Consider the following 72,089-nt stretch of genomic DNA (forward strand, 5'->3'; position numbering starts at 1 on the left):
AGGTCACCAGGCAACCCTTGCCTGCTGGGAGTGTGTGCTCATTGCAACACCAAACCTACCTCTTTCCTTCTTTCGACCTGCACAGATCAGGAGCAGTTGTTGGGTGTTGTACATGGGGTGCTGCAGCTGGAGCCACATGTCTGTAAAACACAGTGTGTTTTTTTTTTACAGGTGCACACAGATTATATGGAAATTACAAACTTTCCTTGTCCTTGTCTTCTACTCAGGTTCCACTTGAGGAGAGGCTGCCACTGCTTCCCAAATAATTATAATCCAAACAAACCCAAACTTGGGGTTAGACTTCCCTCTGACTTCAGGTCAAATCTGTCAATTAGAAAACTTTTGTCCAGAGGTGTGTGTGAACATCTGGCTTTTTTTAAGTTGGTCTGAACGTACTTCTGCTGCCCTTGCTTTCCTGAAAATGTCATAAATTGTGTAAAGAAGAAGAAGAAAGACATTTCTCAAGAAAAGTGTAAACATTCAGAGTGCTGCTCAGCTGAAATATACTGTGCTCTCTTTCCACAGGGAAGGCAGACGAAATTGGGATTTGACTCCTCTGACCTTTTTCAGGAAAAAACATGCCCAACCCATATAACTACATCTTGGTGTCAATCTTCAACAGTTTCAAAAAAAGAGAACTGAAGGCTCCCTTCCTCTTCCTCCTGAGCACAAGTTTTGATTCAGAAGGCATGTAGATATGACAGCCCCTTTAAGAAGCCCAGCAGGGAATTTTTTGAATCCATGCACGACAGTCCATTCACATGAAAATATGCCTTTCTGCTAGTGCCGCTGTAGCTGTATCTTAAAATCTAGATGCTAAGTAGACATGTGTGTTCAACCAGGCATCTTGTCCATGCTGCTTGCAGTTAAGGTACAAACAAGGACAAGCTGCAAGTCAAAGAGATTCCAGTCCCAGATGAGCAACCGGGTTCTGCCAAAGTAGAAATATCCTGTTAATTTTCCTCTATGACAGCACTGCCACACCATCATCCCACTTGACATCATCCGTTCATATCTGGTCAGACTTAATGCTTTAAAGTACTAGCCATCAATGAAAACAAAGATGGGGTGGCAGTGATGATTATTTGACAGCAGGATGGCAACATTCCAGGTTCTTGAGACTAGTCCCTGGCAAACAGTGGGCAATTTTGTTATAGGAGCAGCAAACGGAATGGCCCTGAGACACACATTTGTCCTGAGGAGAGGCATTGCAGCAAGCCAGGTGCAGGGCTGTTTGGGTATGGAGGAGATGCTGCCTTCATGTGAGGGGAAGACCCCAGATTCCCTTCTTTATTGAGGAGCATGGCAGTGCAGGGGCCAGCACCAGTGGGGCAAGGGGACAGGGTAGAGAAATAAGGGGAACTGAGGATGTTTAATGATACAGGTACTTCTGTGACTTGGAGATGTTCTGAAGGTGACTGGAGGTAAGAGATATCCATGTCGCAACTAGTGTGGTATCAAGGCGGTTTTGATTTCTGAAGAGTCCAGAGCATTGAGACCTTCTCCAGGGTCTTGGGATGGGGTTGCACTAATGATGTGTATGTGCTGGCAGCAAGCTGTTTAATAATGTAAATAAGATAAAAGCCAGAAAGATCTATCAGCCTTCTGTGGCTGAATTGTTCCTTCTATATTTAATAACATGCAACCATAAGTGTTTTAAAAGTACATGAGAATTACAGGTATGCATTCTGGAGTCTGCTGTCTGTTAGTAAAGATGTCATTTGCTTCCCAGCTTGTCCTTAAACTTCAGAATTGCCTATAAAGGTTGTAGAAAAGCCACAAAACTCAGGATTTTTTCTGAAAATAGAATCCTTATGTCTTTCCTTGATAAGGACGTCTTAAAAAAAAGCCAGTGGCAAAGCTTATAACTGGACGTCTGTGTCACAAGCACGATGGTACTGCAAACCACGAATAATAATCCTAGAGAATAAGAGAGGATAATAATCCTTTCTATGCATTTCTTTCTGCTTTCCCTTTGTAGGCTGATGTCATCATTATGAATTGTCAGTTCCTGGGATCACAGCTAATGCTCTGGTGGTTTTGTTAGAAAGATAATTCATGTAGTGGCAGAAGCTAATTGTTCTTTGGATTTGTCCTTCATTGTAGCATTTCATGAATAAGTTTGTAAGTGAATTTGAACCTTATCTGAGCCACTTGGGCTTGTCCCCTGGTGCCGCTAGCTTTTTTCCTGGGTTAAACCATCCATCTAATAAAAGTCCCTGCTTCCAGAATTAGCTAAGGGGCACTAAGAAAAGCATTTGACACTGTAAAATGGAGAAGTAAAAGTACAGTAGTGGCAGCCTTAGGTTTCAGAAATGCTTTCATTGTATTATCGTCAGCTTTTCCAAAAGCTGCAGTAGCCTCTGGTGACCTGTCTGCAAACACTTCCATTACAAAGAATAATAGGTGAGGCCATCCTTTGTCAGTTCTCTTTCAACATGTGCTTAGGAAAATAGCAGAACGTCTCATCAGACAAAAGAAAAGCAAGGAGAAGTATAACGGAATGTTACCAATAGGCAATAGTGTAATTGTTGGATGGGGATGATACTGCTAATAATTCTGGTTTTCCTGCAGTTGTCTTCAATCCCAGCAGCCTCATTTTCAGCAGGATCTGAACCTAGTGCTATTCGACAGTTTTTCCCTTTAGTATATGAGATAATTTACCATTTCAGTTGGCCTTGCAGTGACTGAAATATTTAGGGGATTTGTGTAGTGACAGAAATAGATAAGATGTTTGAAGCAAATGGCTTAGCTCTGTTTAGGAAAATCTCCATGGGTTTTAGGAGGATGCACTGATGTAATACAATTGGTGGTTTTATTAAAATTTTTTCTGAATATCATCTATGGTAAAAGTATAGCTTATTTCCATTACAAAGTCCTCTCCATCTCCTAACACCCCACATAATATTCTTCCTGAATGAGTTAGAAACCTGTCTAGAGATGTAAATAATACACCAACAACAATGAATACAGAAATATTTTTGAAATCTATTTATTGTCTTTATATACTTGTTTATAGCTCTGAAAATCACAACAGCCATATCCTCCAGTGTAAGCTAAAGCTTGTAAAATTAGCAGATTATGTGCTTGCTTATATATTATTTCTATCTTGCTTAATCACAGTACATGAGTGAAAGTAAGAATACTGATAGTCTATGTAGTACCATGTCCAAACACATCTATGTCTATGCACATATGTAAATATAAACATGTCTGCATTCACTGATATGAAACTAGATTTCACTGGTAAAACTGGCTCACTGGTTCACGCACACACATTGGTAAGAGATTATTATTAAGGGTGACTCTAAAGCATTCAAAAAGCTAAGAAATACCAAAAAATGAACGTTGCTGAGGCAACCTTAATTTGGTTTCCCAGTGTGTCTTTGCTGCAACTGAAGCTGTTTGGGAAGTTTTCTATACAATTTTTTTGTCATAAAATGCCGATCTATCAAAATCAAGACAGTCATATACACGTTTCAGTTTTGGCAAAATTTTTCCCAACCCCAGGCTGGAATCTTTATGATGAGAGATTCAGTTTAGAGCTGGTTCAGACTGGTTTTGTAAACCTGGCTTGTTCCAAGAGGATCCCTAACTAGGCAACTTCCAGGTGACTTCCCAGGCCTGGCCACTATTTTATTTCCCCATATTTCCTGGTTTTCTGACTTAAGGCTGTAGGACCACATTGTGGAAATGCTGAATGCTCACAGCTGCAGCTGTACTTAGTGGAAGCCAAGCTTTGAAAATACAATGATAGATAATCATAAGAAACAGGTTGCAGATATTTGAAATTGCTTTCCAACTTTGAATATCTCTGCCTCTCTCTTAATCTGTGAAATGATTTATTAACATTTGTGTATCACTCCAGCACTATTATGGTAAGCACCACAGAAAAGCCCTTGAGGAAATTTTGTATTTTTTTTTCAGAGCAGGCTTGAATAGTGTTCAATGAATAACACATTAGGCAACAGTGTATTGAGTGAGGAAAGAATTAAATATTAAACACCTACAGGGCACTGTCCTTCCTAAGGAATTGAATGAGGCAGAGGTCTTGTGAGAAGAAACTTCTGTGTGACTGTGTCACCATTCATGATGACAATACATACGTACAACAGGCTAAATTAAAGTTGGACAGGGAGTCTTAACGCTAGGATTTCCTAAATCCTGAATGCTTAACTTTGTCATCTTTTAGAAGAACAGTATTAAGGTGGGCTTTCTGTGGGTGATACATGTATAATCTACAGAGAAGCTCTTACGCCAGGCCCTTGACAGAAAGATTTTATTGGATGAATTTAGCTGACCTTGTTATTTCTAAACAGTAACTGGAATTATATTTAATTAATATGTTTATTAAAGTTAAGTACATTGATCTGTACAGGAGTTGGAGAAGCAATAATTTTGTCACTAATATGTTTTCAAGGCCTCCAGTCAAAGCTGAGATAATACCTTGTACACAAGCATAGCCCATACTTACCCCCTTCTGCCTCTCTGTTACTAGCTTGCTGAATTTTTGCACCAGCTGTGGCCTCCTTTGAACCAACAGAGCTGCAGCGGGAGTCAGGGTGGTGACAAGGACAGACAAGAAAGCTGTGAGGACAGTTCAGGGAGTGAAGGTGCCTTTTAAATTCAGGTGTCATCATCTCAGTCTCTAGTTTGCCACCTATCTCAGAACTTCACCAATAAGTTATAGACATATGTGGTGGGATCTTCTGGCTGGGATCTTCTGGATCTGCAACCTGATTTCTTGATGTCTTGGTAGAGTGGGCTTTCTCTTTTTTTCTGGTTAAAAATAAAAATTCCCCTTCCCATCAGTAATGCAGAATAATAAATTCTAAATGTAACTCTTCAGTCCACTGATAGGACAGGGGCCAAAAGAAAGAAATACAGAAACTCTCCTGTTCTGAATAGTAAGATCCACTCAGCACTGCAACAAAAATCTTTCCTTTATTCCAGAGTATACAGCCAGACTTTCCTTTGAACCTCTTGCAACAGAGCTCCTGGGAGGCCATACCGCTAATTCTTCTGCAGTATGCCCAGGCCACTTCATCCAGAGGATCAAAAACCTGAATAATGGGAGTTTTGTCAAAGAACACAGCTTTATGCCAGCTGACCCCAGAGTACTATTCCTCCTTCTATTTATTTAGAAGAAACACTCACCAGAAGATGGAGAATCAGTGTTTAGACATTTAGGGGGAATGAAAACAGAAGAGAGAAATAGTGTTACAAGCAGCATTACCTCCAGTACTGCAGGGAAAGCTCTCCTGAGCAAGCGGGTATTTATATGAAACTGCTATTACAGGCTATGAAATGCCCCTGTCACCTCAAAGTAACTATGTTTAAGAATGAATTGTCTCTATTCAGCAGAGATCCATTATAGGAGGCGAGCAGGGATTGCTCTGCCTTCTGTGAAGGTGTAGGTTACACATTACTCTCTCTGGAATGTCCATGAGAAAGTTACTTAATACTCTGAGCAACTTTCTTACGGGGAAAGGAAAGGCAACTGTTATCACTTGGGCTCCCCTTGGGGGATGCTGTGATGATAACTTTCTTGTTTAAATTTGGGAAATACATAGTGCACAAATGAATGAACTTCATTGTCTTTGAAGTTTCCTATGTGAGTCATGGTGAAGATTCTACATAATTGCATTAAAATTACAGGGACAGGAATCAGCATGCAAACAGGCCATGGGCAAACATATAGTTACGTGATTCTATCAGCTATACAAATGAAAATTAGCTCCCTTTCCATAGTGCTTGCCATGCTCTCTGTGTTACATAAGTCAGTGATAATATCTAAATATGTTTTCAGAACTTAGAAATCTTGCCAGGAGAATAAATCAGTGTAAAAACCTTACAGGAAATTTGTTGAAAGCCAGTATTAGTAATTCATTTAACATCAAACCTGCCAAGAATGCCTATTTTGGGGGCCCAAATACAGAAGCTTAAGCCAAGTACTCCAGCAAAAGCACTTTTCCATTACTGTTCAGACAACTTGCATTGGCTCGCAACCTTGTTTTCACATTTCCAGTTTAGCATGAAGGCACAATAAACAGACAGTGCTGAGAGAGCTGGCAGAGTGGCTGGGAAGTCTAGAGGTATTTAGAAGAGGCTTGCTAAAGGAACAGAGGTACGAATATCTCTAACAGATCTTGTCTAACGCACATCAGAGCTAGGAGGTACCTGAGCAAACTCAGATTGCACTGCACGCTTTTCACTCCTAGCTAATCTGACTACTAGATGACTATTAAATGTTACTGAGGCAAACAAGATCTTCCTTTGGATCAGCTGAGGTTTGAAGGGGAAAGCAAATTTTTTTCACTTGTCTGAATGTTTCTGAAGCCTGTTGCTCCCTGTCACCATGAGTACTTCTCCCCGTGGAAGGCAACGAGGAGAGGGCAGCGGGAAGGAAGTCTTGCGGAACAACCTGAGAACAAGTTTCAACACTGACCACTGCCTGCTAGTCCTTTTGTTTATTGCTGTTCTCTTTTCTTTGTTAGGAAAGGAAGTCCAAGTGTTTCCCCATGGTAAAGTACGTTGTCTTTTGTGATGGGCAACTGGAATGTATACTACACGGTCAGTTTTTCATAATCAGTTTCTGGTGTTCCATGGCTTCTCTCCAAGTGCAAGAAGAATGGTAAATACCAAAGGATGAAGTATGTGTGCAGTCTTGTATTATCTTATAGATGATTATCCGTAAATAATACACAGATTTTTATTTAATTTCTTAATAATGTCAGCAGCCTTACAGTTTTTCAAAGTGCTGTCAAGTTCCTTTCCTAAAATGTCTTTTACCTATGCTCACCTTAATTTGGGGTTGTGCCTGCTGCAGAAACAGCATGACCAGAATCTGTAAGTTGGAGGGGCTAAAGCCAGCGTCCCCAAGCCCATATTTAGGCATCCAAAGAAATGGTCTGATTTCCAAAACTGCTGAGCAGCCAGCAGCCCTAATTGGAGTCCATGGGAACTGTCGGATATTCAGCGCATTTGAAAAATCAGGTCACTTATGTAAGCAATTAGTTGTTGCTATAAGAGCCCAACTTCAGCACCTAGTTTTACAAGAGCTTGATGTTGCTTTACCCAGAAACCTTTCAAAGTGGGACATCTGGCTTGCACTCTCTGCTGACCTGAGTGGAGGCCCTGACTGCTGTTCTGCATCCTGGGAAACTCCCTCTGGCAGGCTGGAGTTCACCCTGCTTCCGTGAGGCAACTGAGCTGGGGCTGTGGGTGCACAGCTGCTCTCAGTGACTCAGAAGCAGTGGCTCTGCCAGTCTGCAGCGACTGCCCGCTCTTGGGCCACCTCCCTGGACCCTGTCAACTACCTCTGAGTGACCTGGGACCACCAGATGCCACCCCCAGAGCCTCCCTGAGCCTTTGACATGAGAGAGGGGATGCTTCAAAGTGTTTGCACCATTTAAACGGTATTCTTGGAAACTCTGAGGCCTTACTGGCTTTATTATGTTCCCTTGGAAAAGAAGAAAAAAACCCCCACAAAACCCTGTGGAAAAATCCTGCAGAAAGAGACCCCGCTCTTGGCTCAAATACTGTCCCCTTTGTGTCAGCAGGGATCAGCCTGCAGCCCTGCATGGCATGACACTTGCTGAAGGGTGTGAAGCAAGTGTAGGACAAACAGTGCCACAAACTATTTTAGTGCTAAAATGAACTTTGCGTAGTAAACATGGGAAGGCTTAAGTTCATTTAGTACCTAAGAGGGTAAGTTTGCAGAAGTTCTTGTAAATCCCTATTGCACAACATGCTCAGCATGACTGTCGTCCTGAAGTAATAGATATTCCTCAACATTATGAAACATAAATAGGTGTCTTAGTCTGACTTTCCACATCAGCAAGGATCAGTGCAGAGTGTTTCCCTCTTTGTTCTTATGTTTAAAATAGTACACAACAAATGTAAGCAAGTTTCTTAACTCCTGGGTAGGGTCTGGTTTCCTAACTCCTGGTGCTGGGCCAAGCTCTAATCTTGGGCACACAGCATACATAATCATGTATCTCTGCAGACATTTCCAGGTACACGCTGCTTACAGTTCACCCAAGATTACAATCTGACCTGCGAAGAATGTTCTGGATGTGGAGGATACAGGACAAACAAGTCATGCGAAGGAGCAGATGCAGCAATGGCATTCCTCAGACTGCAAGCCCTGAATGCTGCTCACAATAACAGGCCCCAAGTGATGATCAGCAATTTTCAGAAATAGTGTCTTTATGAAGATGTGCTAGTATTATGAAATATTTGCATCCCTTTCATTACAGCATCCCCACAACCTTCAGAAAGTAGGACAGGATGACGGGCAGCATTCAAATAAAAACCGCACTGGGTGTAATGTCAACACCGTCACTTTAAATTACAAAATTAGCTGTCTTTGTTTAACTTAATTCAGCAGGGGCTGGGAATAGCTGCTTGATTGTCAACCCCACAGATGCAAGTCAGCTCTTTGGCTTTAGGTGAGGTTCAGGGTGACTGCAGCTGTCTTATGGCTCTGCAGCGTGCCTTGCCACTGCCTTTCATCCTGGGCTTGGCACTGTCCTCCTTCAGCATCTAACTAGTGGGTGAGCCTAGGTCCCTTTGTGTTACTTCTGAGAAGGTGAAAGTTACATTTTATACTCACAACACTTAGTAGTGTTTCTGCTGCACCACATGTCTTCAAAGCACTTTGTAGGAGCCAGCTACGCTGTGCAGCTGCCTGGGGTGGAACAGGATTGCAAGGCGCTTCATCTGTCAGGTCCTTGAGGTGGAGCCAGAGATGGCTGCAGCTCTGGCACACGTGTGGGCATAAGAAGTACATCAGATCCAGTGATCTTGCTGCCAAAGGGTGCATTGGATCAGTTCACTGAACCAACACAGGGGCTAATCCACCATCTGTCTGAGCTGCTCACTGGCCAGCCCTGCAAATCCTGAGAGCAAGATGGGGTATGAGCAGGAGCCAGTGAAAAAATGGGGAAGGGAGGATGAGGAGCATTTGAACAAATCTCCGAGTTGCATTCAACTGGCTGTGGTGTGAAACTACACATAGAGTAAAGCATGTGTACAGGGAGCCAAATATCCTCCCTGTTTCTCCTACACCAAGCTCTTCCTGCTGGTGAGGCATACTCTTCTCCACAGGTGGGAGTCACTGCACCTTTCTAATTCAGCTCCTATGTTTTGCTATACAATATTATTTCTAATACTATTAGAATATTATAATTAGGCACTCAAGGAGGAATTGTATTTGCAGTACTCTATTGTAAATCAGTAGACTAATATGTCAGCAAAGAGAGGAAGAGAGGCAATAAATCATATAGGATTTGTACAGTCAGCCCCTACAGGCTGAATCACTTTTGTTGATATTTTCATAGAAAATACTTTGCAGTTGACAAGCTGCAGTTAAAATACAAGTTGGTTTCTGTGGCTTACGGGTAGTTGTCTGTATGAAACTATCCTCCTTTAATGTCTTAAAATATTTCAGATGTAGGAGGTAAAATTTGGTATTTCATCACTGTTCACCTTTTTCCTTTCCCATCCCCAAAACCAGCCTCCCCAATTAATTTTTTTGACTGTTTTACAGTGTTGCAGTCTGTTCTTTTCCGGAGAGCTGTGGATGGATTTGTTTCACATAGAAATGTGTGTTTGTGCTTCCTGCTAAATACAGACGTAAGCCTACTCCCCCTTCCTTTTCTTCCTCATGGCACATACTGTCATTGTGAGATGACGCAGAAGTGTATCACCACAGATATCATGACTTGTCAGGACAGGCACCGCCCTTAGCTTTGTTTTAATGGTTGGCCTACAACTGAAATGGAATTTAAAAACTGCCATACTGACAGCAGCTAGTAAATATTACTGGGAGTCAAAGTTACAGATAGAAAGCTGGCAAGAAAAATCACTCACCTACTCAATATCAAAGAGTTGCGTCTGTGCCAACAGCAGTGAAACAGTGCCAGAGAAAATGTGTTGCAGTTACATTACATATTACCTTTCTGTGCAAAAATACTGGACCAAATTCAGTCCTTGGTGTAAGCAAAGGCAGTTCCGTGAACACTTCTGGTGCTGGACCTACCTGTTTACACCCATGTGGCCCGCAACTATATGTTTAAATTACATTGAATGATTGAGAGGAATTTGCTTAAACAGAGGAAATACAGTTCTAGGGCCAATGGCATAACCTCAGCTCACACTGATGGGGCTTGGGTGTTAAGGGAGAAAAAATTGCCAGTCTGAACTCAGAAGGAGAGAGAAAGGGCAGAGCAACATGCACAGGAATGCAGTCCTTTCCCAGCCAAGGACTCCTCTGAGTGCCAGGTTATGGGGAAGCTCTTGGTTCCTTTCAGCTGATGTTTCCTTTCCCAGCAGGACCCAGAACAGAGATTATATGCAACTTCTCAAACTATGTTGCCAAGCATGTGTGGCCCCATAGCCCTTCTCCTCCCCAGGCAGCTGCTCTCACCCTTTCTGCCTGCAGCCCACTGGGCTACAGGCTCTTCCCTTGTAGCTGCATGTGGCTTCATGATGCCGAGACTGGATTTTGCCCTCAGTGTTGTTTCTTTCCAGCCTTATTTTGTACCATAATTTTGTTGCCCTAAAATGTGGTTTTCTTAAACCAGATAAAAGCATTATCATGGAAAATAATGTGGCAAGCCAGCAGGGCTGCAAACTGGTTAAACCTGAATGTAAACTGTTCTGTAACTAATATTGCTGGTATGTGGGCAATAACCCTGAATAATTTCATTAATTAGTTATATGCCAGTAACTGTTTTTAAAGGGCACTCTATTTACACTGTAGGCAGCTGAACATGTAATTACATGCTAAGGATGTGTGTTATTTTATCATCTCTGTGAATGCAAGACAAAATATACATTATAAAAGCAGGTGATCTGATTTGTAGCATAGCTAAGGTTAAATAATTTTTTGAGTCTCAGCATTAAAACATATGGGTTTTGTTCAAAGCTGCTTGTATATCCAATATAACAACGATTTTTCCTGTGTTTTCCACTCTGTTTTAGAAGAAAGCCATACCACATACACTACTAAACAAAACTACGTGTATTTACTGTTCATATATAAGTTCACTATGAAGAGAGCATGCAAGGAAGAAAGAATTACTTTAAACCTGTAGAAATACATCATGCTACTGCAGCTGTTAGTGTTATAAGGCTAACGTACTTGTTCATTACAGGTTGTCACTACTTGTCACAGTTGAGGTTGTTTTGATGACCTTACTGTGAATTTCTATTAGTATACACTGAACTTTGAATCCTAAGAGATTCTAATATTTGTTTTGGGGATAATTGCAATACTCTTGTAATGCTTATTTGGTCTACTTTTTAATCTATGCTCTCTGTCTTAACATAGTCTTGGCCTGGGAATACTATATGGTAGGTATAATGAAGTAACCACTTGACGGCTTTGCATTAAGATTATGTATTGCAATTTGATGTCTGCACTGAGACAGCTAATGGCAGCACTGGAGCTGGAATTTCTAATACCACGCTGAGCACACCTTGGAGCTGTATTTACACAGCAAGTGCCAGAATGTGTTGATATTGGCCTTTCAAATGAATGAAGAGCCAGAAGAAGGGACACAGCAAAAATTAACACAGAAAGGAAAAAGGATTAAATGAGATGACAAGGAGGAACACAGCCTGAAACCTAGCCTTTGCGGGGTACTTCTAGAGAGTTCCAACGGGAGAAAATGAGGCAGAAGACAGTCTCAGCACTAGCTGAAGAAAATCTTTGCTGCATTCATTTTATTTTATTTTTTTACTCCAGAGAATATCTTGTATGACATTCAGTTCACAATGGCTGTAACCATGTGTACCTGGATGTTATCACCCTGGTATCCTCCCAGGCAAGCTTCCCATCTAGGTCAGATTGTGATGCCCTTGCTCACTGAAGAGTATATCAAAGTCTGGTCACTCATCAAACCTGCTAGTTTGTGGGTCCTATATGACCTTCACATTTTACTAGTGTGTCTTAGCTTTTCTGCAAGTTGTACTCAGCTACTCACTTTTTGCTGACAGAGGACTCTCCCCATACTTTCTGTAACATAAAGTGTAATGAGGCTCAAGCCACGAAACTACAGCTTATAAAGACAACCTCTTGTGTTCCTGGGGCACTTTGTGATCTTGCTAATCAGTGGATCCTGGTCCAAATCAGGAAACAAACAACTGTTAATCTATTTTACCGTCAGAGTGCAGAGGGAGTCAGAGGGTTATTTCCCAAGCATTTTAGGCTTCATTCTCCCCTACTTTGCCTTGCTGCCTCTCAGGGTAAGGAGCTAAGCTCATGATGCAGGATAGGTCTTTATCCTTGAGCGGGTTAGACGATGCATAGCAGTTTATAAGTTTTCATTTTAATGTTCATGATCTTTTATCTCAAGTAATAATACCTATGGATTGAAAATAATTCCCCTGAATTTAGTTTCCTTCATTCAGCCCAAACCTGAAAGCATCTCTGGCTGCTAAATTATAATCTACTTCTGAAGCAAGCAAAAAACCCAGGAAATCCTGAAACCCAACATTTGCACTCCCAAAGAGTGTTGCACTTGGAGGGCCTCTCCAGCAGGTAAATGGCATGACTTTTTCCATCCCTTCCTCTAGAGGCAGAATACAGGACTATGCAATGCCTTCCCAGGTTGTCATCCCAAAGCCACATCAAAGAAAAAAAATGTGTAAATGTCAGCATTCTAACATATACTCCTGTCATGTAAATATTGTATCGGAGAGGTGAATTTCAACATAGAGTCTACTACTACTGATCTCTCTATTGATGAGAGCTGACTTTCTAGGAACTGGGTGGGGTAGGGCAGCTGAAATAATATGTGCCTGTGTAGTGGTGGCTTCCAAATCTCAGCCATCACTTCCATAGAGGAACCTTCCCAAGAACCCCTGATATCTCTCTTATGAAGGTTATTAGCACTTTATTAGAAGACTAAATGCCCAGGACCATTGTTGATTATAATCTTTTGGCTGTAGTTTACCAGCATAAATCTCACCTGAGCCTGTAGAGTTAAACCTGCTTACATGTGAACTGCTATAAGGCACAGGATTTTGGGGCTGGGGAGTAGGATGGAAGAGGCAAGGACTCTCAGTTGCAGCCCATAAACACAAAGTCCTTGCCACCATTTTTAGTTACTAGAAGATGCAGTTTAAATCTCTCAGTCACAGGGAAGGGACTACAGAAACACAAGTGGCTATGAAAACCTGCACTGGTGACTGTTCAGGAGTTAAGCTGAGGGTTTTGTTCAGCAGGGCTGCTTTCCACCCCCACAGCAGTAGTGCAGGCTTTCAAAAAGGAAGTTGGTTATATGCAAATTAGATGCAAATACCTAATAGGCTTGTTTAATAATTGGCATAGAATATCACACATGGTGCAGCATCAAATTTGGCAGCTACAATCATCCCTACTGTACTGCTAGTACTTCGCTGGTGCTAAACTGGTTTATACAAGCTGAGGATCTGGCCCACGGAGCATATGGAATTTCCAGGATAAGCTACTACTCTCCATCATACTTAATCACTGATAAATACAGGCCAGATTTATATTGTATGTATATGCTGAATTTATTGGATGATCTTTCTCATTCTGCCATCAGTTCAAGCAGTCCATTAAATCACTCATTGCAAATGCACTGTGTGCTGGAGTCAGAACTGATCACATGCTGGCATTTAGTTTTCTTGATAAAGAATAGAGGAAATAACGTAAACAAGTATGCTTGATTACTTTCCCACCCCCGTTCATCCATTTCTGAATCACGTTGGATTAACAACACATTTGAGACAAAGATACTGAATTTTATTAGCATTGCTTGCTCACTTGTGTCATTATTAAATGCTACATTATTAGCTACTCGGGTATAGCATATATTCTTCCTGTACTGTTCCTCAGAAAATAAGCAAAAGCCAAATTGTTTTGTGGTATACTGAAACCAGTGCTGACTTTATGCAGCAGATGTTCATCTAGCCACGCATGTAGATGATTTCATAGATGGTGCGAGTGTGCTCACCAATCACACACATTGCTTTTTTTCCTCCAGCACTGAATCACCATCTCTCCTTAACTGTATTTTTTTTTAAATGGAGAAAGTAGAGCACTGTGCAAACAGTCGTGACCTTTTCTGCCTTTAACCAACATTTTTTTAATGCCCCAATTCCAGGCTGACCTCCTTTTTCAGAGCTATCTTTGGAACTCAAATAATACTATGGAAATGCATTTGTCAGCTTCACAATTAATGCTTTAATGATGATTTTCTTTCACTGATTATTTTCCCCCTGCCGTTTGTATTATGGCAATTTCATTTTTATGAACACAGAAAATGGTAAAGGAAAATCCAATTTATTTCTTTAAATTTACCTCTATTTTGAAGGCATATCTGAGGTCTGCACTTCATGTGTGTCTTTAAAACTAGAGAACCTGCAAGACTACTTGAAGATTTTGTTTGGTCTAAGGAGAAGAGTCAGAGTTACTTGCTTTGCTGTCACTATCTTAAACAGCTTAAACAGCTCTGTGCATCTAATCTAGCTGCAGTATTAATACTAATAACACATGGTTCATAGGAAATAATGATCAGCAATATGGCTATGTTTAAGAAACACAGACATCTAGAAATATTGAGCAGCTCATGATGTGAAGGTCAAAATTACTAACATGCTCCTTGTTGTGGAGTGTCTGTTACACTGCAATATTTTACTATCACAAAACAAAACTTTCTACAATCCTTTTTTAAATTTCAAGCCTCACCTCTGTCATCTCATGGTGCTTTTCCCCTCCACAGTTGTCATAGTGGTGTATAAAAATGGCAGTTTATCATTGCAGGGGGTTCCTGAATCATGCATGCAGCTACATCAGTGTCCTCCCACTGAAACTGGCTGTAGAATATTGCTCACTGGCACGGTGGGTAGGTTTGCAGAAAATACACTTGACTTAAGCATACTATTTACATTCAAAGCTCCTCTGTATTGATATCAACTACTTTGCAAGTTTGTTGCAGGTCAAATTGTGAATAGGACCAGTGGAGCTTGTATATATATATAAGTATATATTTGGTCTAAGCAGGACTTGGGCAGGGTGTGTTGCCTGTGCAGCCAGATGTAGAGATCTCTTGCCACTATCCCAGCTGTTTCTTGACTCCACCTTCTTCCTTCTTTTTCTCTTCATGTAACTGCTCTTCAGTTTTTCATCAATCTAGTCAGCTTCTTTAAATTTCTATCAAACCTAGAATTATTTCAATGTAAAGTAAAGGTTATAATGTAAAACCAGTATAATGTTCCTTATTCTTCAAATTTAGCTGAGGGTTGGGGAGAAAGATGACTGTATTGAGTGAGGAATCTGAGAAGCTGGTGAAGTAGCAAAATGGAGACAGTGCAACAAGTGACCCTTCAGTATTCAGTAGCTCTAGCCCAGTGGTGAGGACCATGTGCTGGCTTTTCCTAGCTGAGCATCTCCTTGCAGTGCTTAATACTGCCTGGAATGTGCCCTATTAAAAAACAAAACCATGTTGAGGCTGCTGCTTGGTGGCATCCCATCTTACTGGGTGCCTGATGTGGTACATCCCAGCTGCAGCGTGGCACCGCGCAGGAAGTCACCAGACCCCAGCCCTGCACACCACTTGGGCTCTGTAAGCAGCCTAGACTTCAGAAAATAAGAATCTTCTGGTTAGCTGTTGCACATGCAGAAGAGCATGGACATCCTCATAAAATTGTGCCCATGGCAGTGCTGAGTTTTGTTTGTGCAGTAGCAGTTCTGATACCTGCTCCGTAATGGCAGCAAGATGCTTTGAAAGTGAATCCAGTATGATTTTTTTAGGAAACACATGCCAGTCCTTGACAAAGAGGAACCTGTTTCTTGGAAACTTTTTGCCCAGCAATGTCCAATCATGTATAGCAGATGTTACTGCAGCTCTGCAAAACAGAGACTGCTGGTGCTGCCCAGATTTGTTTGAGCACTTTGCAAAAAGAAATAGAAATGCTGGCATTTGTGTATGGGTGATAATCAGACACTTAAATAGAGCCCAAAAATGGAAATATACACTTGATATTACTCCAGAGAGCAAATAAAATTTTTAAATTCAGAAGCTTAAACCCATGCTATTCAGAACTATGGGTGTATTGTACAAAGGGACAGGATGTAGTAATATGTCAGACAAAGAAATTGCCAGGGAACCTGTGTTGCTGGCCTCAGGTGCTATGAAAGCTTTTCTAGCTGTAAGTTGGAGTCTAATATGCTTCACTCCTGAAATCAAGAAGGGACTCACAGCTTCTAGCCATTGCAAAGTCTACTGTGAACCTGCTAGGAAGCTGGATACTAGTGACTCCCTCCAATCTGGAGCAGCATACAGATATAACTGGGCAAGTTTCATGTCTGAGAGTACCTTTCCCTGAAAGCCCTGCTGGTGAGCCATGACAGTGACCGCAGACAGATCACCTTCAGACACACTGAAAAGATGAGGAGGTGTTGAATTTGCAGTGAGGGATATCTGAAGCAGAAAGACGGAAACTTGCTTCTTGAGAATAAAGTACAAACACCAAATTAAAGTTCATCCTGCAGTGAGTAAGAACACCAACAACTTAACCAGCAACAAGGTAACAATAATCAAAAACTATTTTATGGTTGCCCAACCTACAGAGCACCTGCTCTAATAAGCCTGTGATAAAAGCCTTGGTGCTTCACAATGGGAAACCGGAGCTAACAGCCAGCAGCGATTATGCAGGATTTTCAGCTGAGTGAGGCCCAGCCCTGTGTGTAGAGCATGTCCATTTTTAACATTAATGTAGAGCACTGCACCTTGCATGTAGCATAGTTCAGAGGAGCAGAAAACACACTGTGTTGATGCGGTGTTCACTGCATAAATCCCTGCTAGCAGTCAAAGTATGAAAACTGGCAGTATTATATAGATGTGATAGTCACAGGTAGCCACACAGAGGGCAGCTAAAACCCCATCTGATCTACATGAAGTTAGCTCTCCTGGGGTTTATTTGACCGTGACCTACAGAGAAGTGTGCAAATCTCAAAAAGCTTATTTTTGCTCTCTAACCGTGATGTGTCTTTGGAGTTAAACCTTGACATATTCCATGCTACAGACGAGCTTGATCTCATTTCTTCCACTGAGGAGGTGTGGTCGTTGCTCTGTAGAGGTCAGGAATTAAATAAAAACTACTGACAAGTATGAGAGCTATGTTGTCACACTCAGAGGGTGGTTGTAAATCCAAGAGTAGTAGAGCATGTTCCTGGACAGTCAGTCGGTGGGGTACCAGGTCATATGCTTGTCAAAAGATTTGTACCTGCTGTAATGATGTTTTCTCTAATATGTACTCCTGAGCCACCATATTCTGCAAAGAGGAACATAAGACCCCCTTTATTTCTTGTTGCTGCATCACCCTGTGTACCATGAGGCTCATAAAAAAGACTCCGTATGAACAGTCGTTAAATATTGGCTTGTTTGGTAAAGTCAGTCAGGGCACAAGTGTTGACATTGATGGCTTGTTTAGTTTGTTGCAGAAAACTATTACGTGACAAACATTTAGTTTTTATTGATTAAAATAGATTTATTTTTATTTGTTGAAAATAGAGAAAGAAGGAAGGAGAGGGAACAGAATGGGAGGAAAAAGCCCTTTTATGTTGCTGTTAATCTGTAAATTGAAATAGGATAATACAACAAATGGTATTTCTACATCCAGTGATATGGTTTATTACTAGGGCCTCTTTTTCAGAACGCCTATGGCTAATTCTTTCCAAATTACAGAAGGATATGGGCAAGATTTATGATGGAATAAACTGAGTGAATTTGAGTCATGAAGCACGGCTGTGAAGGTTGAACATGGAAAGAATATTCCAGTTCCATACTGAGAAAATTTAACTGAGAAACAGATTATTGTGTCCAATCATCTGAGGTCAGGTTGTATAGTAAACATCCCCAATGCTTGCTTGGCCACCCGTTGGCAGCATATGGTTCTCCTATACCATGTCTTTGATGTTTTACTGCAGGCTCTTCCTACACTCCAAAGACTGGTCTGGTTCTCATGGTCAAGTTCTCCATCTTCTGTAACTTGCCCGAAGTAGTACCATTAGTCAGTCTCATTTAGTCCAGACCCGTTAATGTATGCATCCAATTTCCTTCTGGCATCTTTACTTACCTCCATAACCTCTGTTTACTCATGCTCCTCCTATGCCTATTTCCTTGTTTTACTACCAACAATTTGCTACTTCCTCTACTTTTTTTTTTTTTTTTTAAGATTACTTCTTGGCCATGTCATCTGTATTCAGGAGTTACTGTCTCCTTTTCCCATTAGTTTATTTTCCTGATGTAGGCCATCAGCATACTGATCATAATAGTCCATAGTGTGATCTTTCACTTCAAAGAAGTTATGTTTCTGTTTGAGTCACAATCTGCATATCTACATCATGAATGTACTAGAGACACTAGTATTTATACTCTTCATAGTTCCTCATCTCCCTGGCCACCTTACTGATGCCATTTCTAGCCAATAAAAACTAGTTCATACTTTTTATTAATCCTAAATGGCAAACATTATGTGGTCTTCCTAAACTAAGATTGTTTTATTTGAGTTACCAGGATGAACTACTCTCTTGATTTTAACACCCAAGGTGTGTTTCAAGATGTTGCTTCCATACAGCTTTACTTCTTCCCTCTTAGACTTCAGTTACCTCTGTTTCCCTTCTTATGTATTAGGGACAAGCTTTGTATTGCCATAAAATAGTTTTTCTACCAACCCGTGAAAAAGCAAATGTGCCTGAAGAAATTCATTACACATTTCAAAAGTGTACACACACACACAGATGTGTGATTTTTGAGAGAAGGGATTGTAGAGAGTATTACATAGCAGCATGCAAAAAAACGAAATTAAAAAAGTGAAGTTAGTAGCAGTTGCATGTTTTCTGGTGAGTTAGGATTCTAATCTCTTGCTGCAGAAAACAACAAAAACTAGAGACAACCAGACTAAAATCAGCCCTACACCAAAAATCAGTCTTTGGTGAAGTTGAAACCTGATCCACAAATTAACCAAATGCTTAGACTGGCATTAAAAGCTGAGTGGAAACTATGGAAAGAACTTGAATGCTAGATTAATTTGATCGTGCTGGCCCAAGTCACAGAGAGAGCAGGTAGCCATGGTGTTAGAACCCAAACACTACCTTCCATATCACAGTCATCCATCCTAGAAATGACCACAGTATGAGTCTCCTGATGGACAGGTTTCTCACAAGCAGAGAGGATGACTTTTTTTAGCACACTGAACTTGGAAGAGGGCGTTTGGGTGTCCTTGCATGTTTTGCAAATGCCAGGGTCTCCACTCATTTGATTAAGATACCTGTGTGCCTTTAAGATGAACTTTCTGTCTGATCTCAGCTCACACCAGCTGGTCTTTATCCAAAGCCTGATTTCCTTCAAGCATGTTGATGCTCTATATGTGGTCATGTTTAAATTAGTCAAAGATCTGTAGGTGGGCACTAAGTCCATGATATTAGTATGGATATTGTGACGTGGTATGGATTTCTGTAGATCTTCAAAATAAAGGTTGATTCAAGAGGGAGAAGTTACACTTGCTACTCTCCCGGTCTTGTTGGACAGAAAGCACTGGAGCAATTCTGCTGTAGGGCTCTCCTCTTCCACTGTGTCTCATAGTACTATCAAAATCAGCCTGTGCATTACCTCCGATACTATTGATAAGTGGCAATATCAGTAACTAGTTAGCCATCCATAAATGACTGCAACTGTGGGAAATATTATTATCATCTGGTACAAGATTTCTATTCCTTCTTCATTCCACCCTTCCAGCAGAAAGACAGTGTAATAGTGATGACTTTTTTGTTCATTTTCTGTGGCTAACACAATCAGTGAAATAAAATCTAAAGTGGTAAGAGTGGAAGGGAAAGGAGAGAGAAATGTGTCAAATTACTTAGCTGGGAACTGAATCCTTGTACATTCCTGAGATGGTCCAAACCCAAAGCCTCAAATCTGAACTTCCTCAGACCATGGAAAAACAAGAATCTGTATGTGAACTTGGTGGTTTGACCCCTCTCTTAGACCCAGCCTACCTCATGAGTCACAGATGCAAGAAAGTGCAGGAGAATCATTACATGCCCTACAGTATCTTAAAAGAAAATAAATGAATCAGTTAAACAAAAAAAAAACAAAAAAAAAAAAAAAAAGAAAAACAAGCGTGGCAGGCTTATTCTCTTCTGGGTTTCCTGTGTGTCAAATCCTGCTTTGAAATACAGGGCCTAAGAATAAGTTCAGTTCGTCAAAGCAAGCAGAACCTTGTTATTCTCAAAAATCCAAGGATGAAAACATATAACATCAGCTTTTAAAATATATACCAGACACATTGGGGTGGGGGTGAGGGGGCGTTAATGAGAAACAAGAGAAGAGAAAGCAAAGCAGAGAGTGATAGTAGTTTATTTTCTTTAACCTGCATAATGTTTTCCATGTTCTTATTTTCCTAATTCAGCAGTTCTAGTGCCTGCAATTCATAATATTAAATTGCAAACTGAGAGCAGGTTTGTGTGAGCTGAACTAAACTGAGCAATGCAATCACAATTATGAATATTTGTGAGGTACTTTAATGCACGGGAAGGGCTTTTTCTCTCTGCCTGTCTGCAAAGTATTCCTCTAATGTCAAACGGCCCAGGCCTGCAGTCTTTGCCCCTGTCGTACCCTGCTCTTATTCATGAAGGGTATGGGGGAGCTTAGCATTCCTGCAGGGTAGCACTCAGTCTCTTGTCAGCATAAGCATTTTGAGTGGGAAGCACTGAAGATCATTGCAATGGGGTGCGCTGTAAACATGCAGCTTATTGTTAGCGAAGGTGGTTAGAAATGTTCCAGGAAAACATGATATCCACCATGAAACATGGATTAATCAAAATCAGAACATTCTGTGGGAATGTCTGTTTTAACAAATGACAAAACACAGGCACATTTCCAAACTTGCCTGCCGGGCAGGTTTCAGTCAAAAGCCTGCCTGGTTTCATACCAGCTTGCCAACCCAGCTCCTTAGCAGTCTGCCCAGCAGTCTGCTGCGGAGACAAAATGCTAGCCCTTCAGACTTTACATTGCTAGGGCAGCCCATTGAAAAAAGTGCCTCAGCACCGGGGGACCCTGGGATTGCAGGCTGTCCATCACAGAGCTAGACTGGTTATCAGCCTTAAAAGCAGGCAAGACCACAGCTGCCTGCCCTGAAAAGGGCAAGAAAGTATGTTGCCTGGGACTTCCAAAATGGGAATGGTAAATGACAGGTGAGGAGGAGTAAGGCTGCTAGAACAACAAAATATCCATTTCCTTTTGCCCTAGTTAGTCCTGAAACTGACCCTATTTTGAGGGAGTTCCACTTCTAGATCTGATACCCATTGAGGAGGGGACCACTAATTTTGTTCAATTACCTGAAGACTGTTATTGATATAAGTGTTTGTGTATACAAAGAAGTGTTTCCACCTTTTTTTCTCTAGACTCCATTTAACTTCTTTCTGTTCTGGAGAGGACAGAGCAGCAGAGCCCCTTTTCTGTCATATGGTGGGCTTGTATCAAGCTCAGTTTACTGATGTGTACTACATTGCATTTGGGTAGTAGACCAAGTTCTTCCCAGCAGCAGAGGACTCACCACATGCCTGCTATGCTGCACAGGTCTGCAGTTGCCCCAAGAAACATCCCAAGTGTTAATGGTAATTCAAAGAGTCTGTCCCTACTGGTCTGTACGTTCTTTCTTTCTTTCTTTCTTTCTTTCTTTCTTTCTTTCTTTCTTTCTTTCTTCTTTCTTTCTTTCTTTCTTTCTTTCTTTCTTTCTTTCTTTCTTTCTTTCTTTCTTTCTTTCTTTCTTTCTTTCTTTCTTTCTTTCTTTCTTTCTTTCTTTCTTTCTTTCTTTCTTCCTTTCTTCCTTTCTTTCTTTCTTCCTTTCTTCCTTTCTTCCTTCCTTTCCTCCTTTCTTTCTTTCTTTCTTTCTTTCTTTCTTTCTTTCTTTCTTTCTTTCTTTCTTTCTTTCTTTCTTTCTTTCTTTCTTTCTTTCTTTCTTTCTTTCTTTCTTCTTCTTCTTCTTCTTCTTCTTTCTTTCTTTCTTTCTTTCTTTCTTTCTTTCTTTCTTTCTTTCTTTCTTTCTTTCATTCTTTCTTTCTCCTTCCTTCCTTCCTTCCTTCCTTCCTTCCTTCCTTCCTTCCTTCCTTCGTTCCTTCCTTCCTTCCTTCCTTCCTTCCTTCCTTCCTTCCTTCCTTCCTTCCTTCCTTCCTTCTTTCTTCCTCTTTCTTTCTTTCTTTCTTTCTTTCTTTCTTTCTTTCTTTCTTTCTTTCTTTCTTTCTCTCTTTCTTTCTCTCTCTCTCTCTCTTTCTCTCTCTTTCTTTCTCTCTTCCTTTCTCTCTTTCTTTCTCTCTTCCTTTCTCTCTTTCTCTCTCTCTCTTTCTCTATTTCTCTCTTTCTCTCTCTCTCTCTCTCTCTTTCTCTCTCTTTCTTTCTCTCTTTCTCTCTTTCTCTCTTTCTTTCTCTCTTTCTTTCTCTCTTTCTTTCTCTTTTCCATATATTGAGTGAGGCATTTTAGAAGTAGTAGTCCATCTTTATTTGCAACTTTGAGGCCTCTTAATGTCTCCTTCATCCTTTAAAGTTTGTGCTCTCATCGTCTAATGAAAGAGAACATGAAGGGTAGTAGTAGGCTTCTGTCAGCTCTCAAACTACTCAGTTCTCCATCACCTGCTGTCTGCTTGATCCCAAGTTTTCCACAGGAAACCAGTTCACAAATTCTATGAGCAGGTCATCTGTGGCCTGGTGTAGGAGTGAGGGCTGAGAAACTGGTCTTGCTAAACCCTTCTTTAACCTTTCTTTTTAGTAGGTTTTTTTGTTTTCTTTCTATTCTGTGAAGGAAACGATTTTGTTCTAAGAATAATATCTGAGGAACAATAAACAAAAATGACTAATTGGAGATTTGGATGAAAAGTGTTCTTGACCATTTTACTGCATTTCTGTTACTGTCCACTGGAACTAACACCAGTTCATCCCCATAATAACTGTTGACAGAAAACTAAAACAGCTTTTTGTTAGAGAATGTCAGTCTGGAAGAAATTGTCTATGCTTATTCTTCTGAGACTTGATGCCAAGCAGAGTTTAGCTTTGGTACACTAGGCAGGAGTAAAGCTGCATCAACTACTATTTAGCTGACTGTATCAAAAACTGTCTTCCTAAGCTCATATAGCTCAAGATGATGTGTGTTGTGCCTTCTAGACACTCAGTTTAAAAGGGAAGAGGCTCACGTCTGAGAAGACTATCTGTACCAAGGAAATACAATTTTTCTTCTCATGCATGTTTTGAACCAAACATAAGCAAAATAAAACTAGAAATGTGGCCTTGTCCTTGAAAATTACAGGGACAATGGAGACATATTCTAGGCTTATTTTAACCGATTGCATGGAGAGCATTTGGGATTTGGCCTAGAAAAAAGAAACAATCTCATACTATTTCCATGTTTACTAACTGTTAAATACCCTTAGGAAGTCTTGCTTCACTGATCCGTTATTTTCCTGAGATTTTTTCTGGGGACATTTCAGAGAATACTTAGTTTCTGGATCTTTTTGTACTCCTTATTACCAGTAGTGAAAGACTTGCCCCCTTGACTAATTCTGGACCATGGTACTCTCACCACTTGGTAACAAGTTTCACAGCTAATGTTTCACACCTCAAACACAAACCCATGGGGCTACATCAGGTTTTGCCACTGGCCAATTACCAGCCCTCCTCAGCTCTGTTCTTCTGCTTACCTGGTGTCTTCTTCTCTGATTGAACATGAGGAAAGGCACCTCAGAAGCTAACTTAACAACTTGCAAGAAAATTTTCCTGTAGGATGTTTCATTGCTAGATGACATAAGGGACAGATTCTGCCATGTTCTGAAGGGAGATCAGGTGGCTTGCAAGGTGTGTGCCATGTGCAGGCAATAATAAAGGGATGGCAGGGAAAATACCTCCATCCCTTTAGTTTTTTGCCCCATTCCTTCTTGGCCTGCCACAGCTCAGCTTTTAGAGTTAATTCAGGTAATTTCTCTAGTTGCTCTAACATAAAAATACTTCACTGAAATACTGGATGGTAAAACTATCTTACCACTAACACTGCAAGCTTTTTAAACCATTGCTTGACTTCTTGTGTTACTTCAAACCTTTGCCCTGTGTTTTCAGACAGCTGTATGTAAAAGCAGGATTACAGTGAAGCTTAATGTTTTCCTGTGCTGCTATGACTTGTGTTAGCAATATCTCTGAAGTCATTAAAAAAATCATATTTCTTGAGAGAAGATACTTGTAACTCTTTAAATGTTGCATCCACACAGGTATATAGAATACTTAATCAAGATTTCCTTTTCTCTAGTTGCAGTTTAATTTCACAATAGATTTTATCCGTTGTCTGCCTGTTCTACCATAAGAAATTTGTACTGAATATAGTTGAAGAATTGGTGTTTATGCATGAAGAGCAAGAGTATGGTAATCAAAATAGATTCACAAACTAGACTTCCATCTCCTATCTAAAGGAAAGGCATAGGCATTAACAGATAAAATACCTCTGGAATAGCTTTGTTTACAGACTGCTGAACCTTACTGGCTTCATTGGACTACATATTCTCCAGCCCCACTCTCTTACTACATTCAGATCTTTTTTGCATTTGCCATCTGTTTTTTGGATGAAATACAATGAAGAAAACTATGTATACATTGTGTATGTCTCCACCATACTTATTTTTAGAGAACTATTTTTGAGCTAGCTGATAAGTATTTTTTTGCATGTGGTGCTCTATGAGGGAATCAGGACAGAAGGAATACAACATGTTTGCACAAATCCATGATGACTATCTATTTATCCCAGGTAACATAGGATGTTCTTCTGGGTTGAGTCCAGCCCGCTCAATGCATACAACTGACCTTGAAGTAAATAGAGAAACACAGAGACCCTTCTTCCATGGTGAATGTCCTGATGGCTATGCTATAAAAGGCAAGCTCACTTTTGCTCTTTGTGTCTGTTCTGGTGACTTTTAAAACTTTTTCTCTGCATATTAGGCCACTTTCTACCCACCCTCCTGGGTGCCAGTTTTAGAACACTGCAGTCCAAGAGTTAGGAAGCCACCAGTGCAACAGGGATTTAGACCAGCTGTGGTTGGTAGAGATTTTTCCAAATGTCCATCAGACAAAGCCCTTCTCTGGACTTGAGTAGAAGAGGTCACAGTTTCCCACATCTCTAGGTCCCAGTTGGACTCATCTCCAATAAGGGCACCTCCCTGCTGCATGCATAGAAGGAAAATCTTTAGCCATCTGAGCATGTTAAGAGTGAAAAGGAATGATGACAATGTTATTTCTTGTCCTCCAAGGTTATCAAGTAGCTGAGCAGAGAATTTCAGGTACAAAAGTTTGAATTAAGCCATCTGCCTGACTTTAAATGATGAAGTCCGTGCAATAACGACTGTTGAACAACCAGGAACATGTTTTTCAGTGATCAGTGCTAAGGGTGTTTTCCAGACTCTCCACAGTCCTTGAGAGCAAGGGTCTAAGACTAAGAATTATACTCCATTCTCTCACAAGGCTATAATTAGCTGCCCAGTGCTTGCACAGCTTTAACGTACAATAACCATAAAACAGTAGCACAGACATCCCCTGCACAGAACAAAGGTTTCTTCTTGTCTTTCTGCTAATCATTACTGTGTGACAAACTTTTTATAGCTCTTGATGTCTTCAAGTTTACTACTCAGTTTTCACTTCAGTAGAACACATTTCAAACTATTTTGCAAAGCATAGTGGCTTCAACAAATGACTCACTGATAATTACTGTCATAGGAGATTCAACTGCTCAGTATTTTAATACGCATTTTACTATTCTTAGTTGTTATGGTGGCTGTAAGAATCCATCATTTGATGCTTGCTCTTGGCATCATTGCTCAAAGCACAATGTCATAGAAAAATGTCTGCCCTCAGTGTCTGTCTGCCTTCAGTGGTCAAGCATACTAGACTTCCAAACATTTTGGTAAAAATGAAGTAAGGTACATTTCTTAAATATTTCCTCCTGTCACTTAAGTAAGGATTACTCACAAATGTAAATTACCGAAGTCAGTGGTTTGACTAACATGAACAAAGATTAAATGGCAATATCAAGTCTCAAAAAGATATAAGAAACGACTGCAAAAAAATTCCTGCTGGTTTCTTTACACATCTCTCACCTTGGAGTATGACAAATTAAGCAGAAAAGTGGATGACTGGAAAGGCAGTGGTGAATAGTGTTAGGTCATATCTAAACTCTCTTAAGAGTTTTGACTTTCCCTTGTCTCGGCTCTGCTGGACACCAGGCAGTGAAGTTTTTGACTTGCATTATCATTTTTGAGTAATCTCATTTAGATAACTAACTGAATCAGGTTTATGTTAACTCCATCATTTGGGTAAATTTTATGCAAGACAATTTTGTTTTGGAAATAAGATTGCTCATATACATGTGGATGGAAAACTGTCTTAAAGGGAAAATGTGAAAATGTACAGGTTTTTTGTTTGTTTGTTTGTGTGCTGGGTTTTTTTTGTTTCTGTGTCAGAAAGCTTCCTTTGATGGGGCTTTAGACCCATCAGTGATTTAGAACCTGACAGCAATTGCTTCAGTCACTGTAGACAAGGAGAGGTGCTGGACATGAGGGACATTTGGGTCTTCTCTAGTAGAAATGGTCTTACTTCTCAAGAAATCATTACTACACATCAGAAATCCTGCAAACTACTTGACTGTCTCATTCAACTGGAATGATTCAAATGTCAGCAGGAAGGCAGTTCTGAGTAACTATAGATTTGAAACCTCCCTGGACCTTGGCGATCTCTGAACAAGGTGCTATGAAGCTGGAACTTAGTGTGCTGCCTGGTGAGCTTGTTTCACCACAGGCTGTTAACAGCTGTTCCCGGTGGCATTGCAGCGTCACTTGTTTCCCTCCTGTGTTGCTGGCCATAAGAAATTACGGATCTCCCTACCTGTGTGTCATCTCCCCCTTCCTTTCAAATGTATGTGGGTGTAAGGTGTGCCTTGCCTTCTCAGTCACTGCAGGGTGCCTGCTGCTTTCTTTCTCCAGTACTTTTATGTGGTGTGCTCCAGATTTCCTACTCGTCATGTCTGCTGCTCAGTCATATGTAGAGGGAAGCTAGGACTCATTATTTTTTTTGCAGGGATATTCATAGCATTTCCCACTTTCTATACACATGCTATACACTTCATAAAATGGCACATTTTCACATTTTTGATGCCTTTCCAGTGATTTTTTTGCAGTCTGATCTTGAAAATGAATGGTGATAACATGTTTCTACTTTCCACAGTATTGGCACCACTACCTCAGTTTCAGTAATGGCAGTGTTATATGCATTAGCAGCATATGTGTTCATTAATTAAAAGAACCTTTTTGAAAATATTTCTCTTTGTGTTTAAAATAGTCAGGTGAAATCCTTCATCCTTCAGTCCTGAAGATATTGCTGTTCTCTAGACAGTTCTCTGAATATAGGTAGGGCAATGTGCTAGTGGCTCTGAAGGCAGAATTGCTATCCATGTCCTAAGAAACAGGACATTTTTGTTAGCTTTTAGATTCATCTAAAATATTTGAACATCATAACCTTCTTACTTTTGTATTTTACATTGTAGCTCTGCTTGAGAATATGAAAGCTCTTCATAGTGATCGAGTTTGCTTCTGCACTTTCCTGTCATGTGAAAGTTATGAATGACCCATCAATCTTAAATTGGCCACTGCAGTGCAAAAGTATCATGTAAATTTTCTTTATTTAGTCCGTGCACTTATTGTGCAATTTTTGGTGTTTCTTCACATTTAACAGCTCCAGTAAACATTGCCTCACTTATGTCTGCCTAAGTTACAATGTGAACATCTATTTCTCTTGGGTTTGCTTTTAGCAAGAGTACATTACAGCATAAATATTTTTCCAGTACAGTTTCCACAAATGTTCCCAGGCACATGGAAATATTTTGATTAATACTTTGAACTGTAGTCAAATTACTTGCCTTTTTCTTTAATGTATTTTATTCCTGGCTTTGATCTTTATAAAATTACAATATCATCTATTTTATGGAACTTTCCCTACTACTCATCTTGAGCAGGAAGGCCTGGAGGACTTGGTTAGTATTAAACATTTTTGAGCACTGATCACATTAAATATAAAAAAAGATTGGTGAATATAGTTTTGTTTGATTGCATTGCTATGTAGTAAACCTCCTACAGACATAAAGAATGTAATGCAAGGAAACCAAGGATTATGGCAGAAATCACCATATCTTCACTTAATTCCAGTGTGTGTGGGGGGGTTTAACATATATAAAAATCATTAAAACATGTTTACTAGATCATAATCTTAAGAAGTGTTTTATTCTTATTTTGTTCCAAACTATGTGTTATTTCAATTATTATGTTGTACTCTATGTGGACTATAACAAAGGTGAGGAATTAAAGCCTTTCCCCTTTGGAGGCATCGGGACTTTTACTGTTGACTTCAACTGATTCTGAATTTCAGGCTTGGTCATACTCAAGGGTTTTATTACAGAAAGCTCAAGGCATGGACACAAGTGAATGCAAAGGAGTCAATCAATGTTAGAGATGACAGACATTACTTTCCATTATATTTTTGTTAATTACTTGTCAGATGCCCCTTTTTCTAGATCCTTCATGTAGTACTACTGTGACTCAGTATAGGCTCAGCAAGACATTAAGCCACTCATTAAGCCAAAATCAGAGGTAGAGTTAAGAGGGTTTAAGTCATGTAATAATAAATAGTGATGAATCTAAAAGAGTTGAAGTTAATATTGTGCAGTCCAAAAGCAAGTATAAATCCTACCATGCTAGAGTCAGCTGAGAATTTAGCCAAAGATCTTCATGACCTAATTCATCCTTCCAGGAACAAAATCAGCAGAGATGGATAATCATAGGAAGATTCTCTTTTTATAGTTTTCCCGAAAGCCTTATACTCTCTTTGTGCAGGATGCTAGTTATGGCTTTCATCCATGCTATCTTTTTCTGTACCTCAGGAGAGGAGGAAAAATGGTGAATATGTTCCTTTAGACACATCACATTCAGCTCCCTTGGATTTGTCAGTGCACCCACTGTAAGGTTTGGAGAGTAAGCACAGATTTTGCTGTAGGTTTTGACTCTCATGACCTCCACAGAGTAGAAGTAATGTGAAATACAGAAATTATCTTTGTTAGAAATCTGAGAGAGAGATCAGGTCTTGTCTTATGGCTGATTATAATTAGTGACAAACATATAAGCAAATAGGCGACCAATCTCCATCTGGAATATTATTTCCAGGACTGTCCACCCACGTCAGAAGGATATTATTGCCTTGGAGACTTCTTTCTATATTTCAAGAGTCTAAGTTATGAAGCCAGATTTGACTTACTGCATTTTTTTTCTAGATATGAGATTAAAGTTTTTAAAAGTATATACCCAGGAGTCATCACAAATATTTTCCATAGTGAAAATGGCATGTACCTTTCAATTTAAAAAATTGCCAGAAGTTTTGGGATTTACTTTAGGTTTTGACAGTCCTGGGGACTCTTGGAGCATTCTATTAGTACAATATGCATATGTCCTGTTTTCAGCTAGGATAGAGCTAATTTTTTTCCCCCCTTTCTTAGTAGCTAGAAAAGTATTGTGTTTTGCATTGAGTATGGGATTTGATATAAGAAGAATGCTGACTGATGCTTTTAGTTGTTGCTAAGAAATCAAGGACTTTTCAACTTCCCATGTCCTGCTGGTCCACAGGTACACAAGAAGCTGGGAGAGGCACAGCCAAAGGAATGGAATAAAATTGACCAATGGAATGCTCTGTATCATCTAACATCATGCTCAGTATATAGATGAGGGCTATTGGGAAGCTCACTCTCACTTCCAGGATTGTGTTTCAGGCTTCTCTCTTCTCTGGGATCACTAGCTGACAACAGGCTGTGCATCAGTCAATGGGTGGTGAGCAATCACATTGTGCATTACTCATTTCTATTTTCTATTATTATTATTATTATCATCATCATCGTTATTTTAATTTTATTTTATTTCAGTTATTGAATTGCTTTTACCTCAACTTACAGGTCTCCTTACCCTTACCCCTCAATTCTCTCCTTCATTCCCCGGGATGTGGGAAAGTGAGCGAGCAGCTGCATGGTGTGTGTTTGCCAGCCAGGTTTATGCTGCGACAACATAGTGTGAGACATGACATGTGCTGCACAAGTCTTCTCACAGAGGTTCTCCACTGTGCCTAAAACCTTAAGTAGACCACCACCAGTATTTATGAGCAAGCAGGTCTTCAAACTCATTGCTTGAGCTCACACTTGACATTTCCAGTAGCGTGCCGACTGTCTTTGTATGTATGTGCATCCACTGGCAAGTGGAGGCATGGCAAAAAAGGTGACTGGGCACCCCTTGGATGGAGGGGCAATCACTCAGACTTGGGCGGCTTTTGAGTCCCCTTTCTAGTCATGGTGGGTTCCGCAGTCTGTTACCATTAACAAGGCTCCATATCCTAGACACTAGAAAGAGGGAGGGAAGCGGGGAAAATCAATGTGAGTAAAGGTTATTAGGCTTGCGTAATAAATAGCCTGGGAAGATATAGACAAGTGAATTCAAGGCACTTAGATTTACTGGAGGAGTGGTACGAGTACGTGTGATAGAAGATCAAGGGCTGAGACACACAGTATTCAGTGAACTCTTCTGGTGTCTGAACTTGCTGTTAGGTTCACTTTGCTCCAGAGGGCTATCTATGTTGACATATAAATATGGGATGATGTAGTAATATAACAGGGCTATGTTACTGCGGACTGTGCTATTTTGGTAAGAGTGTTTAACAGAATGAAATCAGGAATCACTTGTGTTCTGGAACTAGGGTTTAATAAAATTTTCTGTCGTCCTCATAAATTCTACTTGTGAAAGGAGAGGGCGTCACAAACCTTCTGAGAGGAAAAAAATGAGGAAGGTACATATCACACATTTAATCAAACGTGTACCCGCAAACACATTGAGATGGCAATTGGATTTCTTGCTGGCCACGTGCCGTTTTCTAAAACGGAGGTTAAACAAGGGCCAAACGAGCACCGGGCTCTCTTATTGAATCTCCGCTCTCCGTAATGCTCTGCGGAGAGAAGTAAGGCTTGAAGGTGCGGAGAGGTGGGACTGCAGGCAGCGCCCTCGGCGCCGGAGGGCATCGCCCCGAGAGGGCGAGAGCCAGCGTGGGCGAGTTTCTCCAAACAGTGTCCCGGCTCCTGAGCTGCATCTCAGCGCTGCCGCGTCAGGGATGAGGGCAGAGATGAAGTCGGCGGAAGAAATACTGTCAAAATCCTTCACCCTTGACGATCAGTGAAGGCAAGCGGCGGCCGTGATGCGCAAGGCAAGCGTTGCAGCCCGCGGTACGAACTTCCCCGCGGCGTAGAGGGCTCCTTCCGTCCTTTTATTTTTCTTCTGCCTTTTACGATTATTACGACCGTCTTCCGCGAGCCAAGGCCGAAGCGCGACCCACGGGCGGACTACCCGTACGCGTGGCTAAGGTGGCAGGTACGTGCCTCAGGAGCACGGCTCCCGGGTCTTGCGCTATTTGCTCCGCGACGACGACGCTCCTGCCGGGGCTGAGGGCTTGATTTTTACACGCCATACAGACACACGCAGTCCGGTGACGCCACGCACCCCGGCAGCGGTACGGCTGCCAGAGCGCCGCCGCGCTCCGCTTCCCCCGGCAGCGCGGGCGGCGGCGCTCCGTCCCTGCTGCGAGCCCCCGCGCAGCCGCCACCGTTGCCGGGGAGGGGGCGCGGTGCCGCGGCGCTGCGCCCCTGCGGAGGCGAGCGCGGGACGAGCGCCCCCCTGCGCGCTGCCGCGCGGCGCCGCGGCGGTTACGTAAGTGCCGGCGCCCCCCGCGCCGCTCCCCGCCGCCCCCCCGCGCCGCCCCCCGCCCCGCCGGCGGTTATGCAATCGCCAGCACACAGACCTACTGTACCACACGCCGCCCCGCGCCCCGCCCCGCCCCGCCCCCGGCCGCTCCCATTGGTCGTCCTGCGGCAGCGCCCGGCGCCGATTGGGGCGGTGTCGCCGCCCGTCACGGCGCGGCGCGGCTGGCATGCGGGCTATGAGCCCCGCGCCGCGCAGCCCTGACCTACTAACACACATCCCTCCGCGCCGCCGCACGCTCCCGCCCAGCCGCTCCGCTGCTGCCTGCACGGCGCGGCGCGGCACGGCATCGCGGCATCGCACCATCGTCCGCCTCGCCTCGCCCGCGGCCCGGCGCGGAGCGGGGGTTGCTTGGTGGCCCGCGGTGTGCTGCAGGTAGGAAGGCGCGGAGCGGAGCGCGGGTGTAAAGTTATAAGGTGTCCGCCCGGGCTGCGGCGCCCGCCGCGCCGCGCCTCGGCTGGGGGCGGCTGTTACATAACGCGAGCCAGGCCGGCTCCGGCTGCCGCTGGGCGGGGAGGGGTCCGCCGGGCGGGCCGGCTCTGCGCGCTGCCGGGCGGCTCGGCGGAGGGGTGGCGGCGCGGGCGGCAGCCCGGGAGGTGCCCGCCGAAGGCCTCCCTCGCTGGGGGGGTGGGGGGCGCTTGTTCCTTGCGTGCCGCCCTACCCCCCGCTTCTCCCCGGGGCAGCGGCGCCGGAGCCGCCGCGTTGTGTAATGTGCCGGCGGAGAGCGGGCTGCGGCGGCGGGCGCCGTGCGGGGCGGAGGGCCGCGTCCCGAGCGCCAACCGCGCCTCGGCTCCACATTCACCGGGAGTTGCGTGCCGCCGGAGGCTGCCGGCGAGACCCCCCTTCCCCACCCCCCCGCCTTTCCGGGCTGCGCGGGGGGATGTTGCCCGCGGGCGAGCGGCATTAATGGCAGCGGCCCGGCCTCTGTCCCCGCGCCGTGCGGGGCTGCGCTTGCCTCATCCCTTTTCGTCACTTTTGTCGCTGTTTTTCAGGCGCTGCGGGACCGATCGCATAATAGTTCCTGGAAATGTTGCATTATGTAACCACAGAATTTGCTGGCAGCCGGGCTGGAAAGAGGGAGATAATTATGCGATTTTATAATCTCCCTACAAAGAAACTAGGACAATCTCGCCCTGAAAAAAAAAAAAAAAAAAACAACCCAAAACCCAACCAAATCCGTAGCTGTAACAGATTTTGCTGAAGTGCGTTTAATAAGGGAAGTAGACAACTGGGTAAGTGGGGAGGCAAGGCGCGCTCGCCGGCTGCGTGCCGGGTGCCTTAAAACGAGATTTGTGTTGGTCTATATTTAGCCCTATCGCATTTTAGCAATTGTGGCTTCATGTGCTATTTCTGGTCTTTTCTCCAGAGCTGTGCGTGTAGACGTTCGAGGCCATTTGCTCGGATTTTTAACTCCACGCCTTCAGAGAGGTTTTGATAAGGCTGTATTTTTAGGAAGGCGTTTCGCCCAGACGCTGAGACATCTCTCCGGTACGGGCTTTCACTTGCCGTTTCTTCGAAAAAAACACCCCAAAACCAAAAAACCAAAACGTTTAAGAGAGGCGGGCATTTAGGAGGCATTCGGCCGCGCCTGAGGTAGAGCCGTCCCGCCCGTGCGCTGGCGGCCGCGGGGGGCCAGGTGCCGCCGGCCCCCGGGGGGCAGCGGCGCCGTGCCCCGGGGGCAGCCGCCAGCACCGCAAGTAGGTCAGTGTGACAGAGGCGGCGGGGAGCGGAGCCGGTACGCGGGGCCCGATCCCGCGCCATCTTCCCCTCGGGCTTGCGCCGCGCGCGGGGGTCGCGGTCCCCCCAGCGGCCGTTGGTGGCCGTTGGTGGCCGTTGGGGCGCGGCGGCCGCGCGGCGGCGGGCGAGCGAGGACTGGGGGGCGCTGGCGCTCCCCCTCAGCCCTTTGTTCTGGGCTGGGGCGGCGGCGGACGGGTGGGGGGGCGCGGCGGGCTGATAGCGCGGGGCCGTGCTGAGGGAGGAACGGGCCGGGCGCCATGAGCCGCCGGTCACGTAGGGGGACGCCGGGCCGGGCGGCCTTTGTGGCGGGCGCGGTGCGGGGCCGAGCTGCGGGGAGGCGGTCGCCTCCCCGCAGCTCGGCCCCGCACCGCGCCCCGCGGAGCGTTACCTCCCCGCCGCTGGTCTCCCCCCGCCTTGTCCCGCCGTCGCCTGCAGGCAGGGAGCGCCAGACAAAGGCTCCCCCCCCCCCCCCCCCCCCCCCTTCGTGCTGCCGCCTGCCTCCCCGCCCCGCGGGAGGGGTACGGCGCGCAGGTAGGCATGAGCGAGCCTAGCACACCCCCGACTCCGGCGACCCGAGTATTTTCGGCTTTCTCTTTACGTAACGAGCAATAACAACAACAACAACAAAAAACCCGGCCATCGCCCAATTCTGTTATTTTGCCAAGTCACTTCGGCGTTGCAGTGGCAAAAACCGTGGCTGGACGTCCCGTACTCTGGGGTCAGCCTTGTGCTATGTCGTCGATGGAAGCATATCTTGAAAGTTGCTGGTGATGACTTGACTTTCAAGATCAAGACATAATTTTTGTGTGTGACCAAGATGGTCCTCTAAGTAGACAAAACCAACATCACTGTGCCTGTGACCAAGACCTCTAAAATCCAGATTGAGTACTGCAGCCACCGTCTTTATGTTTGGTATACCTGCCATAGGTAGTAGCAGCAAAATATTTTAAAAGAGTGATATTCTTGGTCATGGGCATAAACTGTTCTGCTACTTGATTGTTGGGGTCAGGTACGGCTTTGATTGTGAAGCTGTCTTGGAGTTACTGTTGTGTTAAAAACAACCCTTTTTTTTTTTTTCCCCCTTGTAACTTGAATGATTGCACTCAGTTTCATTGTGTTTGCTCCTGTGTACGTAGCCTACCTTGAGTCATCTTTGCCCTCCTCAGTAATCCAGTCCAGAGCCTCGTTTAAAATATTGCTACGTGCATCACTTGTACAGTCCTTATTCAGTCAAAATGTTGACTTTGATGGGGAAACTTGAATGAATAAGGATTCAAGTTTTGCACCAGAAACCTGATTTAAACCAGCAAGTTCAAGGATTACTGAAGAAAGATCCTTACTATCATTGGCACTAACAGTTACTGTTATAAAACTTCTTATGTTACAGATGTCTTTGACTGTTGAAGTACTAACACTCTTCAGAATGATCTGCTACTACTTTCCATTTTTATTTACTTCATATTTTTAACTCATCTTATTCTCCAAAGGACTCTTAACTAGCTTTTAAAATATCCAGCTTCCTGGATTTTACTCCAAAGCCTCGTGTTTCTGCTGTGTTAGTTTTTTCTTTTTTTTTTTTTTTTCAAAGGAACTGATCTGAAAGGTGTCAAAAATCTAAGTCTTCTCATGAGCAATATGAACTTAGATGACCTCCTCACAGCTTATCTCTTCCTAAGAAAGAACAGTATTTGCCATGATTTGGCTGAAATTTGTAGAACATACAGATATTCTTTCTTATGCAATAATGTCTAAATAGAGTCTGTGAAAGATATCAGTACCATGCTGCTTTTTTCAATCCTTTATCTTGAAATAAAACTCATAAATAAAATAAACCTTTAGCTCATTTTAAATTGACTTACTAACAAATAGTTATGCAAACTATCCTTATGCAATAGTTTTTTCCAGACAGCAATTTTGCTGCTGTTATAACATCACTATGATGCAATAATATGAACAATAAAATCCTCTGTTTGAGTCTTATTACACACTGTTAAGCAATGTATCTGACTCATCAGCTTAATTGACTCTTCTAGGTGACCTTGCCATGATCATTACAGTCAGTTATGAGATATAAATGTGCTTAGGATATGTAATAGAAAAAAAATGCAAATAGATGGCCAATTCCTGCAGTCCATTCTAAAAGAAAATGACCTTTGATTTCCATGTTACAGTATTTTACAGTGTTTGAAAATAATTTTTCAAAATTTTTTTAAAAAAACAAAGTATATGTAACTGTCTAATACTGATGCTAAGCATGACATACAAGCAACATTCTTTAAAATTTATATTAAAAAGTAGATCTGAAATGAATTACTGTTAAGACTGCCTTAGATGTCCTGTTTTTTTCCTGATTCAAGTGTTGAACGGATCCATGTCCAAATTAGCATACTGTGAGACTGAGTCTGGTGACAGCTATTACACAGATATACCTATCAGAAAGAATGCCTTATTTAAGACAGATATTTTTCCCCCTTTCTTGTGCAGCTCCATCGTGGTGTAATTTTCAGTCCATCTTGAAGCATTTGAATAATCAGTTTTTGCCACAGAGGTGGCTGCACAGCCATTAGCAGTATAGGTGCCATTGCTGCAAGACCTCCTCTTATGAGTGGAACGCAACCCAGTAAAGAAAATGTTGCTCAGCGTGGGCAGTGGCCTTCCTGCCCGCACCTTCTCACAGAATCAGGAGTGGTAAAGATATCTCTCTGTTCTGCTTGCACTGAGTGGTAGATACCAACATTTTACAGGCCTGTGTTTGTTTTATGTATTTGTACTTCAGCTGTTATGTAACAAGATGCATGTTTAGAGCATCAGCTGGGATTAATTGACATAATTCTGCTGCCTTTAAATAGTGCTATATAAATTTAGGTCAGCTGAAGGTCTGGTCCATGCTTGGCATTTTAAGAACACAGTTCAATAATAGCCATTTGTTGTCAGAATAATTAACATTTGATTCTGGGTTTTCTTTATGGTTCTTAACTAGGGGAAAGCTGAGATCGTATTTCCAGAACATTGTTACTATTAAGTTATAGCTTTCTTGCAGTCTAGTTTTTTCTGCTGTCAAGTAGCTATTGAAATAAAGAGAAGCCTACTATCATAGTACTGTAACTTCAGTAACTATCGTTTCTGTTGGGGTTTTATTAAAAATACAGACAAGTGTGCAATATTTAAAATGGCATGATTTATATACACATACTACATATACATATATGTAATGAAATATTTATGTAAGTTATATATACATTTCCTTTACTTCTCAGTTTTAAAGTTTTTCCTGGCCCTTTGAGTAACATTCCTAGATTTTGTTTCCCCTTTCTTGAATCAGAGCAGTAAATAGGTTGTTTTTGGAAAAGTCAAACAGATCTGATAGAATCATACTGTCTTCCTAAGTAAATGGAAGAAAATATAGGTCAAATTTGCACCTCTCAACTTTGACTGATCCTTTTGAGCAACAGCTACCTTTAACATAGTGTTTCGTGCTCTCCAAATAATTTTATTTGCATAATTTGTGTAATTTACCTTTAGGAAGCAGGCTGTACTTTAATGAGTTAATTTGTAGTTATTAAGATAAACAGTAACTTAAGTAATGTTCCTAACAATGAAAGCCTTTTGTAAAAATTACATGCGACACCAACTTTCTGGGTACAGCTTAAAGATGGGTAATATGAAGCTGCAGTAATGTTCCAAGTTTCATGATGATCTTATTTAGTTTTTTTATATTTGATTGAAAAGTGTCATAAGAAATTATATTTTTTTATGTTCCCAATTGGCTATATTGTATAGACATCTCCCATTTTTTCTTTCAATAAGATGACCGACATTTTAGCAAAAATGGGTCATCTTGTACAAAGCTATCATCATCAGTGTTCCACTGACCCAATTACACGTTGATCCTGAAACCGTAAGCAGTTAAGATGCCCATGAAGTTGTAAGAAAAGGGAACTGTGTACAGGATCAATAGTTCTCCATTGCTCGATGCTGTTGTAATGGATTCAGGTTCTCTATGAAAGCAACTATATAATGGCAGTAAGTGGCGGTAACATTTATATTGCAAATGCCTTTTCCCTTTGTGGCTGTGGATAACCTGTCCATCATCGCATAAAATGCAGTCACCTAGGTTTTTTTTCTGAAAGTTTGAACTTCATTTGCTCGACATTGCCTAGACCCTCTTCCCTGCAAATCTATCCTAGGGATAATATCTCTCTTACAGCAGAGCCAGCATTAAAGCTTTTCTGCAACAGGAACATAATTTTACTAACTGTGCTAGATAAAAGGCAAGAAAAAGTATGTTGAAGAATTGCAGTGAAGGTTGGAATGGGGCCACGTCCTCTGTTTGAAAGGATTTCTGAATTACGATAGACCCGAGAGTTGCAGAATTCCATGGCATAATTTTTGTCTGTGAAAAGCAGTAGAGGTAGAGTGGCTCCAAAGTATTTCGGCAGTGTTTAGGTAGGCTGTGTATTCACCAAAGCTTAAACTCAGCCTCCTGTCCTGCATGTGCAACGAGGATGATATTTTTTCTGTACCTCATAAAAGTCTTGAGACAGATAGCAATTGTTTTTAAAATACTTTGAAGATAAAGTACAGACTATATTCTTCAGTTTTTAAAAGTTTGGAATGTGAACTTGTCGTTTTGGTATCTATGAGCAGGTTCTACACCAACTCTTCAGGTATGTAGACAGATTTTTCAAAATAGCTTGTGACAGAATGATAGCAGTAATATAGTTAATGATACCTATGCAAAATATGGACAACAAAAACTAAAAATATGCACGGACACATATCAATATGAGCTTTTATTGTTTTCCTGCAGTTTGCAGGTGGTGGTGATAGAGGCATGGTTATTTTGAAAACAAGAAGTTATACTTAGCTATTATTCCATTTTTGAAGGACTGAGTGAGAAATCTGTTGGATGCATGGTGAAACAAAAGAATTGTGATTGAGCATCCAACTGCTAGAAATGGGTTTTCATTTAGTTTCATAGAATTACTATCAAAATACTAGAGCAATAGAACTAAACAATTAGTTATCTCATTCTAGGATATGTTTGAAAAATTATGCTTGGAGTTAGCATGAATTAGTTTGCTAAATACAAACAATATGCAGTTACTCTGTGGGGAATCATACATACATTGGGAGGCCACGTGAATTCAGGTATGACTTACGTAATTATATAACACAGAGGAGAGAGGAAAGATTGTGACCCTGTCCTTCAACCTTTTGAAACACTTCAGTTGCTACTGTATGAATACACAAATCCCCAGGTTCAGATCCTTAATGTGCTATTTTGACAGACCACTTAAGTATTTTTTGAAGTCCATGGATAAATTAACTTTTCATGATTTCTGCATACATAATTTCTTGTTTCAATAGCTTGAGTTCTATACAACAGTCTCATTAATACTTAGATCTGGGCTTGTATCCTGCTTCTATTGAAGCCAATGGCAAAATTACTGCGGGAGCAAGACTAGGTCTGTAATTAAGTTAATAGGGTCGAGTGTTATTACATTGTTGAATTGGCACTCAATGCCATTAACATCAACCAACCAAAAAAAAAAATTAACGGTGACTAATGTAAGGCAGTATTAAATGTTGGTTTTATAACACTTTATGAGGGAGTGATAAAGCAATTGAAAAATTAATCATAAGGGAAAATATTGGAATTTGAAATATAGTCAGAGGAATCATTACAGTTCATTAATTTATGTGTAAATACTGATGTTTTCCAGTGGAATTATAAAATGCAAGTGAAGTGAAATGTCTGCTTTCATTGAAGGCATTTTGCCATTATCATCAGATGGAATTTAATTTGTTTACAGACTCAGCACTGGGCTGATCCACATGGAGAAGTATTAATAAACAAGGGCTTTGACTCATGTTTGTAAAGCAGCAATTCCAGTTACCATGATAAAAGTACTCAAGGAAGATGTTGAAAGAGCTAAAGATTTATTGCTGTTTCCTTAGTTCACTAAAGTAATGACATTAGAACTGACTACATAAATAGCAAACCAGTAAGACTATGTCAATGGATTATACATCTGTCTTGACAGCTCTGCTGATGGACTCTGGCAGAGAGTAGAGTTGAATACTTCATGCAAAACCATGGTCGTTTTGATTCACAATATTTGCTGTAGACTTGCATGCTACTTACGTTCTGTCTTTTTGTGCCAGGAACCATGTGTACAGAAGGGAGACTGGCCAAAACAGGAGTTACCAGTGATTGTACACTGGAATGGCCCAAACTGCAAAAGTCCCATGGAACAAGGGACATGAACTCTGCAGGTTGTTGGGTTGTTAACTGCAGGTCAGTGCTAGTGTTAGGCTGCAGGAGATTATGCTTAGACATGCAGTTGAGTTTTTACTGATGCATAGACAGTCATACTGATGAACTATGCCACTAGTCTACATTAATTTAGGGAAAAAAACTCCAACAACTTTTTGCTGCTTATTACTATTATTAATGTTATTAGTATTACTATTATAATTATTAGTATTTTTCCTTGATCACAGTGTTGGACAAATACCAAAGTGGGATCACTTTGGGCTGAAGACCATACAGGTAGACATAGTGTTGCAGTTCTTTTCCCAAACAGTCTTGTTCAAGACTAAATGTACTGCTTCTGTATCATGTGGAAATGGAAGATTGGAATATAAGAGGGAAAAAAGTTGTGCTAAATCTGTGTAGGTATAGTTTCATTCTTCTAAAATATGCACAAATTCTGTGTTTATAAGTAATTGCTTGCTGTCGATACTGTTTCAAGTAAGTGTAAATATTCCTGGGTATATGGCAGGTAAATACATAGAAAATAATGCTGTATGCATATTAGTATCACTTTTCTAAGAGAATTAAGTATTTTTATTTGGCTTTGAGTGTAGGTCTCAAGTCCTGTTAAATTCAGTAAGACCTCTATTGGTAAAGCCCTGAAATTTTACAAAAGTTGTTTTGAATCCTTTTGACTTCAGTGAGAGTTGGCAAGATGCATACTAAGAGACAAGTGATTTCATAGGTATTCAGTACATGTTACACTGCTTCCTGCTGTGTATGCATTTCCTCACAAACGCAAACGCTGTTAACGATAACAAATGAACACAGTGATTGAAGTATATCAAGACAATTAGAGATCAATATCTCTGTGTTCCCAATTGCTACAGGATAACGAAATGAAATCTCAGTATTTTTCTGCTTTTAATGTAAAGTCATGTTACAGAGACTGGATATTCTACAAATGCCACAAAAATTCAGGTGGCCTTATCCTTTTTAAAAAATGTTAAAGTCTGTGTGCTCAACAATGATGGTGGGGTTTTTTATGTATTGCATTGCACTAGATTTAAAATGGTATGCATGTTAAATGATTACGTGTAGCAGTGAAATGGACAGAATGACTATACAGCTTCTTCAGCAAATCAGATTATACTGAATGTTTGAAAAAACAGATTGCTTTGTTGTGGGACTTATTTTAAACCTGATCCAGCTTATATTTTACCTAACTTTGACTCCAGTTTGAATTTTGGATCAGGATCTAGCTATGTAATTGCTTGTATATTAGAGATACATTTCTCCTTTAAAACATGGCAATTTGTGGTGCTGCTTTTGCATTGAAATGTTAGATGCCGTCTTTGGTGTGGCTGGCTTCTAAGTCTATTTTCCATTAAGGCTGTATTATCGAAGACAGATAGTTATATGTCAGTAATTAACCACGGATTTTAGGAAATTCCACTTAGCTGTTCTATTAAATGTGTTAATTTTTCATGACAGAAGAGTTGGCATGGTTTGATGGAACAGAACCCAGCTTGAAACCTGAGTCTTTATGACCCTGCTTAATTGTTATTACATCACTCACTCCTCTTTGCCTTCTGGAAAAGACAAGAGAAACTGGCAGAATGTAATTCATTAATTATAACTTTCCCAACTGATAATGTTAAAATGAGTTTCATTAGTACTGTAAAAACATTCCCAATAAATAGTGACATTAATCTGAAGTGGCTGATTTATTTTTTATTTTTTTATATATACAGACAAGAATAATTTCTGACTTGATAGTTCTATAAAAGCACTTGGCATACTACATTTATTTTACCAGGGACATGACTGACTGTGGGAAGTGAGATGTTGAGAAGCTATATCTCAGATCAAGACCAAATGATCTTGTGAGAATTAAGTATTTTTTCATTAAGAGGGACTAAATAAAACAAAGGCTACTTTAAATGTTAAATTCAACTTTAGTGATTAAAATGTCTGAAGCTAAAGGTTAAGCTAGTTTTCCTTTGTTAATGGTAAAGCTTTTAGAGCTAAACTTCCACTTTAATGCAAACACTGTTTTTCGAAGGTTCACATGCCTCAATAGTATTAAAATTTACTTTGATGCAATGACTACTTTTCAAATGTAAATTATTAATTAAATGTTATTTCTCTGATTTATTTTTCAATATTGATTTTAAAACGTTCTTTGTAAGAGAAAAGAAAAAAATATATAATACATTTCTTGCCAATAATTTTTTGTTAGGTATTCACCCAAATTATGTGTGTGCATTTGCTAGTTTGAATTGATATGATTGATCACAAAGGCATTTTAAAATTCCAAATGTGTATATATATAAACATTTGTGTGTATGTATATATGTATGTATATAGATTTATAGGATGCAAAACCAATAATTAAATCTTTAATAGATTTAATTGATAGTGGTGTTATTTTAAGACAATACAAATCACTCCAGCTTCTTCAAATCAGCTTGTGTTATTTTTAATCCATGAAGGACCCAAATATATAGCATTTTTAAGTCACACACCACAGCTGGTTTTGGGAGAGATCCTTCAATGTGGAAGAACAAAATACTTTCCTGTGCTGCTCATCAACATGCCTGGTGTCCTACAGTGTTGAATGTTGGAGGCTTAGGTTGATCAGTGATATCATGGAAAGTTCTGTGATGACATTACTGTAGGATCAAAACTCAAATATTGTTTTATGGATTTTTCCTTGGATCATATTGTATTTGTTTTGGAAGCAAATCTGCTACATAGGTATCATAAAGCTTAGAATATCAGTTGTTTCAGTGTTGAGCTGTCTTCATATTACAGCAGGTTTAATGAACCAAATGCTAGTCTAAGCTTTTTATCAAAAGCTACTTTTGCATGTCCTGAACCAGCAGTTCCTAAATAGTAATCAAATTCTCTATTTATTACAGGTTTTTAAGAAGATTTCCATTGCCTCTGCCAAGAATATTGGTTCTAGACACTTCTGTCTGAGAATATGAAAGAAAAGGAAGAATGTGTGTGGATTTAAAATTACTGTATTTAACAAATTGTGGAGTGAGAAGTATTGGGGAAATAGCTTGCTCTGTTGCTCATTGTAGATCTACTACAAAGTGTTTCTGATGCAGCTGAGAAAAATGCAGACCCTTAAAAAGGAACACGGACCTGTTGACACAAGTAGCAATGTGGACAAAATCATGGTACTTAAGTCTACTTTAGCAGAAGTGCCTGAAGAATTGTCTACAAATGAAGATATACTACTTACTGAAGCAAATAGTGGAAAAAGCAAATCTTCAGCTTGCCGGAGAAAGCGAGAATTCATTCCAGATGAAAAGAAAGATGCTATGTATTGGGAGAAAAGGCGGAAAAATAATGAAGCTGCCAAAAGATCTCGTGAAAAGCGCCGACTGAATGATCTTGTCTTAGAGAACAAACTAATTGCACTGGGAGAGGAGAATGCCACTTTGAAGGCAGAGCTGCTTTCACTGAAGCTAAAGTTTGGTTTAATTAGTTCTGCAGCCTATGCCCAAGAGATACAGAAACTCAGTAGCTCCACAACTGTGTATTTCCAAGACTATCAGAGTTCCAAATCAAATATTAACTCATTTGTAGATGAACATGAACCGTCTATAGTTGGTAGCAGTTGTATTTCTGTCATTAAACATTCTCCTCAAAGCTCAATGTCTGATGTGTCTGAAATATCATCCGTAGAGCATACTCAACCAAGTCGTATACAAAGCAACTGCAGAAGTCCTGAAAATAAGTTCCAGATTATTAAACAGGAGCCCATGGAATTAGAGAGAGAGCCAAGAGATGACAGAGGCTCATATAAAACATCCATATATCCAAACTACATGGGAGCTACCTTTAACGTGTACTCACATTCTCCTCCTCTCTTGCAAGTTAATAGGTCCTCCAGTAATTCACCCAGAACATCAGAAACTGATGATGGTGTAGTTGGAAAGTCATCTGATGGAGAAGATGAACAACAGGTTCCTAAGGGTCCAATCCATTCCCCAGTTGAACATAAAAATGTTCATGCAACAGTTAAAGTTCCAGAAGTGAATTCTTCAGCTTTGCCTCACAAGCTTCGAATTAAAGCCAAAGCCATGCAAGTTAAAGTGGAAGCAATGGATAATGACTATGATGCAACACAGAAATTGTCATCACCCATTGACATGTCCTCAAAAAGACATTTTGAGCTTGAAAAGCATGGTGCACAAAACTTGGTGCATTCTTCTCACACTCCTTTCTCGGTTCAAGTGACTAACATCCAAGACTGGTCACTTAAACCAGAACTCTGGCATCAGAAGGAACTCAATGTAAAAATTCAGAGTGGTTGCAAAACTGGAGTTGCTGAAATAAAAGACCATCTCTACAATGTCGCTGAGTCAGAGAACCTGTATTTAAAGCAGGGCATAGCAAACTTATCTGCAGAGGTTGCTTCGCTTAAAAGACTTATAACTACACAACAAATCTCTGCATCAGACTCTGGTTAAGTTACTACTGAATAAAGGCTTATCGTTTTAAAGGATGTCATTTGCAGTAGATCAATATGTTTTGTATTATGCTGAATTTTCACTGGACTTGTGATGTCATTTCACTGTAATGTTCACATGATGTCTGATTGGTGTCTTTTTGTGCACAAATTATTATGAAGACTAGGTTGTGTTATGATCACTATGCCTTGTGTATAGTCAAGTAGCCTGTACAAAGGCTGTATATAGTGAACTTTATTTTCTTTTTGTTCTTCTACTATAAAGCGTGCAAGTTACCAGTTACAATAAAACATTGGTGACAAACACAGAACATCTACTCCAGTTCAGTTGATTTTATGAACTTGTAAATAAGTTGTTAACTAAAACCTGGCTTTTTCTTACACTGTGCTCAACTTCACTTAGGTGTTTGGTTTTTACAGCCTAACAACCAAATTACAATTTACAACATATGTAATCCTTCTGGCCGCCTTTTTCCTTAAGACCTTTTTTAGAAGAGAATAGAAATAAAATTAATATTTATAAATGAAACAGTACCAATTTATAGCCTTAGCCTTCTTTAACTTATTTATTAGTAGAAGTTAACCAAAAACCATGCAAATTCTAACCCAGTAACTACAACAACCTTTTTTCTCCTTCTATCTCAAATGAGACAGTAATGAGTTTCCTGAATGGTTTATTGTGGCAAACCATTTTTTCAATATTATAACTTGGTGTTTTAGATAAAATTAGTTAAGTTGGATTTGTGCATCTGCAAAGTTTTCAGAGCCTTGCAGTGGCAGAATTGGACAACACACCATCTTTCTCAAGGGGTGGCTTGTGTGTGTAAGGGGTGCAGGCATGGAAAGAAGCTTGCACAAGGGCTGCATTGTCCCTCTTGCATACCATGGTTCTTTCCACGGCAGACCGTGGACCACCTGTAGATGAAGGATAAGGCTACTGGATCTGTAAACTGAGTTCAACTAGGCAAATATCTACATAAGGGGCAGGCAATAGTAGGAGCAGAGTTAGAGGAGATCATCTGCTATTTTAGTTCCCAGTGTGGGACATAATGCAATTTTAAGTATGAAGTAAGTCTTACCACCAATTTGGCCTTGGTTTCAATGGCTTAGTTAACTGAACTGGAATACCCTGGTTCACTGCAGGGCATTTTGCAAGAAGTTCTGAAATGTAAAATAGAGACTATGTGAAGAACTGCACAATCCAGATACTGCTAGCCCCTTAGAATTTATGTGGATTGCAAGTTCTTCACCTGATGACTGGACAGGGCTACAGTGGTCTTTGTCTTTGAGAAGAGCCATTGAACCATGGAGACTAGAATTGCATCACATATCCTTGGTCTGGCTTACCAAAGTCTTTCATTTTAAAATTAAAAATAATTTATAAGTAGAGCATAGACATGGCAGAAGTTCTTTTCACAATACTTCCCCCTTCTTTTAACATACTAATAAATCAGACTAACAAATAAGCTTTTTCTTAAAAAGCTTCTTATTACTTGCCATAATGTATATATAATGAATGGAACCTTTCCATAGACTTAAAATACTAATTCAGAAAACAATATGTAGGTATTGTTTTTTAAATTCATACTTGACTTGAGTTAGAGGATGTTTTGTCAATTTTTTGGGGATATGAAGAGGAGTCTGAGTCACTCCTGGTAGCTCTGAAGCTTGGTCCAGCAGTCAAGGCAATGGCAAAACTCCCTGATGTCAGCAAGGCCAGGATTTGATTCTGTACCTTTTCAGGAGCTGATGATTCACAGTCATGTTCTGGGAGGACCTTGGCACAGAAATCACTGGTACTTTCTGAGCTTTTTTGAGCCTTCTAACTGCTGTGCTGTATTTGTGGCATTCAGAGTTAATAAACTGTTATTCTTTTTTAATGCCTTAATAATACAATAGACCCCATAGCTGGGCTCTGTATGTATTTGGTAATTAATATAGATGACATTTCAATGTTACTGAAAATAAGCTCAGGATTATTGCATGAAATGTAAACATTTGCATTGAATGATGGGGATATGAGACACGAGGCAGTGATTGCTACTGTCTCTTTGCTTGCTAAGTATCTTCTGTAAGCAACAATAAAATTCTTTAAATATTTTGCATATTATTTATCACATGTAATGTGTTCAAGGAGAGGACTTAAAACTCTCAGTGTTGCCATCTGTGTAAGCCTAGATCTATTGGGTTTTTTTCCATTTCTTGTTACAGTTGTTTGTCATAATGGAAGAATGTTGTCCTCTTTCTAGCTCATTATATATTTTGTGTATCTGTTTTGTGCAATTAATACTTAACAGTAATGATGTAGTTAATTTGTTGAAGGATGTCATTGCAAGAAAGTAATAGCATGGAGCTTAGGAGCACAATCAGATGTTATTTATACTCCCTTTATACCTTAGTGTTATGCTTCATTTGAAGAAAGAAATAAATAATTTGTCTTTTGTTCAAAACCAGATCTAATTACAACATGATTTTCTATTTTTTTCCTCGTCCTAGTTTAACACAGAGGTATTAGCTGCACTTGTGCTGAAGTTACTATTTCTACAGCTAGTATTTGGGGTATCTTCCACAGATGTAAATGCATGTGGGTGGTACATACTAAGCCTCGTTCTTGGCTACAGTTGCAAACTGGCCAGATGAAACTCAACTGGTCAACTGCAGTCAATGTGGAGTAGATGGCCTCCTCACCCGGAGACCCTCACCCATCTTTAGCCTGCTTTCCTTTAGAACATGGCACTGGGAAAGATGGAGAGTCACGCTGACTGGGGCGAGGGAGAGAACACAGTGGAACTCTGCTCCCCTGCTGCAACTTTCAGCTGGTACATTGTGACGTATGCATATGACTGGAGGAGCTGGGGAATTGCATAGCTGTGCCCTTCTAGTCTGCCTTCCTCTGCACTGTAAAAAATAGAATCAGCCTCTATGAAAAGAATATCCTTGGCTGGTCTAGTCTCACCACTGGAGATGGAGTGCAAAATGGGCTTTACCTAAGTGAATATAAACTGGTGTAACATGTAAGCTCAGTGGTTAACTGACAAAACAACTTAAAACATGCTGAAAGTTCAGTCTTGCTCATGTGAAGGAACATGGATGACTAGAAAGTAATGACTGTTAGAATGTGCCTTCAAATGAAAATGTTAAGGAAGATCCCATACAGATACAGGGAACTCCAGATACTTATCTATATAAATTGTCATTTTTCATGGGAACACGGGAATTACCATGCTAGATTAGTTTGGCTAGTCCTGAGCCTTACCTGTGATAGTCATTAGTATGGTGGTAATTGTTAGTATGAAGGGCTTCATGGAAAGTTTTAAAAAAAGTCCATGGCAAATAACTGTTGATTAGCGAGATACTTTTTTTCCTAGTGACATAGACTGGTGGCTAATCAACACTGTGAAGTATGACTATCAGGTTCTCTGTTAAATCTGCCTAACTTAATTACGTATAAACACAGTAATATAACCACATGTTCTATAAACACCTATGTTTTGGTAGGTACAAAGATTGAATATGGATATGCCCATATATATACCGAGCCCATACATTATGATTTTTTGAACCCCCTCAACTTTCTGCCTTCAGTAAAATTTAAGATATTGTATGGGATATATTCAAATTTTATTAATATTCTATATAGCCAAATATCCCCTTTTTCATGAATAGGAGACAGTTGTCAATTCCTTGTTTATCTTCTCTTATTTTGAATGTTTTCATTATGGCCCTTATGTCCATGTGAGCAGTTTATGAGACTAAAAAACATTTATTTTCTGTAGAACTTAACAGATATGTAAAATTACAGCATAAACACATTTGTGAAGTTTTATTAAAATACTACCGAAACCCTTTTTTACTTGCTAGTACATAAATACGCAGTTGAAAATAGGCAATGTACAATGAATTTAGCAGAAAACTCAGAGAGAATCCAATTAACACCATATTGATTTTAAAAAATAAGGCCTTTATTAACACCATATTGTTTTAAAAATACTTTTACAGTTCATTGCACAATACGAGCTTGGTAACTACCAGAATACAGCAAAACAATTTTTGGTATTTATTGCATAAGAATGAGTAGCACATATTGTTCTATTACAGTGCCAAATTAAAAAGTTAAAAATACTAGGCCAAATCCTAAGGCTTTTAGCTCAGTGTCAGATTCTATTTTCCTTAATGAAGCAGACTTACTCAAGATAAGTAACATTGCTAAGACATAATCTTTACAGTTCACTCATGGCACAGACTCCTACTGCTTTTCCTATCCCTAAAGGCTAACTTCCTTGTGACACAACAATGATATATGACTCACTTTATTCCTATCACTGGAGTTATAGGGAACTTGCTCACATACAAAAGAGAAGGCAGCCAGATATTCAAGTACTGTTTATTTAATGGCAGCTCTAAAAGGACTCCCTGAATTATGAGCAGAAACTCAAAGTGGAGACTTAATGCTTATTTGCTCAAAAGAGAAAGCCTCAGAAGACATTTGGTTTTAGAACTCCAAAAAATAACAGGAATCATCTATGCTTTTTATGATCTGACTAGCTATTACCTGTGTGCCAATCCCAACAGCTGTGACTAGCATTATGGTAATTCCTCCTCCTTAAACACTATGGAGCTCCATAGGATTACAAACAGGAGTGCTTGGGAGGAACAAACGCAGGGTCTGCAGCTCTACTATGATTTTATGTGGGTTTGAATCTCCTGCATGCAAATATCCCTCCTGCTTGTACTGCATATGAGAGATATCTGATCTGAGAAAGCCTGCATCAGTCCAAAGGTTCTGGGGAAGCTAAATGGCCATCTAATACTACTGACATTCAGATAACACAGGGAATTTTTTCTCCACTGTACCTTGTTCCCCTACAAATGGATGCACAATTTAAAATGTCAGGGCAGTTGTTACACTTTTGCATGCTGTTCAGATTTTTGGATGTGCAATTGCCTGGATGGGCATCATAGTTAATAACTTAGAAAAAGATCAGTTCACCCTGCTATCTCTATATGCCACAGTCAGCATCCATTATGTCTACATTTCTGAAGCATGATACTAAACATGTTTCTTTCTAATAATTTGGGCTTCTAAAAATTCTTGTAAGTTTTGTATATAAATATACAGAGGACATATTGCATTGATTTCCATGGGATTTGTCTTAGGCAGGCCTGAAAGCCAGGATATTAATGGTCTGTATAACAATCAGAAAATACCAAAGCATAATATTGTATCATATAAAACAGCTGAAGAGATGACAGAATGCAATGAGGGCCATTGTAGCAGAACACAGTGTTCCTTTCTCTGGGCCTTGTTCCCATTTAGGATTTAGAAATACTAGAGGGATGTCATGGTTTAAACCCAGAGGGCAACTGAGCACCACATGGCCACTCACTCATACCCCCTGGTGGGATGGGGAGGAGAAAATAACATGAAAGGCTAGGAGATTAAGACAAGGACGGGGAGGGATGACTCACCCCTTATAGTTCACAGGTAAAATACAGATTTGACTGGGGAATAAATAACATCAATTTAATTCAGTCACCACCACCACTACCACTAATTTACAAATCAAACAGAGTGGGACAATGAGAAATACAACCACACCTTAAAACGACCTTCCCCTTATCCCTCCTTCTTCCCAGGCTCACTTCTGCTCCCTATTTCTCTACCTCCTCTCTGCCAGTGGTGCAGGGGGGGCAGGGGATGGGGGTCACTTCATCACCCGTTGTTTTTGCAGCTCCTTCCTCCTCAGAGGGAGGACTACTCACACTTTTTCCCTGCTCCAGTATGGGGCTCCTCTCATGGGAGAAAGCCCTCTGTGAACTTCTCTGACATGAATCTTTCCCCCAGGCTGCAGTTCTTCACAAGCTGCTCCAATGTGAGTTCCTTCCGCAGATTTCAATCCTCGAAGCAGCAGACTACTCCAGCGTGGGCTTCCCTCAGAGTCCCAACCTTCTTCAGGTGCAGCCACCTGCTCCAGCACAGGGTCCTCCACAGGCTGCAGGTGGGCATCTGCTCCACTGTGGACCTCCATGGGCTGCAGGAGAATCTCTGCTCCAGCATACCAACCCTTGGTGTTTGCACAGGTATTCCCCTCCTCCTCTCAGGTTCCCATTCTTAAATGTGTTATTACAGAGGCATGGCCATCATCACTAATTGGCTTGGCCTTGGTCAGAGGCAGGTCTGACCTGGAGCTGGGGGCGCTTCTCGAAGCTTCTTACAGGAGCCACCTACCTGTAGCCCCTGCCCAGCTACCTAAACCCTGCCACACACAAACCCAATACAAGGAAGTTTAGAAGAGAATAAAAGTAAAATAAACTCTCAGGGTCAGATCTGTGACTTAGAAGTACACATTAAACTCTAAGTCCACACTATACACAATAATAGCCAATGTATGTGCACAAAGTATTTAGTTCCCGCTCTTGGCAACACATGGTTTTAAAAGCCTGGTAGTTAAAAATATGAACAAGCAAATGTCAAAAATATTTGTGTAAGCGAAACTATGTTGGACAAGAGACACAGTTAGACAGCTTCCATGGCCTATAAATATTGGATGGGGCTTGAAATATTTATATTGTCTTATTTTCTATGACAATAATGAGATTGCTTTAAAGAAGATTTTTAGTTACTTTAATCAGATAAAGTTTATGACAGTAAAAAATGCAAAAATTCAAGAAAGGCAAAAAATGCTGATTTGATGGTATTGAAAGGTAGTAGGATGGAACAGTTCCAGTTGGAAGGGACCATCTAGTTCAGATACCTGACCACTCCAGGGCTGACCAAAAATTTAAGCCTGTTAGGAAGGGCATTGTCCAAATACCTCTTTTTAGGGCACTGACAGGCATGGGGCATCAACCACCTCTCTAAGAAGCCTGTTCCAGTGTTTGACCACCCTCTCAGTAAAGAAAGGCTTCCTAATGTCAAGTTCCTTGACGCAGCTTTGAACCATCCTCACAGGTCCTGTTGCTGGATCTCAGGGAGAAGACACCAGCACCTCCCTCTCCACTTGCCCTCCTCGGGAAGCTGTAGAGAGCAATGAGGTCACCCCTCAGCCTCCTTGGCTCCAAACTAGACAAGCCCAGTGTCCATCTGCTGAGCATCTGCCAAAGATGGGTCCTTTCCAAGCGGAGGAGAAGAAATGCCAGCACTGAAGCTGGATCTGGCAGAGCGGGAAGAAAGCCTGTGCCCGAGGGCAGCAGCACGGCCATCTTTCCCTGGCTGCGTTCCAGCCGGGCAGCCCACTGCATGTGCTGGTGCCTGGCACTGTCCCTCCCCAGGTGCAGGGCGTTGCGCTTCCCCTTGAGCTTCTTGGGGCTCCTGCCTTGGCGGGGTATGACCCTAGGCAGATGCGGAGAGCAGCACCGAGTCGTGAGTCCACGCAGGAGGAGAGATTTGGGCGCCGCCGTAGAGAGGCTGCACCGGGCAGCACAAGCTGGTAGGAGAGCAGAGCCCCGGGACGTGGGGGCAGAGGGTGCGGTGACAGCAGGACAGGCCGGGGGGGATGAGCGATGGCGTACGGGCTGGCCCTGCAGAGCCCCTGGCTGGAAACATCTGCCCCGGGACCGGCTGCTGAGGTGCAGGCCCAGAGCTGGGCATCACTTGCCTTCAGGGTGAACAAAAAATAATAACTGGCACATGTAGAAGGGCCTTTCATGTTAACATCCCACCCCTCCCAGCAATAAATCACAAAAGGGTGAGGATAGCAGAGTCACCTGCACTGTTAGTAACACTGAGACTTCTGTAGTTTTCATGCATTTATTTCATTTGGATAGTTGGATTTGGAGGCTGGGAACCCTTGAGGGCTGGTGCATGCACCAGCAGATGGTCCAGTCCTGATCTGTCCAAACCATTCTTTTTTGTTAGGAGTCTCTCATCTTCTATGTAAGTGCAAGATTATGACTGAGAAGAAAAGTGACTTCTCTACCTCAAAAAAATGCCAAAAACTCCTCACTTTTTTCTATTATGATCATGTTTGATGTGATAAACAGTGAAGCAAGTCATATTGTACAGAAAGTCAACTTTTAGTATGATGTGATATAATGAATTTGAGTAGTAAGAAAAGCCTGCACCCATTTTATCACTATCTGTTACAATCTGTCCATGTGACACTTGCTAATCTGATGCTTTCACTCACTAGCTTGCTTTCATGTGAGTCCACAGTGTCTGGTAATGTTTCTTCTTCTTCTGATAATCCTGCTCATATAAAACTCATGCGATAATTTTCCTTAAAGAAGATGCTCTCTTTCTGTTTATGTGTGGCCTCAAGAGACTACAGACAGACTCCAGAGACTCCATTCCAGAGTCTCCTCTCTCGACACCATGTCTTAATAAAGTGGCTGTAAGCAGTCTTTATTCCTGAAATATCACTGGAGTGTATCAGGGTAATAATGGCCTGAAATACACTGCGGCTCCTCAAGAGTGATTATTCTATGTTCTCCAATTGTTGACTAAGATGTTTTTTCCCTCCTGTCGATTCCCGTGGGCAGATCTCAGAAAGCTTTCCTCAGTACCAGTAGCGATCTAGTTGAAGCTGTTTCATTTTTCCATTCATTGCAGTTATTCAGATTCCAGATGCTCAAATTTTCCATAAATTGATGAAGCTATCTCCTAAAATAAGGAAATCACAGGGTCATTAGTTCAGTCTCATGAGCAATCTTTGACTAAAATCTCAGGTTAGGCAAGGCCAGTTCTCTTGACTTCAGCATCCTTGCTCAGTTGGAAATGTTTCCTTCTTCAGTTACCTGCACCTTTATTGTCTTTACCTGTATCTCCTCAAAAAGCATTTATGGTATCTAAGCATAAATGAGTAATCCTAATTCAATTTAAAAATTCAAAATATTTAGAACTGAGCCTAAAGAAACTTGACCTCCTTGTTTACTCCTGCCCTGAAGATTCTATCTCTCAATATCAATATGAATATTATGGTGTGTTCTTGTACACATAAAATGCTTTTCATCTAAATTTTTTCCTTACTCCTGCATAGTGAGATAATCTCAATTCTGCTACCTTACTGTGGCTTTAATTTGGCATAAATTTTCTGGCAACTTTCTGTTACTCAGTATTATATCAGATGAAAGAAACAGGATTCAGCCTTCAACAAGGAACTCATTTTGTTATAGTAGAATTTTCTTGTGCAATGTAAGAGGGGTTCTGGCAACGGGGAGAACGTAAAAAGGCAAAGCAACAACAGTGTATTCTTCATCATTTAGCTGTGGTTTGATAGCTCTAGCCATATTTGTTATTTACAAGTCTTTCTTTACAGAATTGTGTGTAATAACTAACTTTCAGTATTATTTTCTTGGGTTGTCTGCCTCAACTTTGTTAAAATTTTTCTGCACCACCTCTGAAAATGCTTGGCTCCAAAATTCGTAGTTAATTATGTTGTAGTTACCCCACAGGAAAAAAAAAAAAAAATGCTGCCACTTGAATCCTTTAGAACAGGAAGAAGAATGTGTTCTTTACAGAGGTAGAGGCACTCAAGGGTTGGGACACAAGACATTTTTTTTATTTTTGAAGACTGCATACACATGCTTTTTTACTCACTCTCTTTCCAAGTATCCCTGATTCAGCTGAAGCTACAGTCCTAAAATATCCACAGGGCAGTTGCCTACATATGGCAAATGGTGGTTTTCCTGAACTGCAGCAGATTTTCTCATTGGAATTTCAGTCAGGACCATTTATAGTTATTAAAGTACTTAGGTAAAGGAAAAAAGAAATAAAACTACAGATGCCAATAATTTTTATTTAAATTCAAGAATGACTAAAAGTCCAAGGGCAGTCTGCAACTCAGTAAAAAGATTACTAAATCTGAGATATGAAAAGAGGGACAGGTTACTGGAATATGAATTGTTTTTCTTGGAAATGATAGTGTATGTGTTTGCCTATCTGTCTATTTATGACATGAAACATGATCCAAGCACATTTTTCCTGTGCAACATGTTAAGTGTTGCAGGAGTTTTGAAAACGTATGTAATGGTGAAGTACACTGCTATTGTGAACTTAACCCAGTTTTCTCTCAAAACTTGTCAAAACCCCTCATGAAACAATAACGGTAATTAATAAATTGGTTTGTATAACAAGTTTTGAACCTGAGTTGAAATGAAAATGTTTTGCATATGGTGCTGAGTAATTTTTGTAACACCGAAAGTGCATTTTTGTAGCACTCCAAGCTATTTTTTCACAGTTTGATGAAGAAGACAGCATCTGTTCAAAGCTTTTGCTAAATTTATGCCTTAGTATATTTCTAAAGAATTCACTAGAGAAATGGGAGCTCTTCTGTTCTTGTCTGTGACCATTTTACCACTCAAAGGTTATGGGAAAGAACATTATAATGGGGTAAAGAGCAACAGAATATGCAATTAAATGAAAAGAATTTCTCTCAGTGTAGCTGATTAAGTACATCATCAGGCAGAAAGTTAAGTAAACATACAGTCATAGAAAAAAAATCCTGCACTGGGGGAAAGACTCCTTTGGTTCTTCTTATAAGAAGAATTGCTAGATGGCAAGTCTAATTCTCATAAGAACTTTGTTGCAAACTTTGTACTCAACATTTGGAGCTTATCCTGTCAAGCAGAAAGTACAACCACATGCAGCATGAGAGAAACATTTCAGTTTGTATGACAAATGTCATTTGAAAATGGGCTTTGCTTTTAATTTAGAACATTGTAAACACATCAGGAGAAACTAGTTTTGATCATTTGCCAAATATTGCACAAGTATTTAGACTAATAAATAGCCTTCTATAACAGGAAGTGTACTGTATATTTTATGCGTTCCCACAATATTTAAGAGAAAGTCTCATCCCTTCTGTTTCACAGATGTTTCTAGAGAAAGAGAAAACTAGATAAAATAGCAGATATTATTATCAAAAAGCATTTCAGTCATGAGCTAAAGATTTAGGAACATTAAGAGTACATTATAAATAAGAGTACATTTTAATTAGAGGTTTTTGCTCACTGATTAGTCTTTCAGACCCCAGGTTAAAGTCATGCCTTACTGAATAAAATATGATGTATAGTTAAGAAAATAATCATAGGGTCTATCATCTCATTATTTTCATTGTGTAAATTACAAAGTAAGGCATATTCCAGCTGTTAGGAAAACCAACTGGTCTAGTTTCCTATGTAGTTATTAAAGCATGTGGATCAGACCTATGAATGTACAAGGCACCAAATATTCTGTCTCATGCTGCTGCTACCAAGGCTGTGCTATGCACCGAGATCTAAGGGTTTTATCTGGTAAACTTTGTGCTGGGCTCTCCCTTTTGTATCCAAAATGTCACAGGAAGGAAGCAAGCCCAAACAACCTCTACGACTTTTAGGCGTGGCAAAAGCTTTCTTACTTACATTCCCTTACCATCCAGCTTGAAGGGCTGATAGTATGGAACAAGCAAAAATAGTTCCAAACATGGAAAGAATATTTTTACTTCTAACCCTCCAAATAAACTCCATGAGGGGTGGTGGTACATGTTATACCAAGGAATGCATGATTATCTTATTTATATTATTTGGGTTTTCACAGGAGAAAGACGTTCTGTGGTTAACAGAGGTAACTTCAATTAAATTCTGCAGAAATTTGGTGCAACTTTGGAAAAGGTATAGGACAGTATGCAGGCTGCTCAGCAAGTTCTTGGAATTAGTTATCAATAATGTTTTGATGCAGACAGTGAAGCATGCAAATAGTGAAAGAGCCTTTAAAGATGGATTCTAACCAATGAGTTTGAGATTGTTGAAAGTGCAAAGTGGGTCAGAATGACAATGATATGAGAGCTGATCACTTTTAAAAGATGGAGCAATATAAGATGAAATCGGCTGAAAATAATGCAGAAATCAGGAAGACAAATCAAAGAAGTAGAATGTTTAGGATAACTGGCAAAGAAGTGATAATAAGGCCACAAAGGAGGAGATGGGGAATGTACGAAGGGAGCAATTTGTTTTATGATGAGTTTCACTGGTACCAAGCATAGGCAAAAACATACAGAAGGTGGAAACTAAGCTCAGTTATGTAAGCACACGTGAAGGTCTGAGGTAGAAAATGAGCTTGCAGGAAGGTATCTTGTCTGCTGAACAGGCACATGCCTGCTATAGGACAGAAAGGAGGAAGTAATGGTAGATAATGCAGACAAAATTTAAAGGTTTAATATATCTGGATTAGCATTCTCTAACAAAATTAATACAAGCATGTGGCCAAGACAATACCTCTACAGGAGAGTGTAAGAATACTTTAGTAAGCTGGACGTTTTCAAATTGGCAGAGACCAAAGAATTTCAACTTTAGATTCTTACAAAGTAAGGATTTGTGAGATTCTTGCTTGAACAAGGAGATAAATGGGTCTATTCATTGAAGATCCTTTAGCCCTACCTTTGCACAGTTCTGTAATCTGTCTTGGCTCTAGTTGCTTATCTCCTTAACAAATGCCCTCTGTCTCAGAAATCATTATATATAAATATGAATCCATATTTGCAATATATTTAGGAATAGTGCTGGTCGGACTGCTGTCTTATGAGTACAACCAAAGAATCAATATTTACATAATTGTTGAGGAATTCAGGTGCTTATCTATAGCTATACAAACCATGTGTGTCCCTACTTAGGAACATAGGCGTAGCTGTCTGTGGATGTACCGTTGCCAGCAATATCATAGAATCATACAATATCTCAAGTTGGAAGGGACCAACAAGGATCATTGAGTACAACACCCCGCTCCTCACAGGACCATTTAAAACTAAATCATTTGATTAATATATGTATGGTAGTGGAGCTGCTGCAGGAGTCACTGCTATGTAGAATAAGAAATCATATTCTCAGTTCTTACTAAAAGGGGGCAAGATGGTTGTATTATTTCTGGTCTGGCTTTCATTAGATGTTATGTTCTACTCTTCTCCCCATCTCCATTTCATCAGATCTTTTATTTAATGCATCTTATCACTATTGTTACAAATAAAAGCTTACAGAGTCAAATTTAATATAATTGGATGATGTTTTCTTTTTATAACATGTAAAAATTGCATATATAGCCTTGATGATTTGCTTTAGATCTGAATTCAGCCACTACTGAAAACTTTTCCCTAATAATACATAAAAACATCACGTAGTGGTCTAGCTATCCCTGTATGCTTTTGAATTATGGTTCTCTTTAGGAAATATGTATTTATTATAATGACACTTTTTGAAGGGATTATTTCAGTTACAAATTATTTTCATTATCTTTTAGACTTTCTATCACATTTTGACCTGTATCCCAATACCTTCTAATTAAACACTTCATCACCTCATCAGTTCTTTTTTGAAATGTCAGATTATTACTACTATTATTTTGTTACATAGCAGTAAGAATTATATTGGCAAGAAGACCCAATTCTCTCTTGAAAAAGGTTTAGCTCATCGATCAGAATTTGCATACGGATCTAACTAGGAACTTGATTTAGTTCAAAAATGCAGGTAAACAGAAAGCTGTGATATTTCACATTTATAATGTCAAAAAGTTGTACTGTCCAACAAAGATGTTTTTGAAATTATTAGCTAGGCTGTAGTAGTAAAAAATGTATTAATTACTTTCAGAGAATGTAATTCTTAAGAAAAGGAATTTGCAATTCCTTTGACTAGACAGTAATTTTTTTGGAGTATTTTCCTTGCCTTGATTTCAGACAATCATAGACACTACAGTTCAAAAAATCCACTTAAGTCACATCTACCATCAATGCAAAAGAACATATTCTTCACTATTTTTCTAAACTAATCTAAAAATTACCAATTACTGGATTTTAATTTCATACTGTAGTAATTCCCTTATGTGTTTTCATTGACACAAATAAATTGTTTTTCCTGATCTAGTTTATCTTAAGCTTTCTATTTCTAACTGTACCATTTACCACTGTAAACACAGATCTGCCTAAGTTCAGTATCTTTTACTTTCCTTGCCACTTTTACATCTGTTACCCCTTTTCAATTACCTAACCGTTTAAGAAGCAGGGCTTTCTCAAAGTGAGGAACTGAAATTTTCTAAAAATAAGACCTTTTTGTGTACTCAGATTAAAGTAGATAAAATTCATAGTCAATTTCAAGTGCAGGGAATTGGAAGTGCATAGTGTCTTTCTAGTAACATGGTTTATGAGAAAATACATCAAATTTAGCAGAAAGGCAGAGAAGGTAGAAGAAATATTCAGAATGTGGATTAAAATGATACACAAAAAACCAAGGAAATATTTCTTTCAGGATAAAATAAAGTGAAATCCTGCCCCTAATGTAGTTAAAAGGAATATAACCATTGAGTTCAGCGGTACCAGGATTTTACTATGTCTATCTTGAAACATATTCAATAATTTTAAAGTTAATTTAATCTGAAGACATGGTGGAGGTTTTCTACTCCTTTGTCATAGAGCTGAATTAATAAAAATATCATCTTGTATAAATTGTCCAATGATAATCCAATTTCAATCATCTACTTTAATTTAAAAATTCAAATTAATAAATGTAGAGTGTCCTGTAGTAAAAATTTCCAATGTATGTAAAAACCGAATATATATTTTCAGCTAGGCAATTAAAAGTTAGGGGTTTTGCCAAAACTGTTTTGTGGTTCATCTGCCAAGCCTTGTAAAAAGTTACTTTTTTTGGAAATCTTTGAAACACTTAAGTGTATAAAATAAAATACTTCAATAGCATTATAGCATAACAAAAATTATAGCCAACAATATTAAGGTATAACAAGGGAATTGAATCTGAGTATGCTAGGAATGCATTTAAGGGAAAAAAGCATTTGCAAATGCATGTCATTTTGCTTGTGTAATTTGTCATTAAGAAGAGAAAATGAATATGTAGATCAGAGGTGAAAGTTCAGTTTTACAGAAAGTCCTTTCCTGTATTTTTAACACTTATTGAAAAGGAAAACTGCAGGTCTTACAATCTCTTTTGGAATTTTGCTGGGAGAGGATGAAAAAGTATCCACTCCTTTGTAATAACTGTCTAGCCGTTGGAGCTATTGAGATCTAACAGCATTTACTTCTTTCCATTTGACCTCATGGAAAACCAGTTCCCAGTACACGAGAGGCCTTTCTCAGAGAGACAGGCTAAGGGAGATAACAAGGTCACCTACAAATTCCCTGAGAAATTTCAAAAGTCATTTATGACTCACAAGACCAGTATTGCAAAGAATTAATTGATCTTGTATACCTTGAAAACTTTTATGAGGTGGGTTTGAACAACTCAAATCAAGAGTCTGAGTGAGTTTCCTAATTCTCTTCCCTCCATCCTTGATGTCTCTCACATGAATAGCTACACCTCAAAGCAAAGGATTTTTTCACATTTATCTTTAAGCTCTTGCAAAATTTCCATCTGAGGACACCACCTGAACTGACACTAATAGGTCATACAATGTTATTCATATAATTTTTGAGAATCTTGTCCAGTTATGCGAATAACTTGTTACTTTAGAGCAGTCTATTGCTCCACTGAGGGGAAAAATAAAAAGCAACAATATATAAACACAGTACTTTGTTTAGGTTGTTCTAGTCACTATATACAAAAGGTAGCTTTAAAACTGGTTTCAGAGTAGAAAAAAATTAGCAGATATTTTCATGGATTTAACTCCTGCTATGACACTGCTTCAATTAAACCATATTGAACCACTTTTATCCAGAACACAGCTCTTTTTTCATATGGCTCATTTCTAAACTGTGGGCCCTCCAATGGAAAAACTGCAACTTACCCAGTTTGCATGACTTCTGCCAGAAAGGTGAGAAGTTAGCAAAAGGCACATGCTTGGCATTCCAGTGATGTCATTGACAAAATGTTGTTTTCTGTAACAAGACATGGAGATAACACATAAGGCTAGCTGCCATATATTTCAAGACAATTTCCTCCAAGGTCAATCTTAAAAATGACTGGGCCATTCTAGTTTAAAGCCCAAGGCAGGCATTCAGCATGGCAAATCTGAATGGCTACATTTGTTATAACTGTAAATCATTTTATGACGTGGGCAAGTGGACAAATGTAGGTGGCATCTTACTATAATACAAAACAGTTTTCCACTTTTGCCCTTCAAATACAGAAAAAAAACAGTGGGTCTGGATGAAAAGCCAGCCTGCAAGTAGTTAAATGTTTCTAATCTATTCTGCATCTCATACACAAGTGTGTGTAGGAATGCTTGTAAATTTAATGAAGTGCTGACCTAAAGAAGTTTATGCCTGGCTTCCAATTAGACACTAATAAGCTAACCTTAGGTAGCATAAACTCTTTCTTATTATGAAGATGGAATATGTTAGCTATAAGCAGCCCCAGTTCCCCAACTTCATAACATTATCAAGACCTTTTTCCTTTTCCTTTTTTCTTTTTTTTTTTTCCTTTTTTTTTTTTTTTTTTTACAAAACAAGCTTTTCCTTTTAACATCTTGGCTCAATTCCCCTCTTTTTTTTGACGTCACTGTGACCTCCCCATTGGTTCCAATGGGTTTTGAATTGAGGTCTTAGATGTGTAACTGTTGCTAATACAGGGTTAAGTATTCAAATGCTGTACAAAATGAATAACAAGAGCAGTTTATAAATTTATCTTGTAGAATAATCTAACCCAGAAGATAGAAGAGGACAAGAGGATATCTATTACTTTTTCTTAGATCTCCCAGGGAGTATGTGGTCATCAGTTGTTCTCCACATATTCAGGTCTAGCTGTATATTCCAGCTATCTCCTGGCTCCAAGTTTAGGTAAGATCTGGGAGTTTTTGTCCCTCTATTAGAAAGGGGACAGAATAGAAATGGTTTACAGTATGCTCCACCTGCATGATGCATCTTTAATGTAAGCTGTGGCCGCTCTTACTCTGTACAAACACTATACTAGTCAGTTTCCTCAGGCAAAAAAAGTGAACTTAACTGCTTAATTCTTCAAAAAGTGAGCTGGTATCATGATACAGAGCATTTCAACATCCATCTCTGAAGACACTATAGAACACTGTGGGGTTCTACAGGCTTTTTGAACTGACATGTCTATGAGAAAAGGTGGACACTCAAGAGTTGGATATCCAAAAAGCAATTTAAGCTAGTCAATAGGGAAATACTGAGGTAAACAATATATTATTAAAATTTTATCCTGTTCATAAGGCTCCTTAGTCACATAATTATGAAAGAAATTGCTTTGCCACTTACTGGGAATTTTACAAATGTATTTAGAAGGTTGCAGCATCTCCTTACATCTTCTCTTTCCAAACACTCTTGTCTTGACATTGTTATCATTAATCTCTTACCTTTGTTGTTAGTTTTCTATTAATAACAGTGTAGCAGCTGGTTACATTCTATACTGGGCCTGGAAAAATAGCTCACTTGATGCCACCGAGCATCTTGTAAGTGCATTTTTTTTTCTACAAGACATACTGTATCTGACAAGTCTGACAGAGCACCTAATACAGCCAGTAAGAAATTTTCAGTCAGTCTATGAAATTGAAGTTTTAGCTAAAGTAAAAATGATAAAAAGATGCAAAATCTGATCTTGGAGAAACATCTCTCTGTGAACATGCCAAAATTAGTTTGAATAAATCTTTAAATGGTACTGCAATTAATTTTTCAGTAATGAATAAAGAGTATATGTACAATCTCTTAATTGTAACTTATTTATCCTTCTAGTCTCATTAAGAAAACACACTATTCTTCACTTCTTGTTCACTACTGTGGCTATTTTGTGTACTTCTGTTTTGGTATATGTGATAGTTCAAGGTATAAACATTTAGAAACATTTGGTTTTATGATACACTTTTATATGTTCTTTACGTATGACTCTAAAAACAACACTGTATTTGAAAATTTTAAAGGAGGATTTTCCTTCAACAGATGTATGACTCTAAAAACAACACTGTATTTGAAAATTTTAAAGGAGGATTTTCCTTCAACAGACTTAAATAATAAATCACCTGTTTGTACATCCCTATGTACTTTTTCCTTTTAGCTTGTTACCTAAGCTTTGTTATTTGAACAATGGTTTTCTTCTTCTCTAGGCTCACTTTCTTTATGTCTTTATGTCTCCTGTCATGAAGTTCTAACTGAATGTGTGACATCAGTCATTTCCATGGCAATGGACCGATGCTTTAAACATATGATTATGATGAATTCAAGATAGCATTGAGTAAAAGGAAAACAAGACTATGAGCAAGGAAGATTTTATTAGAGCACAATGGTGTTCTGTTAAAAGGGTGGAGAAAGGAATATAAATGCTGACTACGCTTCCACTTTTTAACATTACAGTTCTGCATGATGGTCCACACATTGTGGTTATTTATTTCAGATGTTCACAATATTTGATGTAACATCTGTGGCGTTCAGACATTGCCAAAAGTTTCAGACATACTCATTAATCTTTTTTTTACATATCTGACGTAAGACAGTGGGTTTTCATGACTACCTGCAGCTGTAAATAGAATCAGGATCACAGAGTCATAGAATGGTTTGGGTTGGAAGGGACCTTAAAGACCATCTAGTTCCACCCTCCTGCCATGGGCAGGGACACCTTCCTCTAGACCAGGTTGCTCAAAGCCCCGTCCAGCCTGGCCTTGAACACTGCCAGGGAGGGGGCAGCCACAGCTTCTCTGGGCAACCTGTGCCAGCGTCTCACCATCCCCACAGTGAAGAACTTCTTCCTTACATCTAATATAAATCTATCCTCTTTCAGTTTAAAGCCATTACCCTTTGTCCTATCACTACATGCTCTTGTAAAAAGTTCCTCTCCAGCTTTCTTGCACCTTTAGGTAGTGGAAGGCTGCTATAAGGTCTCCCTGGAGCCTTCTCCAGGATGAAAAATTCCAATGCTCTCAGCCTGTTCTCAGAGTGGAGGTGCTCCATCGCTCTGATCATCTTCATGGCCCTCCTCTGGACTTGGTCCAACAGGTTTATGTCCTTCTTATGTTGGAGGAACCAGAATTGTATTCAGTACTCCAGGTAGGGTCTCATAAGAGTGGAGTAGAGGGGCAGAATCACCTCCCTCGACCTGCTGGCCACACTTCTCTGGATGCAGCCCAGGATACAGTTGGCTTTCTGGGCTGCAAATGCACTTTGCCAGATCACGTTGAGCTTCTCTTCAGCCAAGCTCAGTAGATGTATTAGGCTCTCATCACCTCTGAAAAATCATTCTTAAAACATTTCAGGTTGACCTCTGAAAAACTGGAACACAGGCAAACACTGAGAAATATGGCTGTACATTAATTTGTCTTAGTAAATTTATGTTAAGAAATGCCATAGGTTTAACATTTAGAAGTCATAAAACTACTTCATTTAAAAAAATATTTCTAGTCCAGCACAATCTAATTCATGTAATGAAAAATATATCCTGTTTTCTGTAAATGACATTCCCATTAGCTGAATTATGTTATTATGAAGTGTCTTGAGTATAACACAGATACACACATGGATGTGGGTTTGTGCTGGGTCAAATTCCTACTGCAGGCTAAAGGGCTACTGGTTGCATCAGAGATTGTACTAAAAATCTCTAATGCAGACCCTGGTAAGCAGTGACACCTCCTCAGAGGTTCCGTCTTGTTCCCAACTCATCCTATACTGCATAGCTCAGCTGAAGCTATACTGACAGGGTTTATACAGTGACTGAGGAATCATGCTGTAGTAATATCGAAACTACAAAGAAAAGTACAAAAGCTTTATTCTATAGTTAAAGACGCTATATTATTCTATGTTTCTGTGCAATGGCTACTGGAAGGATTGTCAGTTTTAGTCCTGCTCTGCCCAAGAGGCAAGAATTTAAAGTACTGTGGCATGTCTTCTTTAAGCTTCACTGGCAGAAAGTGCAGTATGAAGATGGAGAAAGATGCCAAGGATATTCCATATCTCTGTTGCAAGAAATATCCATCTTGAGGTCATAATTAGAGTCTGATTAACACACGGATTAAAAATAACACCAAGAACTGTCCTAATACACCTAACTGTATTAAATATGTATTCCAGTGTTCACAGTTTACTAACTCTTATGAACAGCTTGGGAATTTCACTAAGCAGTTTTAAAATACTGTTTCAGAACTTGGAAACATCCCATTCTTGTTGATATTTTCACTTCTTCCATCTATTGTTAAGACTGCATATACCACAGGAAAATGGCATGCTTCAAAGACTTCAGTGAAGAAGGAAATTATCAATTTTCAGATATACTGTTGAAACAGCATAAATGTTACAAAACATCTGAAAGTTATGGGTCACTTCTGAAGTAGAAGACTGTGGGCAGTATGAAGTGCTAAGGCTTGGACAACCAGCCCAAGCCAGAGTTGACCTGTAGATGAATCCTGTATATTTTATAACTAAAACCATTGTGCTAGTAGGTATTGTACTAAGTTATAACAACCCACTTGTGCTGATGTAAAAAGTGCTAAAGCTTTGAAGTACTGAAGCCTGAACAACAGGCCCCAAGCTGCAGCTGCTAACTTGTTATGTAATCATTAACAAAGTATGTAAGCTCGCTAGTGAGAGACGCAGCTTAGACAAAATATAATCAGTAGTGAGGAGAGAATGTATCCAGCTTCCCTTGTTCAGCCTTGTTCAAGGCTGAGAACCCACGTATCTGGCCTGTTAGAAACTCCCTTGGTTTCCCCTCCTGAGCCCTGGCCAGGCTTTGGGTGGAATCCAACAGGAGAATGAAACCAGAAATTTTCTGCTCAAAGCAAAGGTGCCAGCTCTTCTGGCTTGTCAGTCTCTGGTATATAAGGCTGGACCCGCTCACAGCGACTTTGGCAGCCTCACCCACGGGTGGACGCACCCCGTAGGATTTCCCCCTTGCCGGGACAGGCTCTGCAAACCCTCGCTGTAACCGGGGCTGCCCAGCCACTGCGGGTCTGGGTGATGGGAACGTGTGCAAGGGGCGAGGGATCTTTCTTCATCCCTACTCTCTCTCTCTCAGGTAGTAATGATTTGATGCATTACCCTGTTTTTTCCTGTTTTTTTCTTTGGGTGCACTATTCTGCCTTTTCTTACTGCATGTTTTCTGTATTACTCTGTTACATTGGTTATCACCAGTAAAATACACCTGCTCTTTTCACTCTGGTGTCTGAGTTTAATTGGTATCCTTAATCAGCAGAACATAAATTGGTGTCAGAAGTGGAATCCAAAAAAAATGCCATTATTTAAGTTCAAAGGTAATTTGTCAAGTCCACCAGATACTCCCAACTGGAAAAAATCCTCCCTAGTTCACTGGCTCAGGAGAGGGCTCAGGTCAGAAGACCGTGCAAACAATGGGAGAGCTAGCTGAAAGAAGCCGAATCATTAGATGTTTTAAATTATAGGAAAAGGATACCTATTGGAAAAGAGACTACAGATTCAAGTAAACAAGGATGGATTTTGTTAACTGCATATAGAAAACACCACCAAAGTAAAGAGAGGCTGTTGTTAGAGTGCTCCCAGATCGAGCGACAGATGACTGATTTATGGAGTCAAACAGTGATGTTGTAATGCTGGAATAAATTGCTTGCTGATAAGCTGGATACTTATCAAACAGTGGCAGAGAAAGCCACAGTGCGAGAAGCACAATATAAGTATAGTAAAAGAAGAGGGCTGGATTTGTTGTGTACTTTGACCATTGGCACCGATATTGACTCTGAGACCTGGAGCTTGTACATTGTATGTATGGTGTTAAATTTGGATTTGTTGTTTGTCATAATTGTCCTAGCGGTACTTGTGGTTATAAGTGTAATTCTGGGTTGTTTGTGTGAATGGTGTAAGGGAGCTTCCCTGTGTGGTAATATAAGATCAATCTGTTTAATCTAAGAGTGTGTGTGAGTGTGTGAGATGTGGTACTACTGTAAAAATGCTATCAAGACTCTTTTGATTACTGAGATAGGAAATTCCCTTTGTGATGCAATAGAAAAATAAAGTAGCTGGGTGACCTTGGGGAGTGGGACCCCCGAAGGAGTGCAGGGAATCGAGATACTCAAGACAGCCCTAAAGACAATGAAAACAGGATTTCTCGTAAGGAAAAGTTTATGGCTTTGCTAAAAGACAGCGTGTCTCATGAAAAAAAAAAAAAAAATCCACAGTGTTCCAGCTAACGAGCTGTGGTGAATATATACACAGAGAGGTCTGAATAAACCTAGAAAGAGAGTGCAGAGTTCTAAAACTAGGAATTCAGGGACAACTCAGCCTACAGCACCCCTTCTCTAACCTCTAATGGGACCCTGCATCTGCCCGTGGAGGGCGCCCCCTGCTCCCTGCGCCCCCCGTAAGTGGATCACCACTTCTGGGGTTGAAAGACGATCAGGCACTGTTTTCTGACTTGCACCCTTTGCATGAGGCAAGGGAAGTGAATCAATATTATGATCAGTAAAAATGAATTAATGGCCAAGCTCCAGGGCACTGGGTGCAGAAGGACCGATGACCCCATGTGGAGCTTAAGTTTTTTGGGTTTTTTGGAACAAGCAGTCCCTGCAAACTGTAAATGCCCTGACTGACACTGGAGCAGAGGCCTCCTTGATATACCGGAATGGCAAGAAATTTAAAGGACAACTTGTAATTATTATAGGTTTAGGAGGAAAATAAATTAAAGCTGTACAAACACAAATAGAAATGAAAATCAGAAACCTCCCAGAATGATTATATTCAGTCATGATTGTCCCTGTTCCTGCATATATAAAAGGTATAGAGATTCTAAAAAGACTGACTTTAAATCATTCTGATGGTCAGTATCAATTTGGAGTTAAACCCTGTATTAGTGCCAGACCTGTCATAGCCGGCAAAGTAAAAATGCTCCTGTGCAGATCCCAGCTAGTCACAATGAGGCAGTACAGAATTCTGGGAGGACATGAAGAGATATCACACACAATTAGAGATTTATTAGATGTAGGAGCTTTAAAGCCGACCACGACAGTGTGGGACAATCTGATATGGCCTGTTAAGAAAAGTGATGGATCCTGAAGAATGGCAGTGGATTTCAGAGAACTAAACAAACATATTCCACCGCTTGCAGCAGCTGTGCCAGACACTGTCACTTTAATAGAAAAAGTTCAGAAACATCCAGAAACTGGGTATGCTGTAATAGATTTGGCTAATGCATTTTTTACCATTCCAATTGCAGAAGAACATTGGGATCAATTTGCCTTCACAGGGCAGGGCGGGCAATACACCTTTACTAGATTACCACAGGGGTGGTTGCATAGCCCCACTATCTGTCATAGAATTGTAGCTGAACATTTAGATGAAATACAGCTGCCTCCTCACACACAATTAAGTCTCTATATAGATGATGTTTTGATCCAAGGAAATGATGAAGAGGAGGTACAAGTCCTTGAATTAGTGGTAAATCACATGAAACAGAAGGGTTGGGGATTTAACCCTGAAAGAAAAACAAATAAAATAAAAAAATCCAAGGACCGTCTCAGACAGTGAAGTTTCTAGGAATTCAGTGGCACTGTGGGCATTGAGAAATACTGCCTAAACCCTGACAAACCAAAATATATTTTTAGATTTTAGATCCATTGGGCTGTTCAACTTCTGGAGGCAACATATTCCCTGTTTGGGATAAATGTTAACCCCTTGGTATAAGGTGACAAGGAAAAAATATGAATTTGAATGGGAAAATGAACAGCAAGCCGCTTTTGAATTAGCTAAAGAAACCATTCAAGAGGCTTTAGATTTATGGCCTCTGCAGAAAGGATAAGTGGAGTTAAGTGTGTCAGTAAATGGATGCTCAAAGATCAGAGCATTCTGTCCAAAGGCTCCAACAATCATGCCAGTCCCACATGGCCTTGACCACCCCAGAAATCCATCTCCTTTTGCAGGACAACCTGTCTTAGTTGAACTCCCCACACTGGGAGCGGCACCATTGGTATTGGATACCCCAATAAACAAGTATACCTGGAAAGCCAAAGATGCTCATGGAAAGGAGCACAAAATAATACAAGGTAGATTATCCCATCTTTCTAATTATAACCCACCTCCGGTTCTCAAAATGAACCGAGAAGCTTTTCTTTCCTTTTTCTTGCAGGTAAAACTCCCCAGAGACAGATATCCTGAGTCATGACGGGGAATCCTTATGTGAATTTAAATTTTTGCATAGTGTTGATGTTGTCTTATTAATGTTTTTAGGATGCATTGTCTATCATTGCAAAATTGCTTTGGGTGACCATTCTCTTCTCCCTTGGCTCCAGGGGAAGCTCTGGCTTCCAAAGTATTAACCAAGAATGGAAGGAAAGCGAATTTGTGGTTTTAGGTCATTCTGTTGCCAGTATTATGATCAAAGAACAGACACCAAATCAGGAGAAGGTCCTTTTGCTAATGGGGCCTGGACTTTAAAAGGTCATTATTGAGCCCATGAAGGCGAGATGGAAATACCAAGGCCTAAACTATAGATGCCCTCTGGGCTGGGGAAATACATTTTCCTGCTGTGTAGGCAGACCCCAGCTCCAGCGAGCCAGACCACCATCTTCAGCTCCACAACTGACAACAACAACCAGAATTTATCCCCTTTTGATACTTAATTTTGTGGAGGTTGCTCTGTTAGCTTTTGCTATATTTTCTCCTGTGGTATATATGTGCTCTTCTTGTCAGTATCCATGTAAACTGTCTTGCAATTGTACTTATTCATGTAGACAATCACATCCTTCCACTAATTCCCAAGGACCAGGAGCACATACTTAGGTTCAGCCTCAGCCTCATTTTGGTTTAATATGTTTAGTTAAAATATTATTAACTGACATGGTTATTGTTACTATTACCTTTACTATATGGTTGGTTATAATGTTGTTAAGCATTGTTAGTGTCAATATTGTTTTATTTGTTATTTGTAGTGGTTTTACTCATTTACCTTTGTTTAAATCTGGGATAGAAGTTTCTAGGCCCAGATGACACATGTGCTTTAGGATAAGGGGGCATGGAAACTGATTTCCCTGCTGTGTATGCTGACCCCAACTTCAGCAAACCAGGGCAGCAGACCACGTGGTCTGCCAGAGCTGCAAACACTCAGTGGTACATTGCCAGAACCATGGAAAAATAATGGATCACATGTTACTGATGATTGCAATTTGCTATATAGCCTTATAAAATGTTTTGGTTTTGTAGAGTTAGATAATTTTGAGCACGACATATTTGTTAGGGGTATTGTTAGATATATGCTTGTTAACTGAAGATATTAATATTTGTTAAAGATATTATTAGTTACATGTTTATTAACAGAAAATTTATATATCAGTTAAAAATGTTATTAGTTATATGTTAGCCAAGAGTGTTATTAGTTATCATGTTGCGTGCTATTTCTATCCTTTCTCTCTTTATGTATCTATCCTTCGTGCCACCATGAGGACAGAAATGTCGACCCATGGGTTGGTGTAAAAGATGGTGTTAGACTGTGCTTCTCCCAACATTGCTGCTACATCACTACCACTACCTGGCCTCAATATCTTGTCGCCATGAAGAATTACGCTCTGAAGGAGATGAACTGTTCCCGAAGAAACCACCATGTCTGCCTGAAGCCAGAATGATGACATCCTTGGCAGTGCCTGTCAAGCTGCGCTTGCACATGAGCCAAGTGAAGACCACCGTGAACACCTGAGCATGTGCACATGGAAGAACACGGGGTGGAACATATGACAATGAACTCTGTGGAAATGGGTGGAATCTTTGGAGGAATTGTGGGGACTGGGACAATAAAAGGACTGTGTACTCTTTTCTTGGGGCTCGGAGCTGGGATTTCAACATCATATCTCTCTCGGAATAGCTTGGAGCCTGTAGCAACCTTATCACCTGCACTGAGACTGAGACAACGGGATGTTGCTGGATTCGTGGTGGTCGTAACTGATCTTGCTGCATCTCTTCCGTTTGCTTGCTTAGTTCACTCCCAGGATCATTTAAGAACCCTCCCCAATATTGGATCGGGACATGCCTGATGAGACATCATCAACTGATGGACGAAGACTAATGTCAATGACCACAGAAATGGTTTGAGAGCCCTGATTCACCTATAGGTCAAAGGACCGAATGAAGTGCTAAGGCTTGGACAACCAGCCCAAGTCAGAGTTGACCTATAGATGAATCCTATATAGTTTATATTGAAACCATTGTGCTAGTAGGTATTGTACTAAGTTATAACAACCCACTTATGCTGATGTAAAAAGTGCTAAAGCTTTGAAGTACTGAAGTCTGAACAACAGGCCCCAAGCTGCAGCTGCTAACTTAGTGTGTAGTCATTAACAAAGTATGTAAGCTCGCTAGTGAGAGATGCAGCTTAGACAAAATATAATCAGTAGTGAGGAGAGAATGTATCCAGCTTCCCTTGTTCAGCCTTGTTCAAGGCTGAGAACCCACGTATCTGGCCTTGTTAGAAACTCCCTTGGTTTCTCCCCCTGAGCCCTGGCCAGGCTTTGGGTGGAATCCAACAGGAGGAAACAAAGGTGCCAGCTCTTCTGGCTTGTCGATCTCTGGTAGTTAAGGCTGGATCCACTCACAGCGACTTTGGCAGCCTCACCCACGGGTGGACGCACCGAGTAGGATTTCCCCCTTGCCGGGACAGGCTCTGCAAACCCTCGCTGTAACCGGGGCTGCCCAGCCACTGCGGGTCTGGGTGATGGGAATGTGTGCAAGTGGTGATGTATTTTCCTTAATCTCCATTCTCTCTCTCGTGTGGTAATGATTTAATGCATTACTCTGTTTTTTCCTGTTTGCTGCTTTAAGTGCACTGTTCTGCTTTTTCTTACTGCATGTTTTCTGTATTACACTGTTACATTGGTTATCACTAGTAAAATATGCCTACTCCTTTCACTCTGGTGTCTGAGTTTAACTGGTATCCTTAATCAGCAGAATAACAGTATTAGCCTAACATTCTGGCTTAGTCTTGGAAACCTGGTTTAGGTTTTTTGAAGTCTTCCACTTTATTGAGGTGCTTAGCTACATAGACCCATAGACCTTTTTTTTTTTTTTTTGCCAGCTGCTGACAGGGCTGAGAAGACAAAGTATATTGTGTTTTGCTTAGCAGATAAAAGATACTTCACAGGGCATAAGGCAAATGGAATATAGTTTCACCTTCCAGACATAAAGTGACATACACAAAAAGATACTCTCTAGAAAGAAAATATTAACTATGACTCTGATACATATACTCTGATATTTTTGTAATAATTTTTCTTTAATTGAAGCATAATTTTCACAAATTGCCAAACAAGATTCCTAGATGAGATCTTAATTTTGAGGATCTACAAAAACATGCCTTTAAAGAATGTTAAGAAATGAGAATGAGAAATCTGAAAATTGCTGTGTTGGAAACAGCTGTTTACTGGCATTGGTGAATAGCTTTGTATTCAGTCTGTGCCTACACACATAAAATACTAGCCACCTAGTATATATTTTTCTTTTATTTTCACATACCAATTGCTAGGTTTGTTCTTTATCTTAAGGATCTTGCTTCCTTACATAGACAAATGGCTTACACTGGGTGTTTAAGTAGAAAAAAGTTATGATGAAACCATTTTAACAAAACATGGAGTCCTTAGTTTATGTTGATCCCAATTCATCTATTCTTGTATACATGTGAGTTATAAAGACTGTGACTATTTAACCTTTTGCTCTGCCCTGGAAATTTGGGTCATAAGGTCATTCAGATTCTTTGACTTCAGAAGAGTTCTTAAATAAGAAAAAAGAATAAGCTTTCACTGAAAATGCTTATTCAGCTTATCAGACTGTCTTAATTGCATCAGTATGTAATGAATGCAGGAAAATACAGTTAAGGTTAGAATGTAAAAGATAACTTAGTCTAATGAAACT

At 40.3% G+C, this 72,089-nt stretch overlaps 1 protein-coding gene across 4 annotated transcripts; it reads left to right on the top strand.

Annotated features, from left to right (window-relative positions):
- Positions 1-31,279: 31,279 nt before the first annotated feature.
- Positions 31,280-46,837, top strand: NFIL3 (nuclear factor, interleukin 3 regulated). Of its 4 annotated transcripts, none has more exons than XM_074932122.1 (2): positions 31,280-31,510; positions 42,818-46,837. In XM_074932122.1, exon 2 carries the CDS (start codon positions 43,007-43,009, stop codon positions 44,381-44,383), a length of 1,377 nt encoding a protein of 458 aa, XP_074788223.1. In that variant the 5' UTR covers positions 31,280-31,510; positions 42,818-43,006; the 3' UTR covers positions 44,384-46,837. The 4 variants fall into 4 exon arrangements, with proteins under 4 accessions (XP_074788223.1, XP_074788222.1, XP_074788225.1 ...); XM_074932121.1 differs by lacking the exon at positions 31,280-31,510 and adding an exon at positions 32,066-32,272; XM_074932124.1 differs by lacking the exon at positions 31,280-31,510 and adding an exon at positions 39,915-39,935.
- Positions 46,838-72,089: the final 25,252 nt, after the last annotated feature.

This window comes from Athene noctua, chromosome Z (assembly GCF_965140245.1).
Source record: "Athene noctua chromosome Z, bAthNoc1.hap1.1, whole genome shotgun sequence".
NCBI lineage: Eukaryota > Metazoa > Chordata > Aves > Strigiformes > Strigidae > Athene > Athene noctua.

Coding starts and splice junctions, on each gene's coding strand:
- NFIL3 (XM_074932122.1), top strand. CDS start 43,007: ATGCAGCTGAGAAAAATGCAGACCCTTAAAAAGGAACACGGACCTGTT.